General features: G+C 48.8%; 1 protein-coding gene across 6 annotated transcripts; it reads left to right on the forward strand.

Moving 5' to 3' along the window:
* Positions 1-20,909: 20,909 nt before the first annotated feature.
* On the forward strand, positions 20,910-52,053 carry UNC93A (unc-93 homolog A). 6 transcript variants are annotated; one of them, XM_046669895.1, is made up of 10 exons: positions 20,910-21,050; positions 24,045-24,146; positions 25,105-25,297; positions 30,675-30,856; positions 31,829-32,058; positions 33,705-33,830; positions 39,021-39,235; positions 41,349-41,484; positions 41,837-41,968; positions 50,157-52,053. In XM_046669895.1, exons 3-10 carry the CDS (start codon positions 25,211-25,213, stop codon positions 50,420-50,422), a joined length of 1,374 nt encoding a protein of 457 aa, XP_046525851.1. In that variant the 5' UTR covers positions 20,910-21,050; positions 24,045-24,146; positions 25,105-25,210; the 3' UTR covers positions 50,423-52,053. The 6 variants fall into 6 exon arrangements, with proteins under 6 accessions (XP_046525851.1, XP_046525849.1, XP_046525850.1 ...); XM_046669893.1 differs by having other exon boundaries at positions 25,155-25,297; XM_046669894.1 differs by having other exon boundaries at positions 25,168-25,297.
* The last annotated feature ends 16,547 nt before the right edge of the window (positions 52,054-68,600 follow it).

Consider the following 68,600-nt stretch of genomic DNA (forward strand, 5'->3'; position numbering starts at 1 on the left):
CCATTCGCACAGAGCAGTCACGATGCCCATGAGCACAGGGTTTGGGGGACCTGTGATGGCGGGAGTGTCAAGGTCATAAGTTCTGTCTACGATCTAGTAAATGGGGAGCACTTATGGTGCCAAGAGGCCTCTTTTCTCTCAAACCAGCACTTGCATGGAACAGAGAAAGGAGGCAACATGTCCTAAGAAATCCCACGGACCCAGAAACCCTCCCTCATGCTGGGAGCTGTCATTACTTCCTGGCATTAGTCATCCCTTTATACTGAAAACGTGACACAGAGGGAGGGAAAGATGGCGTGGCCCCAGCTCCCTCTCTTCCTGGTCCTTGCTCACTCCCAGTGCGCCCGGGTGGAGGAGCCAGGAGAACGTGTGCCCAGCAAGAAGTGGGCTAGAAACCGCGCATTTCATTGTGTGTAGAGGTCCCCTCTTCTGGTAAGATGGAAACACATAAGCACCTATGAGCCACAGCACACACACTGAGCGATTCTGATGATTCTGAGAATGGGATAAAGGCTCGTACATCTGCATTTAGAACTGGCATGGTACGAAATAAAGTTGACCAGGAAAACCCAGGCTAATAATGTTTAATTTTCCCTTTTCAAACGACGGTAAATAGCAATTGGAAGAAGATCATGACAAGTGGAGAGAGAAACTGTTGAAGAAAGGAACATGCTTCCTGTTTTAGAACCTTCACAGGCTTTTCCCAGCTCTGTGAACAGGGGCCATGTGTTTTCATTTTGCACAGGGCCCCTCAAATTCTGTATGGGGCCCTGATGGGGAGCTAAGGAGTGAGGACAAAGGACAGCTGACCGAGAGCAGAGCAGCACAGTGGGCACCTACAGTCCAGGAACCAAACCGCCGCTGTTCACTTCTGCCCGTGGTATCGCAGACAAGACAGTCACTGGCACCTGACTCCTTCCACCTGTGAAATGGGGATAATGATGGAGCTCACCTCCTAGGGAGCTGCCGTGAAGTTTCATGCTGTCCTCACAGCAAGCTTGTCATGAGTCTCCCAGTAGATGTCAGTGTCGTAATCATCAACACAACCCTTTAGCCAATGTGCTACAGAGGGCACAGCGCCAAGGGCTATGAGGCATCAGGAGGTGACGTGATCCTGTCCTGGAGGGACTTGCAGTCAGATGAAGAAGGGTCCCGAGTAATTACGCTGCATGAAGACCGTCATGGAGATTCGGGGGCTCAGAGGAGAAGGAGCTCCTTCTAGTTGGGGGAATCCAAGAAGATTTCATGGAAGAAAGGGGATGGGGGTGAATTGTGTCCCCAGAAGACATAATGAAGTCTTAACCCTGGTCTCTGTGAATGTGACCTTATTTGCAGACATAATCAAGTTAAGATGGAGTCGTACTGGAGAAGGGTTACCTTGAATCCAATACGGCTGTGTCCTTATAAGAAGAGGACAGAGACGCACATGTGATGATCAAGGCAGAAACTGGGGAGCTGTGTCTACAAGCCAAGGATCACCAAGGATTGCCGGCAGACCCCGGGATGTGAGAGAAAGGCGTGCATGGATGTCCCTCCAGAGCCTCTGCAGGGAGCATGGCCTTGCCAACGCCTTTTCCAGCCTCCAGAACTGGGAGACAATGTTTCTGTTGTGTTAGGGCATTATGTTGGTTGCACTTGGCTATAGTGGCCCTAGGAAGGTTTCCAGGGTGGGTACAGGTGTTCCAGCTGTGGGCTGGCCCACGAGCGGAGGTTTACACAACAAGAATCGTGAGGCAGTGGTCCCCAAAGTGTGTTCCTATGAGTCACAGCATCCTATCACCTGGGAGTCATTTCTCTGGTGACGGAAGAGTCAAAACTCCCGGGTGGAGCCCCGCTGTCGTGTCTTAACAAGTCCTCAGTGACTCTGCTGCAGGTCAGCGTGTGGGAACCGCCACAAGCCAGGACTGTCTGCCCGTCGTCTGTACAGCAGAGCGATGGGCGGGTTCGGCTGCGAAGTTAGGGGAAACCAAGCCGTGGAGGCCTTAGAAACCCCACTGATGAGTTAACCCTCGTATGTTAGAATAGAGAGTCTCACGGGCTGGAGACGGGGACATGGGTGCCGTGACTCTCAGAAGCGGCCCAGGCGGGAGGAGGAGCCGGCTTCCGAGGAGGGCACCAGCTGAAGGTGCAGGGCCAGCATTTGGCAGAGAAGGGAGATGGCGGATGTGGGCTTTGGCCACATAGAGACGGGGCTGAGAATGGCGAAGAGGTCAAATGGAACGATACGAAAGAGCTTAGAAGGAGAAGCCATATGTGTGTGCACATGTGCATGTGTGCATGCGTGTCCTCTCCTTTCCTCCCCATGGTTCGTGCCTTCAGTGGTCCAGGATTGTCTTCCCATCACTGCTGACCCCTTTGGGGCGTCAGAGGAACAAAGCAGAGATCTGAACATTGCCTGCCAACTCAAGGTGCAGCCCACCGTGCACTCAGGTGCAGCCTTCCCTCCATCCAGGTGTGTGAGAGCAGTAAGCCCACACCTGCAGGTGCTTCTCATCAGGCTGGCTGTAGCGGGTTTGGCTCTGATCCTTGCACCTGGTTCTGGCAACTGGAATGATCCATGTGCAACCAGTAACCTTGGAGGTGCCAGGCCTGGTGAATATTCTCTTCTGAGCAGAACTTTCAAAAGATACAGATGTACACTACATAACCCTCCTTCAATTTGGTGGTGCACTCAGGCTGACAGAAAGATCACAACCACCCCATGGCCCTCCTCCATCCTCTGGCCAGAGATCTCCTTGCGTGCAGTGACAGTGGGTCCATGCTGGGTCATGGGGCACGGCTATTTCCTTCCTCTGCCTGCGCTCCTGCGGCCCACACTCGGCCTTCCCTCTCTTGCTCACATACCAACTACAGGTCTGCTTGGGAAAAGCCATTCCTGCGAGCTCTTGGATAATCGCCGTGGGGGCCAGTTGGTATTTTCCCTAAATGTCGCTCTCATTTGATCTGCATCCATCTAGAATAGTGTTCAAATCTAGGCTCCATCACTGGCCCGACGATGACTTTGGGTACCTGCTCAGTGACAGAGATTCGTTTCTTCATCCTCAAACAAGAACCACAAAACCTGCCACAGAGAGCAGCTGTCGCACCCAATAGGGGCGTGGTAAAAGGTTAACCCTCCTTCCCTGTGACTATGCCTCTCTTGGGCTAATACTGTCAGTAAAGCTGACCTCACAAAGCCACCTTTCCCTTGGTCACCTTGACCCCCTTTCACCAAGGTGATCACCCAACCACCTTGACCAGGACTGTCCCTTAGCTCCCAGAGATAAACATCCCCCAGACAGGGACAGAAAGTGAGCTCCTCACACACAACTGATGCTTCCAGACACGCCTGCTGGATCCCAGGATGCAGGTCCAAGAAGGGCCAGGTCCAGTTTTCCAATCCACAGAGGAGCCCAAGAAGCATGGAGGGGGCCTCCTTCACGCAAGCTGACGGTGTGTCCTGAGTTTGCTCAGGTTTTTGGAAGCTGCGCTTGGGGACATCTGATGTCTGTCTTCTCATTTGGTGCTGAGTTCCCTGGTCATCCTGTTACTGCTGCGAGGCATCTGGAACCCCAGGCTTTGGGGCTCCCTGCCAGGCCTGGTCTGCCTGTCATCCTGCACCTCCTGCCCAACCCCAGGACAGCCGCTAGCCCAGGGAAGGATCAGTCACTGTGGAGGCAGCTGGTGGCTTTGGGGATGTTAGGCTCTGTCGTCTTTATGTCTGTTTATTTAATAAATTTTGATGCCTTTGCATCCTTCCATTTTCCAGACAATTCTCAAAATTGCCCCCAAGAATGCAGGTCAGTCTCCAAGAACTAGCCGCCCAAACGTGGACTTTCCCGACGCCTGGTGGCCACTCACCAACTCCCAAGACCTCTAGGTCCTCTGCACGCATTAGGTTCATTGCGGAGCCTGCAAATTAGACTGATAAAGATAGATTCACAGGAGACAAACACTCAGAAGTTGATGAACGTTTATAGCGTGTATACACACGAGAGGACTCACGATGAGTAACTCAGAGGGGGCGGGCTAGAACTCAGGCTTCCATAGCATCTTAGCAAAGAACAGTATATTTGTAGAGGAGTGATGAGACAAGGAAAAGAGACTTTGGGTTTCTAGGGGCAGCAAAAGATGAGAAGGCAAATCTACAGGGCTGCTGATGGAAGGGAAGAGATTTTCAGCAAGGCTCGTCATGCAGCGTCCTCTGGTGCCCCCTCTGGGCTGAGAATAGTCTAGAGCTGTCTCGTGATTAAGAATCATCCCATCTTTCCTGGTGGTGGAGGGGAGCAGAGTTTTTCTTGTGTCTGCCTTTCTCAATGGTTTCAGCTCAAGTCCTCCTTATGCCAGAGTGGCATCTTTGGGGTGACACCTTCTGATGCCTCCAAAGGCCAGCCAGGGAGGTGGCTAAGGTGCTGTGTGTGGGGTTTGGTTCTTTCAGTTGCTACCTGGAGGGGTGACTTACTGATACATCTGTACCAACGTGGTCGGACTGTTCATTTTTAGCGTCTTCATGTCCCAAACGGTCAGAGTCAGCAGGCCTGGCTCCGCGTAAGTCACATGAATCTGCGAACTTGCCGGACCAGCTGGTTTCCCCCCAATTACGTCTTCCCCTCCAACCAGAAGGAAGGGGACACCCTGCCCTCCTCGGGCTTTGTGGCTTTGCTGTTGCTCCTGTTCCACTGAGAGCAGACGCTGCGCTCCTCTTGAATGGCAGGCCAGCTCTGGCATCTGGAGAATGAGCCTGTCCTTTGATTTGGATCTGAGCTAAATGCTCTGGGATGAGGAAAAAGAGCAACAGGCATGGGCTTTGGGCACCTTGAAATGAGAAGAATTTAAAAGCATAATCAGTTGCAGGGATGTTAAGAACTTTAAAAAAAAAATTAAGAAGAGAACTTTGGCAAGACTCTCAAAGAGGAGGCCTTTTCTTTACCTCATTGGAAAAATCCCATCCTGCACAGGAATATCAAGGGAACTTGGCGTTTTGTTTGTTTAGGAACCCCAGAGGGAATCTGACCCTCAGGTCTCCCCCAGGCTGAACTGGACCACAGGCAGGAGAAGCAGGGTAACCTCTTGCAAAGGGGAGTGGGTGGGATGCAAACATCCCCTGGGGGAGAGAGAAAGGCAGATGCAGGTCAGACTAAGGCAGCTTTTCCGCCTTGTGGTCCAGGCCTCTCTGCAGCCCCAGATTTAGAATCACCTGGGACTTGATTAAAATGCAGACTCAGAACCAGGCTCACTGACGGGAGCCGCTGGACGGCCCTGGAGGAATCTGCCCTTTGAAGAGCTGTTGGCAGTGACCTTTAGGCTCTGACACCTGAAGACCGTGCATCTAAGGACATCAGCAACACACAGGCCAGAGAAAGGCAGTGTTCTCCTATTTTCCATTAACTTCATCTCCAAGGGAATGTGTGCTAATTCTCAAAGAGGGTGGAGAATGGATTAAAGAGAATGACTAAAATGAGAGCATTTTAATATGGAGGGCATTACTGGTTTCCTTTTATTGATAAGATGAGGTTTCCATATTGGGGGCTTCATATAAGAGAGAGATTGCCGACAGGAGAGGATGCCCCCCCAACCCCCAGCTCAGCCAAACAGCATAATGTCTCAGGGCGTGGCCGGTGCTGTGGGTCAGGCTGTGAACCCTGAGACCAATCTCTTAGCAGCCCAGTGTCCACAAGACCGAGGACCGGCTTCCAGGAGCTTTACAGCCTTGAGGATCTTTTTAAGAGAAAGGGACATTTAGGGGCCAGTAACTCTCTAGCAATTACTCTGGAGGCAAAAATGCTAATCTTTTGTGACCCATTCCTTATCCTCTTTCAGGTGAGTATGTACTCTGAAAAAAAAGTTGGATTAACAATAGAGCAAACAATATAATTATTCTCTTGTTTATACCAGTTTTCTCGTGTTTTTAGAAGTTCGAGTATGATACATCACCACTTAGCATTTCCCATGAATTAGCTCACGTGGGGACATCCTAAGTGAATTGAGGTTCCTGTGGGGTCCCTTCTGACTTTCGGGCTCAGACTCAGTCCTTGGGAGGGAGGCTAGTAAGCGATCCTGGCTTCTTGTGCATGCCTCACGGCTCCCATCTTAAATCCCAAAGAAGAGACATGTTTTTTGACTTGCTTCCAACTCATGGGAGCGGAGGGGAGGAAAAAATTCTCCTTTCTTTGACTTCCTAGATTCTCTGTCTGGGACCCTGCAAATCAGACTGACAAAAGACAGATTAACGGGAGAAAAATAAACAGGAGTTTATTAACGAGGGCAGTGGGCATGCACACCACGCGGGAGAACTCAGTGATTCAGAACTCAGGGGGGTGCTTAGAACTCTGGCTTCTATGGCATCTGAGCAAAGGAACAATAAATTTGTAGAGAAGTGACAAGACAAAGGCGAGGGGCTTTGAGTTTCTAGGGTGACAAATTGTGGGAAGGCAAATATGTGGGGGAGCTATGGAAGAAAAGGGCCACTTAGCAAAGTCTGTCTGCGCAGGCTTGTTCTCCATGCTGCCCTGTTTCCGGTGATAAGATTGTTCTCTCTCGTCCTGGCACAGGGAGGGGGGACACCCTTACAAAAGGGGCTTACGTTCTGCTTTCAGACAGGTTGGGGTGGGGCCAGAGACCCTATTCTGGGTCTGCTTTTTCTCAATTGCCTTTGGCTCAAAATCTGCCTTAGGCCAGAGCAGCGTATCTCGAGGTGGTGGCGCCCTCTGACCTCTCAAACAAGAATGCGTTCGGCGGCAGTCACACCAGACCCAGCCAGGAGCTGCCCCACTAACAGACCTGTGTTCCTCCTGCACCAAGAAGTCTGGAAGCAACTTCTGGGCTGGTGCAGGGCCCCAACTTGTCACCAGGGACACGGCTCCCCCTCCCTTCCTGTGTGCATCCAGTGCAGTCGTCAGCTCTGGGTCACCAGGGGGCGGAGGGGCAAGAGTGCAGGTACAAAGGAGCATGCTAGTCAGACAAGCCTCCTTTGAAAGGTTTTCTGGACATAATTGGTCATGATCACCCTTGGCTTCAGGAGACCTGAGAAGTGTGCGTATTTCTTGTGGGTACATTGCTCCCTCAGACAGTTTAGAAGATTCTGGCAGCAAGCGAGGACCGGAGAATGGATGTTGAATAGGCAACCAGCATCGGGTGATGTAGGGCGTGTCCCACAATTGCAATGGAACGTGAATCTCACAGCCCCCAGGGCGGATTCCCAAGTCTCGGCTCCTCCCAGGGGACCAAACTTCCCTGACGTCTCCTGGCGACAGAGTTCCCGAGAGATGCTGTCTCATTGGAGCCCTTCCCCCATCACTCAGGCTTCATCCTGCAAGCCAACTTCAGCCTCCAAGAAGAATTGCTCTCAACTATTAAGTGCCTGCTATGCCAGAGGCACTGTCCTTTCTTAATCTATAATTGTTACCCCCTTGCATAAATAGTATTATTCTTCCCGTTTTACAGGCAAGAGGATTGAACTCAGACCGTGTGAGTAGCTTATTAATGGATCCACGGCTTGTGAAGTGGCCCAGCCTAAAATTGCCATCATGTCTGACAAACAGAAATGGTAAGCAATAGGAAATATTAGAGTATATGAGAAAGCCATTTGGTGTAAACCTAATTCAGCCTGACTTTGTTTCTTCCAAAAGGGCCTGACTGTGGCCATTGAGCGTGCATTGTATATCTGCTTTGAACATTTACTATGGCAAGAACAAATGGCCTTAAGATAAAGGTGCGACTTCCCCCCACATTGGCACTCACCTTTGACCACCCAGCTCACCTGTGACCCGCCAGCTCGAGACAACAGACCTACCAGCCTGCTGTGTCCACCAAGACAGCAGACCTACTGCTGTGTCCATCAATCGCTGTGCCGACAGAGCAGTCTCGCGACTATTCTAAAAGGGACATTTCAATCCTACGTGAAACGTCCTCTTTGCTGGTATATAACCATTCTGTACACCCCACTTCTTTGGTGCCCTTTCTTCCTTCGGGAAGAAAGTCCCCAGGCCATGGTCCTCACATTTTAGCTCAGAATAAACTCACCCAAATTTTCATTTATAGATTGGTTATGGATTATTTTCATCGACATGTCCAAGAAATGTCAAAATCCTCATATTTTTGGCCGTGCTGCTCTCCTCCACTCTGCTGGTCGGTTCTGGGGTATAGTTTATCCCAGTCCTCTCACATCCCTGGAAAATTTTCACAGGACACTGTTGCTCTTGTGTCTCCTCTCTTTCTCAAGCGTAAACAAAAAGTTCCATGAGGAGCATTCTTTAGAATTTAGATTTGTCAACTGTCAGGAAGAACTTAGACTTTCTCAGTCTCAAAGCCAAAAAGGATTATGGAATCCAGAGGGCTGCCCAGGGCTATCTGACCACCAAGACGCCAGTGAATTAGCAAATTTGTCAGCTGCTTTCCCACAAGAGGGTCCTTCTCAGGAAGCCCCTCTGACGGGGGCTTCAGGGGCTTTCGGGTTGACTGTCTCCAAGGAAGACATTGGCCCCCAAAAGTGACAGCTGATACTCTGCTGCTCTGAGAGGGGTGTTGTGAAGGCTCTGCTTTCTCCCAAGACCCCCCGACCTCTGTTTTCTCACGTGTTGATGATTGCTTTTCTTTTCTTTTAAGAGAGTTCCAGAATCAATGACACTAATCTTAGCCCGAGAGATTTAATTCCTAGGAAACGTTATCATCCATGCGATGGGCAAAACTTGTCTGTTTTGTTTTGACTTTCGCTTCTGATTATTCATCAATTCCAGTGAAAGTCTTTTAATGGAAATCTTTGCTCTGAATTTTGAAAGTGTGGACAGCAACCTGTGTCACACAGGAAGATTATCTTTGTGTCAATTAAAGGATGTTAAGAGTAATCCCTTTACTGGAGAATTGTATGAACCAACTAAGATATAACAGTTAGATATGTAGGAAAAAATTTTTATGCTTCAATGGAAAACTAGAGCATACGCTTCCAGACTGTTCATTGTCTTTGAGCTATTTTGCAACTCTTTGTAAACTATAGGTAACTGATAGATATATAAATCCTGTCCTGCTTAATAGTAATTTTAACTGGCTTCCTCCCTCTGTGGGAAATCCACTTTTGTCCTCATTTGTAATGTATTTCAAAATTCCTTTACTCCGGATACATTTGCGCTGTTTCGACTTTTCCTTTGAACCAGTTCTGACATCTACCTGGTTGCCAGCCATCAAATGCCTGAAACAAACTCTTTAACACACGTTATTTTCATATCTAGATGCAAGTCATGATTTCACTGTTTCTGAAAATTATCTTTCAGACACAACGCACAGAATATATTATACAGTTAGACTTGTGATCCGTTGCTAGTATTCTGCTATAGGTGAGTGACGTTTTAGACAACGGGCTTCCGGGAATCAGAAAACGTATTTTGCTCTTGATTTTGTTCTGAGTATGATCACAATGAAGAGCCCCATACTTACAGCATGTCTGCAGAAAATACTCATATATCTTGCCTCAGGCAGGGCACTGCCACAGAAAAAGCAGGGGACAAAGCATTTAGTGAGCACTGATTATGTGCCCCCGCAAAGTGGAGGAGAGGAAAGCAGCCAGACACCATCCTTGAGAGTAAAAGGGGAAAGAGTAAGAAAGGGCTTAGAACGCCCTGGTCTACGGTGAGATGCCCAAAATGTGCTGGTGGAGCCTGAATCTGATTTTCAGTGGAATCCAACTGGAAAAAGCAGACTGTGAAATCCCCAGAAGATAATGCAGGGCAATCCACGATGTATCGTGAGCTAGTGGAATAGAACATGTTCTCGAAGAAACTCAAGAAAGCACAGTCATCGGGAGCTCAAGGAAACGTCTGCTCTGGGTGAACCCCAGGACCCTCCTCTCATCTTCAGCTGCTATCACTGGCCTTTTGTTGACACCTTTCTCTGAGCTTTCAAAACCCAAGCTCATCTTTCAAGCTACAGACTCAACTGTATATTAGACATTCAAATGCAGAGAACCAGTTCCCAACGTCTGCAAAACTAACCCCCTGCCTCGGGCGGCAGCCTCATGGCCCCCCTACCGCATGGGTCTCTTCTAGCCCAGATGGATTCCCTTTCAGGCATCTGTAGAGATTGGGGAGGGGGTACGAGCACATACTTGCTTATGAGAAAGCAAGCTACCTGCTTTACAGGGAAAATGCTAAGTTGATTACAATAGCATCCTAATTGCTGCCTTTCAGAGAAGGCTTCTAAATAACACTGTCTTTCAAAGCTGACATCAGTCCCTGTGCTTGAGATTTCTCTTCAAAGGGCTTCGCGAGTTTGACCAGGAATGTGGGGAGTTCTTTGCATTTATGGTCCTGCTATTTCGAATGACAGTTAGAAAGAATTGTTGATATCCTGGTCTTTAAGAACTTCAAAGACAGCCTGAGGCAGGCTCGTTTAGGGGACCTGAGTGATTCCCTTTGTGGAACACAGCGGGCTCAAGCCAGCTCCTGGAAGAACAAAGCACAGGGCCCCGAATGCCAGAGACCAGGACTTCCAGACCAGGAATGTGGGGGGGACCCCCCTGATCCTGGCTTTTCTGCAGCAGATGGATGTGGCTGGCAGGGCCTTCCTGTGCCCGGGGTGAGTCTGGACCCCAGAGCCAAAGCTGGAGGTTGCAGAGGGCGTAGATGCCAGAAAGAGTAGGGGATGCAGGTACCAGCAGGAAGAGGGGATGCAGGTCCCAGAAGGAGGAGGGGATGCAGGTGCCAGAAGGAACAGATGTAAGTGCCAGAAGGAGTAAGGATGCAGGTCCCAGAAGGAGGAGGGGATGCAGGAGCTGGAAGGCCCCCACCGAAAAGTGGCAGAATATGACACCCCAAAATATGCCTGTTTGGCAAGAAGATTATTTGAGCTGACTATTTTGAGAAACAGAAGTCACCCTTTTGTAAGGGACATTTACATTTACAAAGGAAATCTTCGCGAGTAAGGGTGTCTCCCCCTCTGTGCCAGGAAGAGGAGGATGACTTCGAAATCACAAGAGACTCTGGTCTGTGGAGAAGGCAGACTGAAATCCGCATGACAGCCCCACCCTTGTTTACTGGGCTTTTCTTGGCCACCTCCCATAAGTGGCCTCCCTCATACTCTTCTTCCTCTGTCTTTAGCTGAAGATGGCATTTAAGCCTGAGTTCTAAGCCATTTCAGGGAGTTACTCATTTTCCCTGAGTTTCTCCCGTGGACACATCTGGTATACAAGTTAATAAACTTCGGTTTGTTTTTCTCTTGTCAATCTGTCTTTTGTTATAGGACTGGATTCCCAGAGAGAACTTAGAAGGGTAGAGGGAGAATTACGTTTTCCTCCCTACATCACCCAAGTTCTCCTGCCCAGGCCAAGCAGCGTCATTTTCACGAAGTCAGGGACGGGAACTCAGGACTTCTCTTCCTTTCCTTTGCGTGATTGAATAAACAACACAAGCAACTTAGCAAAACGTAAGATCGTTTGCAGGATGTAACTGGGAAATGTACAAGATCAATACATATTCGTTCCCTCCTTCTCGATTTATCGAGCGTTCTGCCAGAGGTGGAGAGTCTGACGGGTGACATGAGGAAGACGCTGCTACAAGGTAGACTGAGGCACAGTAAAAACTTTGAGTTTGTGCAAGCAAAAGTTGATTCAGATTGGGAGGCGACAACAGAAGTGCTCAGCAGTGCAGAAGCTCGGAGAAAGACTTGTATGGAGAAGGTGCTGAAGCGAAATAAGGAAATTATGGATTGGCTGGGGCTCAAAGCCCAGGTGGCTGTTTGTGGTGGGCTGTCCTTAGGTTTTGATTTCGTAGCCTGTACGAGTTTAGGTTTTGGTTTGCTTATGTGGCTGCAAAGATATCAGAGCCAACTTGGTCTAGTGGCCTCCTTGTTTAATTAATTTAACGAATAGACATTTAGCAAACCACAGTAGAATAAGAGTTGTATCTCCAAATTTTATTTAAAGTTGATAATTCTGAAGACACGCTTGTTTTAATTAAACCAACAAAACTTAAACCAGCTTTTATTTACCGAAGAATATCCTAGATCACATGAACTTGAAAAACCTTGGGGTTAGTTTCTATATTTCTGAAAGACATCTTAATTTTTATAAGCACTTATCTTTCTTTAAGCCAAGAGGAACTCACACCTGACAAGGTGGAGGTTGCTGGAGCCCCGTGTCCCTGGGGAACCGCGACAGTTAGACCGTGCCAACGTCTCGTGTTCCAGGAAAGGACTCGTCACAGAGTCCCTTCGTCATATGACATAGGTGAGACCCTGTCCACAGTTTCTCACGACCCCATAACACTCACGATGACCCCTTGTGCACCCGAGACAAGGCAGACCCCGCCCTCCAGCTCCTATTCTTTGGCTCATGGTTGATTAGCTGAGATTGGAGCTGTTTGCCCCCTGAAACCAGCCGGATGTCGAGAAAAGCATTTCCTGACCAGCTCACTGCCTGAGACTCCCCCGACTGTGTGCACCCCAACTTCAGGTGGCCCATCCACGGCTTGTCTGCTGCTCCCCAGGAAAGTCCAAGGCCAGCTGCCCTGCCTGCTCTGACGGGCATGTGTGCACCCTCCTGTGGCAGTGGCCGGAATGAAGCCATCTCCTGCCCTGTGTGGTGTGATCTCTGACATCACACGTGCATTTCTGTGAGTTTTATGCAAAGACTAGGAAGTCTCTAGGTCCTCTTTCTCAGGACATAAAGAGAGCAGTCGTCCGCACCTGAACATTATTTGGAGTTTAACTGTTCCTTCCCAGGGGCATCTTCAAGGCTTTTACTAACTGAGGGCTAACCCTGTGTCCTCTGAATGTCAAGGTATGAACCAGGGTGAGAGCGGGGTCTGCCCTGAGGGTCTGCTGTCCAGGCCCAGCCCTCCTGCCGGTGTGGGCATGTGGCCGGCTGGACAGTGGCCAGCTTCTGAACCGCCCACTGTTTGGCAGGACTTGTGGGACACTGGCACCTGGCAGGAGAAAAAGCCCATCCACGGGGCTGGGACTGCCACCTCCCCTGGGTGCTCTTTTGGCAAACCCTTGGCCCTCCCGGTTCTCACCATGGGGCCCGGAGTCTCCCCTCACTGCAGGCAGACCACGTCATGAAAAGTCACATTTTATAGAGCCTTAGCTGCCTGGCCAGGCATTATTGCTGAGTGGGCCCCTCCATACATTTTCCTCCCCACCTCAGCCTCGAACGCAGCTTTCCAAGGGTTCTTTGAGGCTGGGAGTAAGTGTGGGGACCCTGCTCTGGTGCCGGGTCTCCAGGTTGCCTCTTATCCAACGAGGCATCAGCCCCCATACCTTGTCCTCCACACCCACTCATTTTAGCTCCTGGTCAGTGAGGACAGCTGAGATCTTCTGCTCTAACAGGGCACAGGCAGCTCCAGGGGAGGGGGACGAATTGCTGATGTGGCCTCCCGGGGCTTCTCCATGGATGGCCCCCTGGGCAGTCATAAATTCATAAGAGGACTTCAACCTCAGTGGAAGCTTCTAGAAAATAGGTCAGTTTGCTTGTTTGTTTTCCTAAGGGAAACACACAGGGCAGGTGTTTGCTGTTGGGGACGATTCCTCGTGCAGGTAAGATTGCGGATCAGTCTACGTTCCCTTCTGTCACTCCCACGGGGAGGTCAAGGGTAAGGCTGCCACGATCAACCTGGATCAGACAGGTTACCTGACTCAGCCACCGCTCTATTTCCCTAGCAAGAAAACTCTCTTTTCAATTTTTCTTTCAGTTCCACCCCCTAAGCAAAGACCACCTCCACCCTGACAGTCCCAAAGTAAAAATATTGGGAAAGAAAGGAGCAGATTGGGACCAGCTCCAATCAGATATCCACTGCTGGTCTAGTTCACTCACGGGTTGGGGTGGGGGGTGTTCAGAGAGCACACGCCTGGCGTGAGGCAGTCCCTGTGATCCCTGTGACTGGAGAGGAAATGCCCCAGGAGGATGCGCATTGTCCCAGGGCCAGGCGAGGCCCAGGTGGCTTCCTCTGCAAATGGACCCGGGGAAGCATCCAGTCCTGGTCCCTGCAGGCATTCTCCTCTCTGTGTGAGGCCAGCAGGGATGTCTTCCCTTCCTCAGAAGCCTCCATTTGGATTCACCCAAGGATCTCTATAGAGGGACAGCGTGTTACACCAGTTCTTCTGTTTATCTCTCTCTTACCAGTGACAGTGAGTCCTGAGTAATATTAACTTGGTATTTTTAAACTCTGAAAACATAATATCAACTCACTTGCGGTATGACCTTGACTCAGAGCAAATTGTAATGTAAAAAAAATCATGTTTGCCTTCTAATTGACTTTAAAGTCTCCATCCTGGGGGCATATTCAACATTCCCATCAAATTCAACGCGTCCCGACAGCACCAGCAACTCAGCTCGGCAGACTGGCAGCAGAAGCCCTGTTTCTGTCTCTTGTCTGAAGTCAATTATATTCTGTTCACCCTGGAGTCCTGCTTCACCCACAGCTTTTCCTGCAACCAGAGACGCTGTGCAAATGCTTTGCCTCGCTTTGCTTCCACAGTGATGGCGGACTGGACATGTTGCCTCTGCTCCTTTCTCTCATTTGGGCTTCTTATACCTCATACTTGCTTCCCTGAATGTTATTTATTCCTTCATGGAGCAGGTATTTGTTGCATGCCAGTGATGCGCTGGGATCTGGGGAAGGGACCAGAGACAAAAGCTGGGCGCAGTTCTTGAATTCTGGCCCCCATATTTGCGGGGAGAGTCAGACAACTTAGGCATTTATCTTGTGACGGTAGAAAGACCATGACTCAAGACAGACAGGTGCACTTGTAACAGCCACAAGGACATGTGGTCTAGACGGAGGAGGAAGTGGTCCATAGGGTGGCGTGTAACGTGAGGGGCGCACAGCAGAAGAGGATGATTCTCCAAGTGGAGGGAACAGCGCAGAAACACGAGAGGATTCATGGCTCACGAAAGCAAATCAAAATAGCTCAGCGTGGCTGGTTGGAGAGGCAGGAAAGGGGTTAGGGATCGGAGGGGTCAGGTCAAGACTGGAAAAGCAACCTGGGCTTCCAAGGCCCTAGTTCAGAGAGTGAACCATGTTAACACCTGTAGGCAGAAGCAGTCAAGGTCGCGTCCCCTGACCCCTACCTCTCTCTCTGGCTGTTTTATGTCTGTCTTAACTCATACGCAGACCTTTTTTATATGGAAGGTATTATTCTATATATTTTTTCTGCTATTCATCTTTTTAATTTAATAAAAATCTTGGCCATATTTTGACATGACTAGATATAGACTACCTCTTTCTTTGTGATGGTTGAACGTATGGCCCACCGTATGGAAGTATCATAATTTGTCTGGTAGCCAGCCTCTATCAACATGGAAGCTCTTTCTAGTTTTTTGCTATTCTAAACAAAACTATGGCAAGTATACTTCCATACCGATTTTTGAACACATGTGCATGCATCTGGAGAAGAAATGTATAGAACCAGAATTACTGAGCATGCACGTGTTAAATTTTGACCTCAACCAATTGCACCCCAAAAGGTTACACTGACCAGCAAACACATGCAGCCGTGTCTGTTTCCCCAGCCCTCCAACGCACTATTGCTATCAGTAGTTTTAATCTTGCATTCTATTGGGTGAAAAGAGGTGTCTAGGTGTTTTACTTTGCATCTCTTTAGTTAAGTAAGACGCCGCATGATTTCCTATGTTTGCAAGTCATTTGTGCTTCTCTTCCTATAAATTGGCTTCTCGGATCATTCATCTGTCATTTCGCTAAGTCTCTTGTTAATTTCTAAGTGTTCATTCATTGTTTGCTAAGAAACCCACACCTGGAGGACTTCTCAGCCTCCGTATGAGCCAATTCCTTACGTGTATCTCCTCAGTTCTGTTTCTCTGGAGAATCTACTAATGCAAAGATATTAAGGGACTTGCCCACAGTCAAACGATAGCCTGGGGCGACACAGAATTAGAGGATGCTTTGGAATACACATACTGTGTCGTATCTGAGGGATATTTTGCAGTTTCACACTAATACTGAACAATAGTATGAGCTGAAAAGATAAAAACCACTTGTAAAGTAGGAAAATGGAAACTCAGAGAGTTCATAACGTGGTTTTTCAGCAGTGGAACGGAGGCCATGGCCTGGACCTGACCCCAAAGCAGATCTCCTGACTGGGGGAAGCCGCCTCTCTGCTCATCCCTTTCTTTTGCATGGTGCTTGCTTTTGCCAAACCGTTTATACTATCCATTTTGGAAGAATGATGCGGTGACGTCCAAAGGCAGGGCTGTGCCCTTCGATTTAGGGTGGAGGAGTGACTCTCCCCGTCATCGAGGCCATGCCTCTTCTAGCTCACAGGATGGTCTGCGTGGTTCTTGGCTTCCTCTCCTTGGCCCTCAGATAACCTCAGAGTCTACACTTTTAAATCCCGGGCCGGCTTCTGAAAACCACCCAGTGCAATCTGTTCCTGTGCAAGAGGACTGGGGCCTCGCTGTGGCGGATGACACACTCAGCATGCCAGTGCGTGTGACCTCTCCTCACAAGAGACTTCACAATCAAGTTCCCGCCTGGTCTTCTTCACCAGCCGTTCCCCACGGCCTCTAGTCTACTCTCAACAAAACAACCACAGCGACATAAAATGGCTTCAGCCACATGCTGTTATATACGTATATGTCTCAACGGCGTTGCTCTGACAGCCCACAGTTTACGGAAGTGCAGGCGGGTGGTTCCGAGCCTATTTATAGCCAGCAAGTAAATTCCGTCATTTTAATTGCTGCCGACCGTGAGATGTAAATAAGTTTCTTCACCAAGGCAGAGGGTCACCTACAGAGAGGTGATGAATGGGAGGGCGCCTCGAATCTGAGAGATCAACACTTGCAGAAAGAGGAAACCGCAAATCTGCAGTGATTCAGGGGGTGTTTGCATCACATTCCACTTAAATTTAATGCCATTCAGAATTTCACACATGCCCCGTTTCTTATGCCTTGACTCATTAACCGGGTTGTGCAAACACCACACGGGGGGAGCCGGTTTTTTTCAGGCCACTGCAGCAGGAGAGCGCAGACGTGCCGGTCAGAGTGGGCAGGGCGGTTGGCCTTGCACTTTTCTGGGGAGAAGCGGACAGGCTGCGGACACACCATCTACAGTTGGGGTGCTCACAATCTGAGGGGTGGTGGTTCTCAGGCAGTGAGCTGATCAGGAAACATTTGGCTCTGGGCGAGCCCTGATGGCCTGGCGGTTAAAGTTTGGCGCTCTCACCGCTTCGGCGGCCCGGGTTCGGTTCCCAGGCGTGGAGCCACTCCACTCCTCTGTCAGTAGCCATGCTGTGGTGGCGGGTGGCTCACACAGAACTCGGACCTACAACTAGGATATGCAGCTCTGTCCTGGGGCTTTGGGGAGAAGAAAAAAAAGGAAGATTGGCAACAGGTGTTAGCTCAGGGTGAATCTTCCCAGCAAAAAAAGATATATATATACATTTTTCTCTGTGTCCAGCTGGTTTCAGGGGGATAAACAGCTCCAATCTCAGCTGAACAACCATGAGACAAAGAACAGGAGATGGAGGGTCGGGTCTGCCTTGTGACAGGTACACAGGGGTCATCAGAAAGTGTGGACGGGGTGTCACCAGTGTCACCTGAGGGAGTGACTCTTTGTGGTGAGTCCTTTCCTCGGACACAAAGGAGGGGGGAAGATTTTGGCAAACAGGAGTTCAGAGGATTTCATAACTGGCCCTGTGCTCCCATCTGGGACCAGGCGGCTCAGGAGAAGTTCAGCAGTGTCAGCAGAAAAACAACATCTTTCACAGTAAATGTTCAAGGACGGTGGGGTCGACTGTAAGATTTCCTTGTTTCCCCAACCCCAGGTAGAAGTGTGGACTCTGCATAAGAAAGTAGAGGTGGGCAAGGCGGTAGGAGAAAGATGTATGTTGGTGGTACGCCTGCAAATTATTTGTGGGATAAATCCAGCCTTGAAATACTCTTACCCCTTACCCGCCCCACTGCCTACCAGCTAGAAGGGAACAGGATGAAAACCAAGATACATGCACGCTCATGCACACACGCATGGACACACATAAACACACGCATGCACACGCATGTACGCATATACCCATCCATCTTAGCTTTCATTCCGCCATGGTGGGTCTGAAGAGCAAGAGGCCAGGTAGCAGACATCCCTCGTAAGGATGAAAGAGAAGTTCTAACTGCTAATTGTTGCAAGAGGGTGGTCACAAGAGAGAACTTCCAACCAGCAATAGCCATCATAACTTAGGATGCCCCAAATACGGTAATTGACAAAACTTTGGATAATTTGGTAATTTGACAAAACTGTAGATAAATGGATTCTTCCAGACACCGGGGCCCTTTGGGACATGATGTTATCAAGTCAGAATCTCACGGAATGATAAATCCTTCCAGGAACGTTAAGACTCACAGGTCAGGGGGCCGGCCCGGTGGCGCAGCGGTTAAGTTCGCACGTTCCGCTTCTCGGCGGCCCGGGGTTTGCTGGTTCGGATCCCGGGTGCGGACATGGCACTGCTTGGCAGCCATGCTGTGGTAGGCGTCCCACGTATAAACTAGAGGAAGATGGGCACGGATGTTAGCTCAGAGCCAGGCTTCCTCAGCAAAAAGAGGAGGACTTGCAGTAGTTAGCTGAGGGCTAATCTTCCTCCAAAAAAAAAAACCAAACAAACAAACAAACAAAAAAAAAAAAACAAAAAAAAGACTCACAGGTCAGATGTTCCCCCATTCTGGTGGAGTCTGTAAGTTCTGCCAAATCCAAACAATACTTACTGAATGCTGAGTGCAAAACACAGGGCAGAACGCCCGTCAGACCCAAGGGCACCTTGCTGCGGACAGATGGATGGACGGTTGGCTCTTCTGGGCGTCCCGGCTGGGGCCGCCCCGCAGAGCAAACCTCAGCCTCTTCTGGTTTAGAGACTGGAGAGAAATTGCAGGACCGCAGTGACATTTTCAAACCCTCGTACGTCTTCTCCTGCAGAAACCAGAAATGTAACCTTCCTCCCTAGGTCCTTGGTTTCATTCCATTTCACAGACAGAGCTCCTGTTGTCCAGCTGAGCAGGTACGGCTGTTTTTGAGCCCCTGGGAATACACAGTGACATACCAAATCAATAACTGAGTACATCAGCTTAAAAAAAAACCCACAGGATACCAGGGATTGCTTAGAAAACATGATTTTGCTTGTAGCGCTCAGGCACGGCCCATTTTCCCAGGAAAAGCCCTGGTCCCGAGTTCCAGCGCAGACCTGCTGACGGGGATTCAGACGGTCAAATTGGCCAACTGGGTGTGCTGCCAATTCTTGGCTGTTTTAGACCATTCAGGAGAGATCTCCGCCATGGGGGTTCTTGGGTTCTACACCAGCCAGGTGTCCCACCTTGGGGACGCTGGTCGCAGGCTTGCAGTGATGGCACCCAGACCCACAGAGGCCCAGCGCTCCTGCAGGCCACACGCTGTAAGCACGGAACGCTTACTCACCCTTGTGAGTCATAATCCTTTCAGTTCTCAAAACACATCATCAGCTTGATTTCTCCTGACCTAAGCAAGTCCTGAGTGGACTTCCCTCCCACCCGCCATGGCTTCTGGCCCTACTACGGTCCCTGTCATAGAGGGTCAGGATGTGCTTATGGACGAACGGGATGAGTAGGTATGTGGTCCTCTCCCAACGGGAGGGCAGAGAGCGATGTCCACGCTGAGAGCAGTCCGTAGCTGCAGGATTTCAGGCTGAGAGAAGGGGCCGTGCCTTCTGTCCATCATACGTCTGTCTTCCCCGCATCTAGTGCACAGGAAAGCTGGGAATGTCTGCTGGATGCTGGCTAGCTGTGTGCACGGCTGTCTGCCAGGCCTCCCCCAGGGTCCCAACCACGCCTCTGTTCTTTCCAGCTTGCCGTAGACAAGCTGGGCCTCAAGGAGTTGCCCATCCATCCAGTGGGGAACCAGCTGGAGCATAAATGACCATGATGAAGCAGGATCACGGTGCTAGGACTGCGTGCCCCAGGAGGACGGCCTGCGGGGGCATCCAGGGCTGGGGGGGAGGGTGGGTCAAGCTCGGTGGAAGCACAGGAGGGTGTGAGCAGGGCTGTGGCTCCAGCGGTTTCAGCCTGAGCGCTGTTTGCATTTGCTTTGTAAACCACGGGCGTGGGGAGCGCTGGAGAGAAACTGAGGGGAAACCGATTAATGACTAAAACAAGAGGCCTAGCAAGAAGTTGGAGTTTTAGCTTAATTTTCAAAGTTCTTTACAACAAAATTTCTTTCTAAAAGTATACTTTCCTTTAAACATTTTTATTATTTTAAAAATTAGATGATCTCTCTAAAAATATGGAAATAGTATATAGGTGCATCCAATAGAAAGTGTACACGTGGCCCCTTCCTCCCACAAGGTCTATTGTCCAGAGTCTGTTTGCTTACAGACTTGTATGTAGGTGTACAGATGTATATAGCTCTCTGTGTGTGCATATGTATCTATTCATATTCATATGTGCACACACACATATGTGCATGATTTTTTCATTAAAATGAGCTCTTACTATTTTTTTTTTTTGAGGAGGATTAGCCCTGAGCTAACATCCACCACCAATCCTCCTCTTTTTTGCTGAGGAAGATTGGCCCTGAGCTAACGTCTGTGCCCATCTTCCTCTGCTTTATATGTGGGATGCCTGCCACAGCATGCCTTGACAAGCTGTGCACAGGTCTGCACCCAGGATCCGAACCAGTGAACCCTGGGCCCCAGAAGCAGAATGTGTGAACTTAACCACTGCACCACTGGGCCAGCCCCTCACGCTATTTTTATTCAAGAACCAAGCAGTAATTCTCAATAGAGGTCTTTCTAAAACGTTCTCAGTCACGTCAACTACTCTATCTATCAAGCCTGTCTTTGTCCAGCTTGCCAGAAAATCCTTCCCAAAAAGGGTTAAGTAGTTCCCAGATAAGCATCTGCTGGGGGAGACCTGTGGTGTACAAACATCCTGTGCCATTTGCTGAAGCGCAAACAGGTGTGATGCAATGATTTCCCAACGTACTGTTGGAAAGAGTCAGTCACTTCCCTCGCAGCCAGAAGCAACCCAGGAAACCGTCTCAGCTTCTGACACTCTCCAAGACTGAAGAAGCCATGAGCCGCGACAGCAACAGGAACTAAGGAGGCTGCAACACTAGGTAAAATCGACATAGATAACGTTATTTCGTTTGGGGACAAAATTCACATTTTTTGGATGTTTGTGCATTGTGGGAGCAAAGACACAAAATTATCTTTGCAGATTGACCCATGTAATCTTATGTCACTGTGGCTTTGACTTTACAGACAAAATAACCAATTGAAAAGTACCTAGACAGTTCCAGCATATACACTGTGTATGCCCCTCATCTTGGCTTCCTGGACGCACACGCATTTGGCCCTGGGCCGTCCAAGTTTCAGCCTGAGTTTCCCTAGCGACCTCGTTAGAGCTGCTCGCTCCGACCTGCTGGCTCCCTCAGATGGTCCGGGAGCTGCAAAACGGGAACTTTCAGATTCTGTTGAGAGAAAATCTGTCTGGGTCAGCGTCTGTGGAGCTGAGCAGCTGTGCCAGCAGCTGGTTATCACTCCTCCGCCTTTGTGGAGATGTGGGGGGGCCGGGGGACCAAATGGGACCACCCTCCTCATGATTTCTATCGTGTGACCTGCTTTGTTTGGGGAACGGGATATGTCACCGTCTGAATTTGTTTGATTTCTCTACTTGCATAGTTGTTTCTCGTCTGTCTCCTCCACTAGAATTAAACCTCTATGAGGACAGTCCCCTCACCGTTCTCTCAGTGTGGTGGTCCTGGCACTGGAATGATACCTGGCACAGGGTGGGCATTCAACAAGGGGTTGGAGAATAACTGTAGAAGGTGGTTCTATACCTAGGGCAGCAGAAGGCTCACTGGAAAGGGAAAAGGGATTATGCATTTGGAAAACAAAGAGGGGTGTGCGTGTGTGCGCACCTGTGTATGCCCACGCGTGTGAAGACTTTACCATCTCTGACTCATTCAACAGAACATGTGAAAGATGCCTCAGATGTTATACCTGAGGGCCTGCCAGTCTCCTCCACTCTGGTATGAAATAAGGGTGCATAGACTTCCCAGATGCCAGGAGTTGGGGGCTCTGCAGATTCCCATGGGAGATTCTGGCTGCAGAGTCAGGCTGCTCAAATGTCCCACGATGAAATGAGTGCCGAGGACCCCGAGGGCAGGGAAGACGGAGAATCTCATGACAGCTTAGAGGGGTGGTATGATTCAAGAGTATTGTGAGGGTGAAAGTATTTTGGGCTATTTCAAGCCTTTTCCTGGGCCCCACTTCTGCTGAATTTGCCATGAGGAGGTCCCTGCTGTCTCTGGTCAGTGATGGGAATGAGGTGGAGAGAATTCGGCCAAGGGAGGATGGGATCCAGGAGAATCCCCCTTCAACTCCGGGGGTCTCTCGATCCCGGTTCATTGTCACAGCCTGTCTCACCCACGGGCCAGCTCCGGAGCCTGCCTCTCCAAGCCTGCAGCTGCGTGGGATGCTAACTAAGGGAAAACCCTTCTCCAGTCAGAGCTGTGCCTGAAACACAATTTAAAAATATAAATTGCTTAAAAAGAAAAAAAGCTCCAAGTACATTTATTTCCAAAGCATAAGAATTCTCAACTTAGGCGATAATTTTTTCCATTCCTTATACACACATTTTTCATCTTTATGTAGATGAAAGTCTGAATAATGAAGAGGACAGATTTGAATTTGTTTGGTGCTGCTTTTATTAACGAAGATGTCAGATTTAAATGTCAAGAAAATTGATATTAATTTGCTTACATAAGTATTTTCTCTAAAACAGCAAATCATTGATTATACTTGCCTTAAAGGAAGGGCAATCTTTATCTTCTTAGCGGGAAGTTTGCTGACTTAAAATGTGCGCAGAGCTACAAAATCATCTTTTTTTCCTCCAAGTGACATAGAGTTGATGTTAGTTTTGAGGAGCGAAATGATTCTTGGTATCCTTGGAGTCATTTCTACCTAAATCGCTTCAGCCGCTTGAGGTTGGCCCCGGCCCAGGTTCATGGCTGCAGGAACACGTTGTCCACGATGCTGAAACTGGCTGAGGAGTCAGGGCAGCTTTTGGTTTTCTGGGGTTTCCCATTCTTGTCCCCAGCCCAACCACAGATCTGCAGGAATGGGTAAGTTATCGGGGACACACTTCCAAGCCCGGGTCCCTTTGATATGAGGAAAGCATTGGTGACTACCTCTAAAACTGTCCTCAGCCTGTAAACAATCGGGGCACAGTGCCAGTGGACATCTCTTTCAAGAAGCCAAGGCAGACTGTAAAGTGTCTGTTTATTTACAAAATCCCTCTTAAGATAAATGAAGGGGAAGAACCGGGAGGGAGGGTGAAAAAGCCAACAGGAGTAAAGCAATTATGTCAGCGATGAATTCCTGACCAGAAAGAGCACAGCTAGGGGACGGGGAGGGCAGTGACTTGCAAAGACAGAAGCAGACCTCTGGGGTTCCTTTGCACAAGCACACAGCTCCTCAGCAGATGCTGGTTGGCTGTGCAAAGGGCTGGAACAGTAACAGGAGGAAGTTGCTCCCCAGAGCCAGTTGGCAAATCCAGAAGATGGTTCTGGTAAGCTTGAACAGTGAGTAGCAGAAGGAAACCTCAGGAATCTCCTAGTATCAAAGTACATCATTTGTGGGTGGTTGCAGACGGGCCAGAAGGGAAGTCAGCTAAAGTGATGCTGAATAATCAAAAGGAAGCTAGAGTTCATTAACTGCTAATGAGATTCCTGTGGAATAGTCTGGGTTAGGCTAGGTGTTAAATTTCTTTAAATATTGCTCCAATGGGTATTTGCTCTGAAAGTTAAAATGTCATCTTAGCCGATCCACATTAACTGGTAATGACTATGTGTTCCAGGGGTTTTCATAATTATTAGCTTCTCGAACTTTGGCAACCCTCCTTTTTCAGGAGGAAGCTGAGGTTTAGAAACTGAGATGGCCCAGCTAAGGAGTTACAGGATGACATTTTGAACCTACACATCTCATTTGGTTCTATGGTTAGCACTCTTTTGACTAGACTTTGCTGCTCACATGTCTGTATAAGTGTGATAATCCACATTCAGTCCATACATAAAACCACTCTTTTCTTAAAAATGTTGTTTTCACAGGAATAAGTTAAGTTGCAAGAGCGATTACTTCATCATGCTGTTCAAATGGCGTGACACACTTCCCTGACAGCACTGCCACCACGTGGTGCCTTTACCAACGCTGTAAGTTTCACCTTATTCATCCAAACTAGATAAAGATAATCAGCTTCACAGAACTTTGGAAACTATCTTCAAACTAAGTTTTACTAACAATTAAATAAAACAATTGTACTAATAATTGGATAAGCAAATGATTTTGCTTGCTTATTAGCTAGGCGATATAGGCTTAGTTGTTTAAAATTTTAATTAATTAGAATTAAATGCAATTATGAATTCAGTTCTTCAGTTGCTGTCACCACATGTCATGTGCTCAGTAGCCACATGTGGCTGGTGGCCACCATATTGGACAGTGCAGGAAGTTCTCTTGGACGGCACTGCTCTAGACCTGACGTCTAACACTTCGGAAGCTCAGGTCCCTGTCTGCTAATGAGTCTAAGAGTTCTAATGATAATTATCAGAGCACCATTGTGGGACAGCAGAAATGACGCATGTAAAAGTTCTATACTGAGAGAAGTTTGATTTTTAATTATTGCCGTGCTATAAATCACATAGTCTTTGAGATGCTAATCCTTTGACCCTTGGATCTTCTAATCATGTTGACTCTTTGTCAGAAGTTGAACTATGTATCTTGAAGTTCACATTTATACTTTGTTCTCTCAGACTGAAATATATCCCACATTTTGCACCATTGACAATTTCTCTTAATGTGGAAGATACCATTATATCTACAATGGTGTATATAGAAAATATTATATTACATATACAATAGTATTGCACAACATATGTAATTATATTATGAAATATATATAATGTGAAAATCATCACTTTATTGTAAGGACCATATCTACTAGAAATTGTAGGAAAAAAGTACAAGTACATACAAGCTTTGGCCCTGTTAGAAAGTGGTGGTTGTGGATGGCAGAGAGGGTGAATGAATAACACGGTGGCACTCCACGGTGTCAGTGATAAGCAAGTCCATTAACTTGTGACAGCCTTAATGACTAACACATGTCTAACTCAGACCAGGGAGAATGTGGCTTCTTGCACAGACTGCTTTTTCTGTGCTCCAAGTGGTTTCTTTCAGGGAACTACGAAGCCACTGATGGTTGACACCTGCCCTCAACACGATGGAGAGCAGCCTGAAGAATGTTCTGGTGGTTTCCTTTGGATTCTTGCTTCTCTTTACTGCCTTTGGAGGGCTACAGAATCTGCAGGTAAGTCACAACCGTCACAGTGTCTTGCCTTCTGAACGCCTCTTGGCCTCCAAGAGCCCCCATGGTCACTGAGGATGAGGAACGTGGGATTTCTTGTTACCCAGTTCACCCCCCACCCCAAAACGCTCTAAAAAAAAAATGGTGGTTTTTACCTGCCTGCGACAACATGCAGTTCCCACTCCCATCCCAGCAGGATTGCCCAACAGCGTGGGTGGTTGACCCTTGGGCTAGGAGATCGAAGGTCTTGGCTTAGCAATTTGATAAGATACTCTTTGCCTTTGGCCGGTTAAGAGGAGACACAGGACAAATCATCGTGAAGTCTATGCTTTCGTGCCCTTGGCTTTGTGGTCAAGGGCAGTAAGGTGAATTTATCAAATTTCGCTAGACCTTGTAGATTCCGTCGCTGCGTTAAGCACAGCCGTGGACTTGGATGAAGTGATCTCTGTGCAGTTGGATGCCCTGTGGCATTCCTCCCTCCTTGGGTCTCTCTAAGAGGTGGTGGCAGTGGTCACGTGTGCCCAGGAGTACACCTGCTGCATCTTCCCTGGGTAGTTATGTTTTAAGCATGATCTTTAACTGTCTATGGAACCTCCGGGCATTCCAGGGACCTGTCACGAGGCCCCGGGTGCATTCCTTCTCCCAGCCTTGTGCCCTGGGGGCTGGGGGCAGCCACATAAAGATTTTTAGAACTTCTGATGACAAGTTGGTGTGGTCTTGCACGGTTTGTCAATCAGGAACAAGAGGTAGGCACCCACTGTGTGCACAGCAGTGAACTGGAAAAGCACACACAGGCGCTCAGAATCAAAGGGGCAGGACAGAAGGGGAGAGACTCGAATTTCTGTCCTCACCTTGAACTAGTGGGCTGTCAAGGAAGTTCAAATTCAGCTTCAAATTCTAAGTCCATGCGTTCCTCAGGGAATCGCTGTTCAGTCTTGTTTTCCATCAGGCTCGCAGAGAAGGAAACTGTAGATATTGGTGATTCTCAAAACCAAGTCTAAGAGGAAGCAGTCTCCTTTCTTGCCAGCATGGTTCACGGCTTTGTCGTCATTGCCTCTTCCAGGCCTTTCTGATGTTGTCGTAAAATGTTAGTGTGTAGGAGACACCTGCTTTGCTACGTTGAATTGAGCTCACGTGGAGCACAGTATGTGCTGTCTGGAAGGAGACCTGTGAGGGTGTGGACCCATCAGTAACACTTTCCCCAGGGAGAGCCTGCCCCACAGAAGGAGACCCTGCTGCTACACCAGCCCCAGGCAGGCAGCTCCTCTGGGTTCGGGGCCTGGCCGTCATGGGCGTCCGAATTCTCAGGAAGCAGTTGTGGAGCTGACAGATGCTCAGCTGAATGACAGCAAATTGGCCTCTAGACTTGAAAGTCCAAGGAGGGAGGGAGGGAGAGCCTTAGCAGCTCCCCAGGGGGGCCGGTCTCGCAGGCTGTGACTATGGCACGCCGAGGCCACAGACGAATGTGGGCAGACAACATTTGCCTCCGTGGCCCCCAGTTCTGTGGGAAGCTGGTTCAGGAAACACTCAGAGTGGCACCAGCACAGCACAGGGAGAGCGGTACAGCCACGGGGAGGCACCGCACTCGTATCCAGGTCCTCCCCAGTCCCCCGAGGCTCTTGGAAGCAGAAGCACGTGCTGTCATCAACATGGTCCCTTCTTCCTTGTAAGATGGGCCATGTTAGAGAACCAGATCTCCCACTCCGGCTTGGAACAATCCCACCCACCCACTTACCCACCCTCTGTCCCAGACCACCATCTTTCCTTGCCCGCTGATCCAGAAGACGTAAACATGGTTTTACTGGGGTAATTATCTCTATCAGTCAGGACTGGCTTAAGCGAAAGAACATAATGACGTGGATAGGAGAGTCTTCAGAAATGACTGCCTCCCGATGATCTTGGAGGAACCTGCCTGTCCCTGTCATTTCCTTCTGCTTTCCTCTGGTTGACTTCATTCTCAGGCCCCAGAGGAGTGGCCAAGAGGGTTGCAAGCATCCCCACGGGCCCAGCCTGGTCTGGATTAGGTTGTGCACCTGTCCCTGGACCCAGACATGCGTCTACACAGCTTCCTTCTGCAGCAGCTGCCTCTCTGTCACTTTTTTGGCTACTGATCTTCTGTTTATCATTCAGACCTCAACTTGAATGTCACTCCCTTCTCCCCCTTCCCTGTGCCCTGGATCCGAAGTCTGGGTGAGGCACCCCTGTGTCCACTCCCAGTGCTGTGGCAGGCACCACATGACACCTATGAGTTCCATGACTCCAGGACCATGCCCATCAGTCTATGACCATATCCCCCTGCCTGAGACCGTGCTCCACACACAGAGGCACCGGATGGCCAGTTGGTGAATGGAGAAGTCATTGATGTGTATCAGCCTCCTGCTTGACACCCTTCGGGGGCTCTCCACGGCTTAGAGGTTCAATCCACTTCCCCAACTCAGAATCTGGGCCTGTGTAAACACATCCCCGACAACATCCCCATCCCATGCTTTCCCTGATTACCTCCTAATCCTCCAGATCTCATTTGACCCTCACTCCTAGAAAGTCTTTCTGACTCCACTGAGCTGGTCTTAGTGCCCCCCGCAGCCCCCCACCAGGAGCTCTAAGCCCCTGAACTGCCCCTCTTGTGGGACTCCCAGCCCGATTGCAATTGCCTGGTTGCTGCTGTTCCCGACTCCTGTCAGGCCCTGGCCACCACGTGCTCCCGGAGGGCGGCGGCTGCTCGAATTGCTTTTGCATCAGTAGGGCCGTGCGCAGAGCCTCCCCTGAAAGTGCTTCGGGACCCATTTGTGGAATGAGTTGTGTGAAGATTCTAATTGTTCCTGCCAATAGTCTTACCGCATTGAACACTTGTTATCCTCGTGCCCGTATTTGGTAGGCTGGCTCCCCTAACACGTGCAAATACAGGTGTTTGAACATGGCCATTCAGGTGAAAAGAAATTGACTTTAAGATTTTGGTTCCCACTTTGGATATTGACATCTGGCTCTCTTTTCAGTGGTTTGCAATCTCCCTCGATTGTAAGCGACAAACAGACCTGGCCACTTTGCATCAGCAGTGCTGTGGGTGGGAAGGAGTTCCAGGGCGCAGAAGTGCTACAGGCTTCTCGTTAACACACAGAGGCCAGCTCAGGAACACAGGAGAACGCGATACCTAAGTACGAAGAGAGCCAGGGCTCGGGCTGGCCACATCTCTCTCTCACCCCACGCTCCTGCAACTAGAGCGACAAACAGAAATGTCCAGAGAGCCCCCACTTCAGAGCAGAGTGCTCCGTTTCCATCTTCTAACTAGATTTCAGAATTTTCCTGGGATTGGCTGTTCTTACTTTCATTTTCAATTAATCAACAAACTTTTTTTTTTGGCGAGAAAGACTGTCCCTGAGCTAACATCTGTGACAATCTTCCTCTACTTTGTATGTGGGACACACTGCCACTGCCACAGCATGGCCTGATCAGTGGTGCTAGGTCCATGCCCAGGATCCAGACACACAAACCCTGGGCCACCGAAGCAGAGCATGCGAACTTAACCACTTTGCCACCAGGCTGGCCCCAACAACAAACTTTTTTTTTTTTTTTTGGTGAGGAAGATTCACCCTAAGCTAACATCTGTTGCCAATCTTCCTCTATTTTTTTTCCCCAAAGCCCCAGTACAGAGTTGCATATCCTAGTTGTAAGTTCTTCTAGTTCATTTGTGTGGGAGGCTGCCTCAGCACGGCTTGACGAGCAGTGTGTAGGTCTGTGCCCAGGATCTGAACAAGCGAACCCTGGGCTACTGAGGCGGAGGGTGCAAGCTTAACCACTCAACCATGGGGCTGGCTCCAAACATTTTTAAGTATCCGTTTTGGGCAAGAAATTGGGGGGCGAGTCAAAAAAGTGGAGCATCTCTGTATTCCACAGGATTGTTGTCAGCTGGGGTCACTTCCAGGGTCACCAGGTGGTGAGTGCTAAAGGTCAGGTGGCTGGTGGGGAGATAAACTCCAGCACAAGATGGAAGCAGAGATCTCCACAGATGGCGTTATTCAGGGAGGGCCTTGGGGACCCCTGATCTGCACTTGAAGAATGGGTGCTATTTGGGAAGAGGATGAGGAGGGCCAGAGCATGTCTGCGGTGGGGGTGGCTGCAGAGAGGAAAGGAAGAGAAACTCCTGGAGTAAGAGCTCGGCCGGAGAGATTTGGGCTCTCCAGTGGACAGAAGTGGGTGAAAGGGAGTGTTTCTGAAGGTTGCACCTGCCGCATGGTACAGGGTCTTTTGCTATAAGACATCGTGTCCTGTCGGGTTGACCAGGTAGGAAGGAAAGTCAACCGTCCAGGTGTTAAAGTAGCGGCTGTCGGATCTCCTAGACTAACTCGCTGTGTGTATAATCCTACAAGGTGTTCCACGTCTCTTTCTGCACCTTCCCCATTGGGATAATGACGTCTCTCTCAGCCATAAAGGAGAAGGAATGTAAAAGCTCTTACTTCTGTGTCCTCACGTTGTCGACGCTCCTTAAACGGTGGCGATCTGAGATTTGGGTTCTACCTTCTGCAGGGGAAGACGCCCAGTCAGGGGCAGTTTTTCTCCTCCGGTGTCTGGTCCACCACCTGGAGCACACCAGGCCCTCACGCCATCACTGATTGTGGGGTGGACCCAAGCTGTGTGGAGGCAAAGGAAGCAGAGATGGGGGGAACACGCAGGGGGACCGTTGTGCAGGAAGATCCTGCGAATGGAAATTGTCCTCTTCCTCCGCGCTCCCCTCTTCTATCTTCCTCTCTCTCCTCTTCCTCATCCAGGCCTTCCTCTCCCTCCTCTTCAGCCTCTTCTTTCCTCTTACAAGTGAAACAATAAGAAGAAACAATTATGCTGGGATTTCGTTCACAGCAAAAGCCAAACTTCACCCCTGCCATTGCCTTTGCCAGTCTGGTTCTGGTTACATATTTGACTGTTTGGTCCCTTCATACCAAGCTACACTAGGTGCTTAAGGGACAAATGACAAAAATATGAAGAATGTGAGTCTTCACTTACAGTGTGGAACGGGACCTTCGCTCTCTGCCTCGGGCTCAGCCTCCATCTTTCTCTCCTGCAGGTGCCTGGAGATGCTGCGGCTCCCTCATCGTCCCAGCAGCCTCTTCGCATTCTTGAGATGAAGGCAGTTGTCCCAGAGAGCAGAGGGCCCCTTTGCCCTCAGGGCCCACCCCGGCCCCAGCAGACTTTCCCTCTCCCACATTTGTAGAAGCCGTGGACTCACTTTACTCAGAATTTACCGCAGTTTCCTCCCACACGGCACCGTCGGCTGGAGAAGAGGCCACCTGCCCAGGAAAGCCTCTTGCTGGTGGTCTCGGGGACCTAGAGGTGAACCAGCACCCTTCGCCACGGGATTCTCTAACCAGAGCTGCTTTTGTTCCCACAGAGCAGCCTGTACAGAGAGGAAGGCCTGGGGGTGGCAGCGCTCAGCACCATCTATGGGGCGGTGCTCGTGTCCTCCATGTTTCTCCCGTCAGTTCTCATTAAGAAGTTGGGCTGCAAGTGGAGCATCGTCATCTCCATGTGCTGCTACGTGGCCTTCTCCCTGGGCAACTTCTACGCCAGCTGGTAGGCCCCCCGTGGCTCATGGCCCCCAGCTTCCCAGGCTGGGGACCACTAGCTGGCACACAGCTGGCGCTCGCCCCTACTGCTGCCCACCACTTCTGCTTTAAGATGAGCTCTGCTTCCTGAAATTCCTTTCTCAGATTCTGGGACAGGAGGATAGTGTGGCTTTCTTTCCGTTTTTCCCGCCAAGACATCTCTGCCCCCCCCCCTGCTGGGCGCATCGCCTTCTCCTGATCCCCAATCCTGACCTTTTCCTGAGGTCTGCTGTGGGCCTTTAGCATCCCAGGGTACTTTTATGGTCCCAGGAAGGAGGGGGATGATCCGACTAAGATGTCGAGGGTGAATTTCAGGGAGACTGAGCAGAACATGACCAATGGACCCAACACCGTACCTCATCTGTGTCATAGAAATTGGATGAGGCAGGGCTGGAGCTGGTGCCAGTGCCCAACCTGAGCTCTCCCTACCCCGATGGGAAGGGGTCCTCGGGGTCCCAGTTCTAAGCTCCTGGGCCACATGCCTTTGTTCCCAGGACATTCATTCGAGCATCTCTTAGAGGGATACTCCATTGCTACCCGGGACCTACTGATTACGACAGCTTCACGTTGTTCTTTTTCTCCTTACTATGGAGTTTTCATACAGAGTCCTCATTGAGGAGGACAATAGATAAATAAATAAATCATTTTTTAGTGTAAAGCTGTTAGAAATATTTAGAAACCATCCCAGCTCATTGCTCATACTTGCATCACATACAAAGAAACGTCACTGGCACTGAATTTCACTCTTGCAAATGAACCTGACCCAGAAGAGGCACTGGTTTTGCTCATTTATCTTAGTCTAATGAGAATCCATCAATCTAACCAATCCATAAACATAATACTGTGCTTACAATGGGCCAGGCACGGAGCTTCCTTCTCCCCAAACACAGGGGAGAACAGAGGCGGGCAAGGCGCCATATGCTTTCATTTCTTTCTACAGGTACACTCTGATCCCCACCTCCATCATGCTGGGCCTCGGAGCTGCCCCACTGTGGTCTGCTCATTGCACGTACCTCACGATCATGGGAAACACACATGCGGAGGAAGCAGGAAAAATCGGCAAAAATGTGGTGAACCAGTATTTTGGCATCTTCTTTCTCATATTCCAGTCATCTGGTGTGTGGGGCAACCTGATCTCGTCTCTGGTGTTTGGCCAAAAACCTACTCAAGGTAAAAGGAAACGAGGCTTGGTGGTGGTGACTCGGGGGGCTGGATCCACCACCAAGAGTGTCCCCGATCCCGTTTACGCACGTCTTTATTCTGTGACTCGAGCAGGTTATCACATGAGGCCCTGAAGACGTGCTTCTCAACCGGGTGGTGCCTCAGCACCACCTGGTTCCTGGCTCTTCCCCCCGGACAGTCTGGGTGGGTCTCATGGTCTATCTCATGCACTGGTGCTCAGAGGTTCTGACCCATCCCTTCTTTGGGCAGAGGGAACCCCAGCAGAGGAATGCCCTGAGGAAACTGAGGGCCACCACCAATGGAACTTGGGTTCATGGAGTCATCACTGTTCCTTCGAATGTCTAAGAATGGGTTTGACTGACTTATTGTCCCACTGACTTGATCCATTGACCAGTGTTCAATGTTACACCTAAGACCACTTATCCTTAACTGCTTTGAACATCTGATGAGTGATGTCTGAACTCATCTGTCTTTATCTGACCTTGCCCAGACGTGGATATATAGCGTGTGTCTGTTTTCTGCCTGCAGCCTTTGATGTCTGTGTTGAGGATTTAAAGCAAAAGCAGGGGAAATAAATCTCTTCGACTCTTTCAGGAAGTCTTTATCAACGGGGGAAAATGTCCTAACCCTCCAAACTATTTTCAGGATTATTTCTCTCTCTCTGTCCTGGTGTCCCACATCCAGTCTCGCCTTTGGGAAACTGTAATCAAAATCCTTCTTCCTTTTTTCTCATGCGGTATCATCACTTGCTAAAGGCATCTGAAGAAGAGAAACCGTAGGTTTGATAGATACCAATTTTTACTTATTGTCGCTGTCCCCATCAGCAATAATTCAGCAGAAACTGGGCTTAAAATTCAGTCTCTATCACGACTGGTGTGAAATGGAGTGAATGAGTTGACTCTTACAGACATTTAGGCAAGGGAACTTAATTCTCTGAGTGATCACAGGACACAGATTTGAGGGCAGGAGGCATCTGGAGAGCACTGCAGGCCTTCTCAAACTTTTTATGCCACTGGCCTCCATGCTGCCTTCTCCTTCAATGAGCTGCACAGCTCACCAGCCAAGGGGATTTTGGGGCGCTTTATGTGACGACATTTGTATTATGAAAACAAAAAAACACTGAATAGTCTTTCTTCTACAACAACTTTCCCCTCCCTCCGGAGATTCTGACATGAGTCTGACTGAGAGTCATCGATAGTTCAAATTCTATTCATTTAGCAGATAAGGACACTAACATTCAGAAAAGGTTTGGAATAAGCTGCCCGCAGTCACGGAACCAGTGACAGACGAATCGGCAAGAGAACCCAGCGGTCCTGACACCCATTCTAATGTACTTTATTTCTTCTTGATTCATTTTGGAAATTTTCAATTATGTCAGGAAAGAAATACACCAAGTAACCAACATGTATTGTACCTTTGTCCAGTGTCTTAAAATCAAGTATACGGACATGTGCCTGTGGGCAAGTATGTTTGGAGACACTTTGTTAAACCCATGTCTTGTGACTTTGACCTGTTGTGATGGTGTGCCTTCAGCATATCCACGCCCTATGCACTGGGCACGTCCATTCTTCAGGTCCCATATCCTATCAGATTACCTGGGTTCTCATATCCCCGCTTTGCTTCTGACTACACAGGGGCCATCCCAGAGGAGAATCTCCTGTCCTGTGGGGCAAGCGACTGCCTGATGGCCACAGCGTCCACCAACAGCACCCAAAGTCCCTCCCAGGAGTTGATCTATACCCTGCTGGGCATCTACACAGGTACGTGCTCAACAGCACTGTGCAGTGTCTTGAGGGAAGCTAACCCAATTCCTTCTGTGTTGAAAAAGACCATTTCCCCAAAGTATAACTAGTCTTTCTTTCTCTGAAAAAAATCCCTGCAAAATGTGTTCAGCTAGGGCATACTCAGGTATTTTTCACATGAAATCAGGTACACCAGACCACTGCTGTCTGATGGAGTCTCCAGTGATGATGGAATCATTTTACATGTGTCCAGTCCAGTGCAGTAGCCATTACTTGTGCTTATCTAAATTTTCATTAACTAAATTAACAATACCATTCCTAAGCCACAACAGCCACATTCCAAGTGCTCAATGGCCATCCAGGGCTAATGGCTACCATATTGGACAGCACCGTGGTGGACCATGGCATTGGTGGCTTGGCTGGTTGTCTTTCAACTAACGTCCAAGTGACCTGGAAATCCAAAATCCCTATAAATTGCCAACTTTTTCTCAGGAATGAATTTGGATAGCTCCTTCTGAAAGGCTGGTGTTGGGCATGGGTCTCTCTTGCACCCACCGTCCTTGAATCAATGAGGCCTCAGGGCTCTCAACTCCTGGTCACAATGTAGCTGAAGGCACACAGACTAGAATTTCATGAAAAGGTGGTTGCCCAAAAGGAGTTAATTTTCATCATGATTCTTATCCTTCGAAGCTCATTTTAATGGAAAATATTTGTATTAATAGTTTTCTAAATAATTTAGAAATTCTAAATTTTCTAAATAATTTAGAAATTTAGAACCTTTGGAGTTGTTTGGATTTTTTTTTTTTTGACCATTTGAAGGGAATTTAAATCTATTCTTCATCCTTGTTGAATTTTGGGATTCTGAAAGGTCTTGGAACGTGTCCTTCTTACAGATGGAGGGTCTGCTATATGTTGGATTTGGTGGGAGTGAGTCCAGCATTCTGCTGGAAATTAAAGGTTAGAAAGGCTATGTGTATTGTTAGAGTTTGTCTCCACGGTGTGACAGTAAGCTGCCCCCAATACTCAGGTGTCTTTCAAAGTCACTTCCAAATCAGAGGTGCTGAGTGATCACTTGTAAAACAGTCAGTTTATGGTGCAAAGCAGAGTGGTGCAAAGCATGTGCCCGGCAACAGGCTAGCCCTCATGTGGTCCAGACACTAGGAAGACAGGAACCTCACCTTTAAGCTTAGAGTCCAATAAAGGGGACAGATACACATTCAACTCCCCACAATTTGATGTGACAAGTGTTTTGAACAAAGTTCCCAGTCGATGTGTAGTTACATCGTCTTGGGAAATTGGGTTCCAGAGCAGCTTTGAGAGGAGGCGGCCCCTGGGCCGGTCTGGAAGGAGGGGTAGGGTTTTACCAGCAGAAAGGGGGATGTGAGAGGGCACTGAAGGCAGAGAAGCCCAAAGAGGAGCGGGCGTGGCTGGAGGACAAGGGCATGGGAGGGGACAGAGGAGCCAGAGATGGGGGTGACCAGCTGTGGTCCATTGTGGAAGAACTTGACACCGTGCCAAAGAGTCTGGACAGGTGCAGATTCATTTTCTAGACGGAGTCTAATGTAGGTGTGATTTGGAAGTGCAGAAAAACAGTGGGCAGAGCAGCCAGTTAAGGGAATCCACAGGAGGCAGGGAGGATGACAGTGGCAGAGTGAAGACAGAGGGGAGGGCAAGAAAGTTTAGAGCAAAAGCCAATAGGACTTATCTATGGAGTCGACATGGGATGTGGGAGAGAAAGGGCTGAAGAAACCCTGAAGTTGAAAGCAGAGTTCGTTCAGTTTGGGAAATGTCTCGCCTGATGCGATGGCAGAATGATGGGTCCACGAGGCAGCCGGAAACACTGTGTTGGGTTCAGGACCGAGGCCCAAGAGCAGGAGTGCATGCAGGAGCGTCTTTTTATGTGATGGTTGAAATCTTAGTAGGAGATGAGAGTCTTAGGGAGAAAAAGAAAGGATTGTTAGGAAGAAGTGGGTACAGCCCAGAACCCTGAGTGTACCCACACTCAAGGCCGGGGAGTGGGTGGCAGCCTTTGAAGAAGGCAGAAGACAAAATCAAGGGCATAGAGGACTCCCAAGGTGGCAGCAGCAGCGAGGTGGGGGCTGAGATGGTCACAAGTGACAAAGGCTCCTGGGACGCTGAAGGATGAGGTTGAACACCAACAGGCTATTGACACCCATCAAGAACGTGATTTTGGTTGGTGCTTCTGTGCCAGGGCCAGGTTGGAGTGGTTTGAGAAGTGAGTGGAAGGCGGGGCATGGGGAACCGGTGGAAAGTAGGCCCCAGCCTGCTTCCACCATCTCCAAAGCTTCTGCTGACCTGGAACTGCTTGTGGCTTTTCCCATTGGGCCCCAGTGTATCCATCAACGTGGTGAGGATGGGAGGTCACCTCGGCTGGTCCCTTCTCAACAGTCCCTGTCACCATCTCCTTCACACGGTGGAGAGGCTGGGCCTCATGGAAACGACTGGACTGAGTCAAGGTCCTCAGGTTCTGCCCCCAGCTCTTCCACTCCTAGTCATGCAGCCACATGCATGACCCTCCCATCTGTGACATGCACTGGTCTGAGCAGAGGTGGCCAGCTTCTTCCACAAAAGGCCAGACCATAAATATTTTAGGCTTGAGGGCCGTATGGTCTCTGTTGCAAGATTCAACACTGTCTTTGCTGTGGAGAGGAAGCCACAGACAATGTAAACAAATAAGCGTGGCTGGGTTCCAGTAAAACTTTATTTACAAAATTGAGAAGCCAGCAGGCCTGGGCCCAAGAACTGTGGTTGGTTGAGCCTGTTCTCCAGAAAGAGCACTAGCCACGGAAAAGCACATTTTCTGCATTTCAGGCTCTTTGTTACATTTCTATCCTCAAAACGTGGCTCTCTGCGTGCCTTCCCCAGTGAGGGTACACCTCATGTCCCTGAATCTCCACGTGTCCTCTGGCAGCAGCCCCGGGCCCCACTTAGACGTTACACACCACTCCTGGTTCGCAGAGTCAACAGCCTAAGAGAGTGGGGGTCCACACGTTTATGTAAAACAGAGACCATGTGTATGAAATATGGAGAAGCTGTCTGTTGTTATTCGGTTGTGGCTTTCTTGCAGGTTTTGTGTCTCCTTTCTCTAAGCAAGGCCATGCTACCAGAGAGACAAGAAAATTAGGAGAGGAGAAAAATGGACTAAAAAACAGAGAAGGTCACCCCCCTGGAGTCATTTCCCAGGATTTCTGAGCTTTGTCCTAGTGAAGTTTCTTGGAAAGCCATTCTCTTTAGAATGCAGCTTCTTAGTCATGCATCACCAGCGGCGTCCCAATTCATGCCCCTTCGAAAGGTTCTGGGTCACGGGACAGCTCTGGACGCACACATAGGAAACATGTGGCTTCCATATGGATGACTCACCTCTCATAGGCTCTGCTGGGGGGTCAGTGTCCTAGGGGGCTGCTCAGAGGCCCTCCTACAAGGTGAGACATGCTGTGGCCCGTTAGTGGAGACCGATACACATTTTCACGTGGTCCACACACAGTTAATGGGGTTGGTGTGGAAGAGCGATTTACAGTTGAAATGCCCAGAGTGCCCTTTGCCCAGGCGTGGTCACCTGCTTTGACAGTTGAGTGGCCAAGCACGACACTAGAGGAAATGAACGGTGACCATGGAAGGACCGTGCGCGACAGCGTTGCGGGCTTTCTCAAGGTGTTTAATGAATTTGATTAAAATGCTGAATTAGTATGAAGTTGGGGAAGGGTTCTATTGACAAAAATAGAGCGTAGAAGTCAATTAACACTTCTCTGGGTGGAAATGCATTAATAGTGGAGTTTTCTGAGCTGGCAGCGAGGTTTACCGTTTCTGCAAACAGCTCGGAAGAGGGCCGACTCTGTAAACCCCATGGTCTCAGTCACGCTCAGCCAGCCAGGCGAGATCGAGGCATCTGTTGGCTGTAAGAGATGGAAAAATAGCAGATACGGTTGGTGAGATGAAGGAAAGAGAGAAAGTCATCAAATCATCTTTAAAGGATGACAGGTCTCAGCTATTCAAACTAGGAATAAGTGATTCAGATCTTTCAGAGCCGTTCTGAATGATTCTGACCAGCACCAGGAGACAGGCAAGATGGTCTGGTCGCTGCTCTTGAATTGATCTGTGATTCCCAAAGCGCCATGTACGATTATCATCGCCTGAGCGAAGAAAAACAGGGGAGACATAAAGATATCAGAAAAGACACCTAAAATCATTGAGAATGAAAAGTGTTCTATGTAAAGAAAAAAAAGGCATAACAAATGTCCATCCTTCATCTAGAGAAAGGAAGGTGATCTGATAAGGCAGTGGGTGGATGGGAGGGAAAGAGGCTAGTCATTGCAGCTTGGAATTGTGAAAGTACAGGATGTCCTCTCAAAGGAGGAAATGAATAGTTTTCTTTTTAAAAAAAATTGTTTTTGCATAGATAGCTCATTCACATGGTTCAAAATGCAAATATTGGAAAAGGCATGTGGTGGAAATTCTCCTCTCACAGCTGTCCCTTGGCACTCAGTTCTCCTGTCCCCATAGGCAACCCACGTTGTCTTTAATTCCTAGACGTATTTAATGAACATATAAACAAATACATCTTTACGTTCCTCTTTATCGTAGACGCACAGTTCTGCATCCTGTTTTTTTCTCTTAGCCATTTCTCTTGGGAGATTTCCCATCTCAGTATGTAAAGAACTTCTTTTCCTGTCTTCAAATGCACAACATCCCATTGGGATCGACTGTGATATATGTCAGCAAGTCCTACAGCAGGACTGTTAGATGAATAGAATTGGAATAAACGAAAAGCTTAGCAAATGGTAACCTTCCAGAATGCATAATCCTGGGAAGGGAGACTGGCTGTTGGTAGAAACTATTCTGAAGGTTAGGATGAGAGAAAGAGTCGATGGTTAAGGACCCTGAGGACATCTGGGGTCTCTCCCCAAGATTTTGTATTTTATGTCACTGAAGGCAATCTGGCTGACTGTGGCAGGTTTCATGAGAAAGCCTGCCAGCCACAAGTTAATTATCTATGGCCACGTGTGTAGGAATCCAACGTGACATTGGAGATGTGAGGCTTGGTCAGGCCCGGCTTACCTAGTTTCATCTTAAATCTGGATTTGAAATTGACCCGCCAGAAGAAGAAGGGACTGAAGTCACGCATGCCCAGTGACCACCACCTCCTGGATCTTATAACACAGCAGCGTTCACTCTTTATTTTCCTTCCAGGGAGTGGTGTGCTGGCAGTCCTGCTCGTAGCCACCTTTCTCCAACCCATAAAGGATGTCCAAGAGAAAAGCAAAGGAGAGGAAAAGTCGTCATCTTTTTGGTCCACTTTGCTGTCAACTTTCAAGCTTCTCAGAGATAAACGTCTGTGTCTCCTCATTCTGCTGCCGGTGTACAGTGGGTTTCAGCAAGCCTTCCTCTCGGGTGACTACACGAGGGTACGAGAGCAAGCTAGAAGCCAAGTACATGTACCACGGTGTACTGCCACACCTACCTGGGTTTGGAGGTCTCTGGGCCACCTGCCCTGAGCCCGGGCAGGCAAACGTGGCTGCTGGTGCTGTGCACGTCCTTATGATAGCTAAATTTATGGTTTAAGATATAGGCTTCCAGGTGACTGCAACTCACCTGAGTATGGCCTTATCTCCGGGGAACATTGCCCCTTGACATGTATCTTCACGGGCAAGGACCACAGCTATTCATGAGTCATCACGTGTAACATTTATTTGTGTCACGCCTGCCTGCATCTCACCCTGTGTCCTTATTTTAGAGAAGAAATAGGGGAAAACAGTAATCCATGAATAACACTGAAATTCCTTATCACTCTAGTTTTCAAATTGTGTGTTACAGTCCGGAAACAGACATGGCTCCCAGGCATTGTCACCCTGTCTGCTCAGATCACCCTCTTTCCCCAGATGCCTGCCTGGCCCACACGCTGCCTGCCCGCTTTGTCAGAAGGGGGAAGGTCTCTTTGGGGTCGGCCAGGGCAGGGCAGGAAGGCTGGATGAGCAGAGAGACCCTCATCCGCTGAGGTTGACACAATTGGACTCATGGCCACCTTCCATCATGGATCTCTCATGGAGTCTCTTCTCTCCAGTTCCCCTGCCCTGGTGGTACCCCGTCCTGAAGAACATTCTGGGATGCCATGAAAGGGATGCCACAGACAGGGATGTTAGAGAATAGAGACCGTTTTTCCAGAAAGTGTTGGATAGGAGCTGGGCGTGGTAGGGGCTGGAGAGAGGCAGGGCCAAGGCTGGCCCAGTCAGCCTGCATCCCAGGGGCATCCCTCTGATCGGATCACCCTCCTTATCCGGGAGCTTTCTCCTGCTTCATCCCCACCATGGCTCCCTCCCAGGCAGAGTTGCCAAATTAGCAAGATAAAAAGCACAGTGCTCAGTTAAATCTGAATTTCGGATAAACCACACATATCCTTTAGAATAAGTATGCCCTGTGCAGGATTTGGGCGTCCTAGATTTTCTCTGGCATCCCTGCTCCCGGGACCATCTTGACGGAGAGTCTTAGAGTTCTAAAGAGTAAGGACACGATGGTCCCTTGGTGTTTGGACATGCCCTCATGTGACCTCAGCCGGTGTCCCCACCATCCAGATGTGGTGGGGCGTCCTAGCCAGTCCCCTTGTCTATGTCTGTCCTGATTCTGCCCAAGGAGAGGATCGGTGGGCACGCAAGGGTAACAGCTGGAGCCCAGGCTGACCCATGGTCCTGGCTGGGGGGCCACTTCATCCCTCACTGTCTGGTTGAGGAGCATTTTTCTTTCTTCTTGACTCTACTGGGAGTCCTTTCATTCTCTTTCCATCTTCTTCTTATTATTATTTTATTAAGGCTTTATTTTTTAGAGCCATTTTAAGTCAGTAGCACTATTGAGAGGTAGGTACAGCGTTTTCACATGCCTCCTGCCTCCCTACACACAGCTGCCCCCATTATCAACATCTCACAAGAGGGCACATTTGTTACAATTGATGAAGCTACACTGACACACCGTTATCACCCCGAGTCCATAGTTTATGTTGGGGTTCACTCTGGGTGTTGTACATTTTGTGGCTTTGGGCAAATGTATAATGACATGTATCCATCACTATAACATCTTACAGAGTATTTCACTGTCCTAAAAATCCTCTGTGCTCAACCTAAATTCATCACCCCTTCTGTCTTCTTTCCACTGTCTTATAGGCCCAATAGGAAGTGTTCAACCTCAACAAGAATAGTTCAAATTTGCCCTTAAGAAAATAATAAGTATAGCACAGCAGAGAGCAAAAGATATATGGCAGGAGCTTGCCCAGACATCTGTCCAAACCATTCCTCATTACCTCTTACCCAAAAGGGGATTTTCCTTACAAGCATGGGCATTGTTCTCCCATGCTGGGACCGCGAAACCCTAGACAAAGGTTTCAGGCCACTTCAGCATGTCAGCTGTCACACAGCAGAATGCGTTTGAGCATAAATTATATTCCAACCACCAACATGCAAGTTCAGAGCCAGGCCCTGGGGAGGCTTGAGACAAGCATCGGCTAACATCGCTCTGTGCTCCCTCCTCCAGTCGTACGTCACCTGCGCCCTGGGGATCCAGTTTGTTGGCTACGTGATGATCTGCTTCTCGGCCACCAACGCGCTGTGCTCCGTGCTGTACGGGAGGATCTCCCAGTACACGGGCAGAATCGCTCTCTACATGCTGGGTAGGTAGACACGTCTGCCAGATTCTGGCAAAAATGGTGACGTGCAATAGAAAGAGCGTGTGCCACTCGGAGTTGGTGTGAGGGCTGAGGGTGTATGTGGGACTGCTTTGAAATCAGTAAAGCCCCGTGGAAGTCCATCCAGGGTGCACATACGTCAACCTGCACATTCAGTGTCAAAATCTACCTGAAGAAATGAGTTTGGAGTATTCTCAGGATACGTTGTTTAAGCCAGGAAACCAATGATCAGGAAGCTTCCTTTGGCATGAACATGTCTAAGACGTGCTCAGCTGATGGTACGTCTCGTCTTAGTGCTGGCCCATCTTGGTACTCATTTCCCTCTGCACACTCCCAGGCACGGGCATCCACGTCTCCTGTGTCATCGCCCTCTTGCTGTGGAAACCACACCCTCACCAGCTGGCCGTGTTCTTCGTGTTTTCTGGCCTTTGGGGCATGGCCGACGCCGTCTGGCAGACACAAAACAATGGTGAGTTCCCAGCATAGAGCACTTCCTGCTTAGGGCTCCCTCCCTCAGCCAGCTGTGCGGGGGACACATGGCGGGTGGAGGACCTGCCAACTTGGGGCAACCTGGGGAGACGCAGGGACGTGGCCTATCAGGAGAGTGTGGAGCAGGTAACCAAACAGCCCAAGAGGGCTCCTACTTTGTACTCTGAAGGTGAAGTATTTTCTCTGAGCATTTATTCACATGCATGATGCAAGAGAGAAAAATCACCCCTCGGTTCTTCACGGAGAGATTCTCCTTGGGATGGGCATTATCCTGCTTGAGTCTGGATGAGCTTCCACCCCGATGGAAGACTACCTTTCTTAGTAATGGCAGTTCCTTCATGGCCTTCCATTGGAAAAGCATTTCTGAGTAGGGGGATCACTCCCTGCGCGCTTGGTACTGGTGTACAAGGACAAAGACCCCTCCAAGGTGCTCTCAGTCAAGATGGGGAGATGGATGTGCAACTTCTGGAGCAGAAGCGCTTACAGATTCCTATAATAACGTCCAAGCAGGCTGCACTGGGGATTGGGAGCTGTCAATTTTCTGGGAGAATTGAGTTGGGGTTCCTCCTTGTCTGGGAAACACCTGGGGACTAGACATTGGGTCAGGCCAATCCACACACAAGCCACAAGCCAGTGTTTCCAGGGACGGAGGCCTGGCTGGTGTCCCCACACCTGGGCATAGCAAGTGTACATGACCTCATCCATTGTGAGCTCAATACTTTGGGATGGCTCCCCCCTTACGGTCTTAGGGTTGTCACAGCTTATAGACCAGCTGAAAAAATATCATGAACAAACCTAGTGCTGGTGGATTTAAAGATTTGGGTTTCACAATCCTTCCTCAGTAATGCAGGGGGCTTTCCTGAAGTTTGAGCCAGATGACAAGCATGTGTTTGGCTCAGTGGTAGAATCTGGTGTGTTTGGATCAAGGTCAACACCTGGAACCAATGACTACAACTATTCCCATGCTAGACTCGCAATATTGCTCAACAGTAGTCAGCGGAGGAGAGAGAAACAGAAACTCACGTCAGCTTTTCTTGGCAGTCCCAAATTATAACCCAGCGACAGGGCACGTTACCTGTCGGAATACTGGGCGTCTTACCAATGAGCTTCAGGACAGAATTTCTTTCAGTATCCCCGTGGAATGGTGAAAGACACTCAGTATCTTACTGAACGCTCCAAATGCAGATGCCTCTTGCTGTCTAAAACGTTAGCTGACGTCTCTGAACTCACTTGAATTTTAAAAAGTATTTACACATTAAAAGTCAAGTAAGGGACTAGAGTAAGTAGCCACAATACTCCATACAGTAATCCTCCAGGGTTTTCAAATGATTGCAATAAATATACTTGGTTTTCTTCCTCCCTGAGATACAGGAATAAATGCTTTAATTCACTCTCCTTTTCTTTTCTTGGACCTAAGAGACAGTCAGGCCAAGCTTTGGTCAAGATTGTGCAAAGTTACATAAGGTCCAGTGAATAACTCAGACCTTCAAGCCCAATGAGTAGCTTGAATAAAGAATCTCTTGAATAAGGGATGCTAATTTAAAATGAATTATTTCTGTCTTTTTGTCCAGGTAAAAAGTAAATTTTTTCAAGGAAAAATAAGTCATTGGGGAAAACTGTTCTTTTCATATATTTGAGAACTTCCTTTGGAGTCTACACTCGCCATCGTCTCTGCCAGGAGTGGTGTTTCAGGAACTGCGTTTCTTGCAGGCTGGCACCACCAGGCTCTCATAGAACTTGCCTGCAACATGGCACATCCGTGTACAGTCTCTATTTTTTAAAAAACTGGAGATTTTGCATAGCTTTTGCCACCTCCCCAGAACAACTTGCTTTCATTTTGTTTTCTTAAATAGCAAGTTGGATTTCCAAACCTATTCTCCTTGAATGGGTGCCTCTCTTTTAAGAAAATTCATGAGCCCCATACTTTCCTAACTAATGAAATGGCATACAATTCAGTGCAATTTAAGCCTTCTTTTCAATCATCACGGCTCAAGGTGAAAACTGGTCACTCCAGTTCTCCAACTTAGAACCAAACCAGATGACAGAACCATGCGAGCTCTTTCCTGGGGCAGAATTGGGCAACTTGCTGATCGATGTTTCCCACTGGGCTCCAGGAATCCCTTTGGCCTCTGGAGCAGCAGATCGGGGCCAGTGACTCCTATCTGTTTATTCACCCTGACAGTTCATGAAAGATGGGTACTGTTGCCATGGCAACCCTTACAAGTCAATGCGCTGCGTTTATGATTCACAATGTCTGGTCTAAAAATATTCTTTGGCCCTGTTAGAGGTCAAAGGGGCTGTTTTCGGGCGGATAGGCTCGGAAGATCTGACTCCTCTTACATGCCCTGTTCATTTAACTTGTCTTTTCCAACCCAAATAAGACTGTCCGACAATTTGTCCATATCCCCTCATCCAAGGACAGGAGTCAGCTTCCACCCAGTGCCTTCCCCGGACGATGAGGCAGACAAGTCAGGCCGGGAGCGAGGCTTTTCTCTTTCTAAATAAACTTTTCATTTTGGAATAATTTCAGGTTTAACAGAGTTTCAGAGATATAGTATAGAGCGTCCCCCTATACCGCTCGCTCAGGGTGCCCTCGTGCTAACATCTTGCAAAACGATGGTACGTTTGTCCAAACCAAGAAATTGACATTGGGACCTGACTGAACTAAACTGCAGACTTTATCTGGGTTTCTCCATCCCCCACTCCAGGATCCCATCCAGAGGACCCCGTTGCGTTTGGTCTTCACATGTCCGTTGTCTGGTCAGTGACAGTTTCTTGCTTTCCCTTGTTTTTCATGGCCTTGATACTTTTGAAGAATACTGGTCAGGTATTTACTAGATTGTCCCTTAATTCGAGTTTGTCTGATGTTTCCTCCTGATTAGGCCAGGCTTTATGGGTTTTGAGGAGGAAGACCCCAAAGTCGAATGCCAATCTCATCATATCATGACAGCAACATGACTGATCACTGAGGAATGTCAACCTCATTGATCGCTGGCCAACCTGGTACCTGCCAGTCTTCTCCAATGCACAGTTACTATTCTTTCTGTTCCCCAGCCAATTTTTTGGAAGCCAGTCATCACCAACTCTAGCCAACCATCAAGGGAGAGGTAATTAATCCCCGCCTGCTGGAGGAGGAGCATAGACATAATTCATGTGTAATTCTTCTATAAGGAATATTTGTCCCTTCTTTCCAATTTATTTAGTTATTTACTCAACCATTTATCCACATCAGTATGGGCTCCTGATTTATTGTACCCTCTGAGTTACAGTCCAATGCTACCGTATTTGTTCTGTGTCTCTAATTGTCCCAGCCTTGGCCGTTGGAATCTTTCACGTTGACACCTGCGTCCTTTGATATATTCCATCTATTTTTTTTTAGTACTTCCTTATTTTCTGGCACTAAAAAATATTCCAGGCCCATCTTGTAATTCTCCCCTGCTAGACCTAGAATCAGCCATTTCTCCAAGGAGTCTGGGTCCATTGTATCGGGTAATGGTGTTATAAACCAAAGTTCGAGTCCTGGGTGTGCTCATTGCTACTGAGGTAATGTTGTTTCTCGGCCCTCTCGGCGGGAGTGAGAAGAGGTGTGTACGTGTACTGGTGTTTCTGTATTTGTGTCTGTATCTACACTCTGTTTATACCGTAAACAAGGATGAGTTCACACTGATGTCCTGACTCTAGTCCAGCACCACAGGCCATTCTAGCTCCCTCTTGCGGACATGTGACTTCTCTCTCTGACAGTGAGAAACCTGGCCCCCACGATGCACCATATTATTTACTGGTTCAATCTTAGTGTACACGGAAAGCAACTTTAGAATCATTGAAATATTGTTTTTAGCCTACTTTCCTTTTCTTTCGAATGTCTTTCTCCTCTGCCCACCATGTCCTTACCTGTTGGAATTTGACACAATTAATGTGCTGCTTTCTTTATGTTTAGGTTAAAATAGGAACCAGAGCATAAGAAATTTCCCCAAAAGCATGTGTCTAATCTTGACTGGCTCTGCCATCTCCTCCTTCGGGCTGGTCCTGAGTCACTCAGGCATATGCGCAAATGAGGAAAATGGATCCCTCCCACCCCTGACTCCTTTCTCTGCATCTCCTTGAAAGGCGTTCTGGCTGCCGACATCAGGGTCCTTTGGCTCGCTCCTTCTCCTGGCTCTGATCAGCTTTGTTTGGATAGAACTAAGCTTAGGAGGGAGGAAGGAGGAAGGGTCCCACCTCTTGTTCAGTTGCGACACATCTTCTTCAGTCTCTTCATTCCATTGTACAGCCAGAGGCACAGCCAGCTTTCCCGCCAACTTCTGGGTCCCAGGTCCTCCCAATCTGAACTCCTCCTGCCTCTCAAGCACACTGAGGTTATCCTGAACCCAAGAGTGCCAGCTAGCAGACATCCCTGACCTCTCTTCCCTGCTGGTGTATCTCCTCAGTAGGGGTCAAATTTTAGCATCAGACTCAGAATGTCAAGTTCCTCCTTTGGCATATATGGCTAGAAAGTTTAAGTTGATGAAAAAACTCAGAAAGCTCAGGAGTCCATGGGTACTTAAGAGGCTGAACTGGACTTGAACCCACCGGAGCTTGATCAGGAGAGAGCGAGGAGAGAGTCCCCTTATCCTGGAGCACAGTGATTTATAATCATCGCAATCTAAATTTCATCTTGAAATCCCGAAAGACACCAACCTGTAGACCAAAAACATTAGTTTAAAATTAGGGTTGCCCATATTACTGGAATGCTCACGAAATTGGGCTGCATTTGCTCTGGCCCCACAACCCGTTAAGGGTGCTGTTGGACCTTCTTTGTCACAGAACATGACATAAGCGACCACGGGTGGCCAGTGTGTCTCAACTCGGATTTTCTTCCCTAGTATCTTGTTTTTGTATCCAGTCTTAAGAGTCACCCTCCAAAGAAAGACAAGAGATGTCTAAAATAATCCTTGAAGCTGACTAAATCCCCCAAATTTTCACCGTTAGCTTCTCTTTGCACGTTGACGTTCATTATGATGGATGCTTTACAGTCTCAGACAACAAGGGTCCCTTCTGAGTGTTCCAAACAGCCTCTTGTTTTCCCAAACACACCTACGTTGTTTAAAATGTGTATCTTATCTTCTCTCTTACATCTGCCCAATGACCTCATCCTCCTGAATCCCTCCCACGGTAGACAGGTGGTTGAGTGACCAAAAGCCAAGAAGTGTCTCCTGGGCGTTGACATTTCCTGGGCAGACTTGCAGGGGACCTTGCTGCTGTGACCCCACATCTTTCTCCCCATTGCTGGTGGGGCCTCTCCTACAACCCTCTCCCCTCCCCTTTCAACTGTAGGGAGAAGGGGATGGGGAGAAGAAAAGGGACAGAATGAAGGCTGAAAAAGAAGGTGTTTGTGACAGTTCCATTGTCAGCGCTCCCTCCCACAACTACCCACCTTGTAGGAAACAGTTCTAAGAAAATCTCCCTCACTCTGCAGACCTCAGCTGCCCCTGGGAATAAACGCTCCATGGTACAGATGGTGTCTGGTCCCCCTGGGGCCGGGGGCAAGGGCCATCTGTCCATCCTGCCCCGTGGTGGGGACCCACACTTGGCATTTGGGTTCACTCATTATCTTACTCACATGCAAAGGTGGTCGCCCGTCCTGTATTTCCTCCACTCCCTCCCCAGGTGGGCTTTTTGGGTTATAACAGGAAGGGAAGAAGAGGAAAGGCAGCTCTCTCTTCCTTGGGATTGCCCCGCCGTTTCCCCATCTTCTTATTCATACTTTGAGATGGAGTGTTGGGTCTCTGACCCTGCAGGACGTGGCTTGGTGTCTGACCTGTTGGTGTTCTGCTCACCTCGTGAGGTCACCCTCCAGCCATTGGTCCACTTAGTCACTCAATAAGTATTTTTCCTGACCTTCGATAGTGTTGGAATAGTCATTCTAGATAAGAGTGGAGTCCACAGACTAGTCAAGCACAGGTGGAGAAAAAATAATGAGTGGCGGGAAGCGGGTGAGAGGCCTGCCTGGGTGCTATGGGGAGAAGGGCGAGGCCCTGAGGATGCTGGTGAGATGGCAGTCACGGAGAACTTGACAGAAGGATCACGGGGGAGAGGTCACCAGAGAGGCCTGGCAGAGCCCTTCACGTGGGGCCTGTCACCTGCACAGACACAAGGACCGTGGGGCTGTAATGGGGGCACTCTGGACTGTGGCAGGTGGTGCTCCGGAGGGACAAGGCCAGATCATGGAGGGACCTGCCCCCATCATGAGGTGCTTGGTCTCCCCCAAAGCCGGGGGGTCCACTGAGACTTCTCAGCATGGGAGTGACAGCATAGTTATATTTTAGAAAGATTATTGCAGCAACAGTGTGGAGGATAATTTGGAGGAGAGAAAGACTGGAGATGAGGAAGAGATGACTCCAGAGGTGACAAGAGATGAGGCAAGAGATGCACAGATGGGCCAGACAGGTGGGATCGGAGAGAAAACCCAAACGTCCGGGAGTCCAAGTCTGACAAATGGGCCACAAGCTTCTGGAGAGCAGAAATCACGGCTGTCTCTGGGGTTACAGAGCTCGGTGCTATGATTGTCGCCATATGGTAGGTACTTAGTAAATGTCAGAATGGATGGATAGAATAGACCAGACATTGGTGTCGGTGGAGGGAGGAGAGGAAAGGAGGCCTGAATGGGGCTTGCACGACCGTCAGGAAGCCCCGAGTTTGCTTCTGGGCTGAAGCGGGGGAGGAGGTAACAGAATCAGAAGGTTCAGGAGAGGGGCTCGAACTGATGGTATAACATCCCCGAGGGGACAAGAGCGAGTGGGTCCTCTGTGCAGGGACCCCTTCCTGGGCCTCGGTGGGAGGAAGGAGAGCACAAGGCGATGGGTCTGTGATGGTGGCTTAAGAAGGAGAAGTTCTTTGTGAGAAGGCAAGTCCCTCGACAGAGAGGGGAGGGCGTGGGGACCTGGGCAGTGCGGGAGAGAATGGAGCAGGACGGGGCTGGCCCCAGACATCGGCCAGGATGCTCAGGACGGTGCCTATGCATCAACTTGTCTCTGTTGAACGCTGTCAGATCCTAACTATTAACCTTCCAGAAGATTCTTCCAGTCCTCCCCCAGGTATATCAAAAATTTCACGATGCTGTGAACGGGAAACAAAAAATCATTTCCTTTCATCTAGAAGCATCATCAGATTGTACTATTTTGCTGGGCTGCCGTAACAAAGCACAACAGACGGAGCGGCTTAACCAACAGACATTTATTCTCTCTCACTCACGGAGGCTGGAAGTCTGAGATCCAGGTGTGGGCAAGGCTGGTTCTCCTGAGCCCTCTCTCTTGGTGTATAGATGCCTTCTTCTCCTTGTGTCCTCACGCAGTTGTCCCTCTGTGTGTGTCTGTGTCCTCATCTCTTCTTACGAGGACAACAGTCACACTGGGTTAGGGCCCACCCATATGACTTCATTTAACTTGATCACCTCTTTGAAGACCCCACCTCCAAAAACAGTCACATTCTGAGGTGCTGGAGGTCAGGACTCAGCATATGGATTTTGAGTGGACACAATCCAGCCCCTAACACAGACTCAGGTCATCTCTCTCCCAAACCTTCAGGCAACCACCTGAGGGTTCTCAGGCCTTTGATCGAGGCCAGGTGTGAGCACTCGGACACTGCAGCCTTGCCTGTCTCAACGCTTGCTTAAGTCTCCAGGATAGGAGGGAAAGTCCCATACAAAGGTCCATTACTCCGCTGCGGTCACCGAAAATTCTGGGGTTGGCATCACTTATCTCGTAAGCTAGTGTGCATGTTTCTGATGACATTCCCTAAGAGAAAGAACAAATGTCTTTTCCTGATAGGATCTTTCCATTTGTCTTCGCTTGTGGACTCTGATGAGTGGCCACGCCTCCTCTTACACAAGTCAGATCTGCAAGCTTTGTTTCTCTCATCTACAAAGTGAGGGCTTGAGCCAAATTTCCCTCCAGAGCTAACATTTCACAAATTCTCCGTTTCTTATGTATATGATGGTTCTTCACTGCTGGAGAGTGTCACTTGACTTGCTAGAATCCACCGTGCGCAATGGTTCTGTTTTCTAAAAAGGAATAGTTCCTGATTTTGTCAAGAAAATGGGGTAGTGGGATAGCTACACTGTTTTCAGCAATAATTGAAAGCATTGTCGGAGGTTTCACAGCAATGTCTTCCTCCCATTCTGTCCCCTGCAGCCCTTTATGGCGTTCTGTTTGAGAAGAACAAGGAGGCTGCCTTTGCCAATTATCGCCTTTGGGAAGCCGTGGGGTTCGTCATTGCGTTTGGATACAGCACGTTTTTGTGCATCTATGTCAAACTCTACATTCTGCTGGGAGTCTTGAGTCTGACGATGGTGGCGTATGGAATTGTTGAGTATCTGGAGTCCAAGAACCTGGCCCAGCCACTGGCTATGGAAGAGACAAAGCCAGCAGAGGAAGGAGAAATACAGACAAAACTGTGAAAGCAACCCCCCATGGGAGGTGAACTCAGAGCGCATCAGCAAGAGAGCCTTGTTTGAAGGTGCCTCAGAGTTTGTGGTTGATTATTCACAACTATTTCAGCAATGGATGGCCATTCTGAAGACAGAAAAAGGTTTCATTTTTTAATGTATTTTTTTAATTCGATCAAATTTTCAGTCCACTATCTCATCAGTAGAGATTAAGAGTATCCGTGAAGGAAGCAGTTAATTTCAGATACAAAAGAAAAAAGTCCAGGGTCCAATCAGCCAATTGGAACTTGCTTAGGATCACAGAAACAATGACTTACACTTTTCTTTGTGGTTGTCATGGTGGTTGTTTTTAAGAATTGGAAGCCTGCTTAAAATAATGCAGCCCAACACCATAATTTTACAAATGGGTAAACTGATGTCCAGGCAGGTCAGCTGACTACCCCCCAGAGTCTGTAAGTGACAAAGCCAGACTAGGGTTCGTCACGTGTTAAAATGTAGAGAATGTGAGTTTCTAAATAAATGCAATTATATTGTGGGCTCACCTCCTGTCCAAATAGTTTCATTCTAAATACTCATATAGGTCCCACACACAAGTCACAAATAAGTGATCTAGCATGTCGTAGACCACCGGAAGGCTTCAAAAGTAATTTCAAATAAGATATAACATGTAAGACTAATGAGATGATAGAACTGGACATAGGGCGTACTTGTTGCGTGTTATGTGCCCGTCTTGCCATCAGTACCTACATCCGACAGCGGGCTTTTCCATTCCTTATCTTCTTTGAAGGCTGGGAACGTGGCGATGCGGTCCCCTGCCACCATCGAGTGCTTCTTTTCTTTCTGTGACATCCTGTGCCGTCTTATTCTCTCCCCCAGATTGTTTTTTCTCCTTTCCTCTCACTCCAAGATGCCTCCTACCCCCCTTCCCTCCTCAGTCTCTGCTCTTCTCCCAGGCTTCTTTCTGCATGTCCTGTGAGCGTGCCCCCACACGTCTTCCACACTTCCCTCTCATCTGTGGACAGCCCCCCACCACAGTCTGCCCTCCTCCAATCCTAAAGCAAACCCCTCCGTGGCCCCTCCTTTCCAACGAGGCGAGTTCTTTAGTCTGGCCCAGGGTCATCCAGGGGGCCACCATGCTCCCCTCAAGTTCCCTCTTCCCTCCTGACCTCCCCTCACACGCTTCCTCCACCTTGAATGCCTTCCTGCCCCCCAACACCAATTCTTCAAGCTTAATGGAGCTTGATGTCACCAGGGCATATGGGCTGTTCTCCTAGCCTATGTAACATACATTTATTATATTTATTTTTCGGATGAGCCTCTCCCCCTACTTGACCTTAAGCTTTCCAATGTATAGGCTGTAACACCAGCAGGCACTAAATGAATGTTTGTTGAGGGAAGAAAATGTATCAAGAATTCAAAGAATTGTTAACCCATCTCGGCCTCTCTGCGAAACACCAGTCAAACCCTGGCCCCTTCATTCACTCATTCATTCATTCACTCACTCAGTGCTAGCTGGGCCCCCGTGATGCTGGAGATGGAGTGATGAGCAAAGATGGACACGGTCCTTTCTCCACACAGACAGTTGTCAGCCAAGTGAGGAGACGGATGTTGATCAATTAAATATGAAATTCCGCCTGCTGTGAGTGATCGTGTTTGTGGCCTCTCCAGTGTCTCTTGCCCCCTGTTAGGATTTCGCCCTGACCCCCCAGCTCCTGTGGCCAGTGGGACTCTGCTTCCCATCACCCAGGCTCAACTCTCCTTCAGCACCTTCTCCCTCCACTGCCCATGGGGTCAGGGATAGGTCCGGCATTCCTCCTCAGATTCTCTGACCCGTCTCCTCTGGTCCATCCTTGGAACCGCCACCTTACTCCACCCCCTCCCCAACCTCACCGTTTCCTAACTTCCATCCTCCCTACAGGGCACCAGTCCCTCCACACTGGACTGACCACTCCGTCCTGAAGCTCAGCCCCTTTGAGGGTTCCCTCCCGTCTCAAGGTCACAGTCTGCATCCTGACCATGACTTTCCAGGCCCTTTGTGACTTAGTTCCAGCCTCCTCTTTTGCCTAAGGTCCATGTCAGCCAAACTTAACCATCCAATATTTCTCTGAAGCACCTGGTTCTTTCCTCGTGGGCCCTTCGCTCGAGCTGCTCTTGCGTCTCTATCCAAATCGCAGTCATCCTCCCAAACGGAATGGCATTGACTCCCGGGCACAAGTGAAATGCCGTACCTTCTGGAAGCCCTCCACAATCTTCTCAACAGAGCTGGGACCGGCGTTCTCTAAAGCTCTCAACTCTGTTTTCTCGTTTCTGGCCCTTTATGGCGGGCCAACTCATGTCGCATTTGTTGGCAAGATACCTGACCATCTTTACATTTCCCACAGTGTGGAGCTTGGGTTGTTTCATAGAGAATCAAAGCTCAGCAAGGATTTGTATGGGTCTCAACGAGGGGCCGGTGACATGCGGCGTCCCCTCCAACCTGCAGGGTTAGGATCCTGTAAATAAACCATGTGGGTCTCCTGGACCCCAACTGGGTCTAAGACAGCCTGCTTTGGAACTGATCTTTGGTTACACACCCAGCTCAGAGCATTTGAATGAGAGATGCCCTAATGTACTCAGGAACCCCCTCATATATTTTGGGGGGCCCTTGAGGATTATCCTGGAGATACCGGACTAGACTCTCCTGACCCCACCAGCCTCATCTCCCAAGACATGGATGGCACTGAGGTCCAGTGGGAAAGGACCCACAAGCTGAGAGGAGAGTCAGGAAGCCTGTACACGACCCTGGAGAGATCCCTATATGGATGTGTTTAAATCATGCCGCCAGGTCAGAGCCGAGGGGCAGAGTGGAGCGCCTGTAGTCTTAAGTTTGATTTTGTTTTATTTATTATTTTTGGAAGCCTGGGAGGCACCCTCAGCAATTGTTGACCTTGGGCATGACCTCGTGCATGGAGCAGCTCGCTGTTGAGCATTTGAGGGACATGTGCACTGAGCTGACTCAGCTTAAAAGGCAAAGGTTAGCCACTCAGTACTGTTTCTAGGAGTGCTCAGTTCCTCCTGAGCCTGGGTGCTGGTGCTAGGAGTGCTCAGTTCCTTCAGTGCTGTTCCTAGGAGTGCTCAGTTCCTCCAGAGCCTGGATGCTGGTACCGAGAATACTCTGCCTGTAGGGATCTCTCTGATGATCCATCAGACACCAGAAAATGAGGAGAATGTGAGCAGAGAGGCCTGGTCTTGAACCCCAGGCCCAAAGGTCCAGCTTCTCCCAACTGCAGGGAGCAAAGCCCATTTCTGTGAAAGAGGTGATGCGGAACAGGGCTGCATCTCCGAGTGTTCCCGAAGCAGACATCTCACTGGTTTGCAAGACCTCGCTTGAGGCTCGAGGATCTGCAGAATTCAGATCAGATGGATGAGCTCACTATCTTGTTTTGCTGCTGTGGGCACCCTCAGGAAAAAGTGCCAGACGATGCTTTTGCCAGGAGCCCAAGCCTCCGCGCATGACTGGAGGTTTTCAAGCCAAGCTCGCCACAGGGCATGCGGGCTGTCTGGCTGTTTGGTTGGCTGGTGCTGTCGGATGCTCTCGGATGAACAGCACTTTCCCATCTGCTGTGCACACCCTCCAGCTGCTAGGTTGGTCCTCCTGGCTCTCTCTGGAAGACTGCCTATGGCATTAGGGCCTTTTCTTTTCTCTTTATCCTTTGAACTCATTGATGAGGAGAATCTGTGACTGTGCCCGAGCACCCTGGTGCAAGGCCTAGAGAAAAAATCCTCAGGCTCTTGTCTCTGCCTGTCAGTGGGTGAAGGATGAGTGGTTCGTCCCCTTGATAGCGTCAGTATAGCCTGCCTCATGCGTGCGTGTTGGGAACACTGAATTGCAGCAGAAAGTAAATTATTTAATCTTGTTCTCAGTACTCCATTTGTAAAATGGGAATATTCCTACTTCATAGAAATCATTAGGGCAATGTGCTATCGTAGAACACTGTCAAAACTGTGCAGTGGAGCAGGAAGAATGACCATCCCCTAAGATGAAGGTTAAATACAGTGTTTTTTCGTGAATCCTAACCCTCAGTGGAGTTCTTACAAAACCTCAGTTGGATTTGATCCAACGCTCGTAAATCTCTTGGCCCAGCTCCCAGGGCTGAGCCGCAAACACATTCTTTCATGACTTGCTCAGAGTAAGCAACGAGGGCAAGATCTAAAAGTAGACAATGTAGGAATGTATGTCACAATATGTTGTTAAAAACTTCCCCCAAATTAAAGGTATATCTAAAAGAAAACTGCTAAATATAGAAATAAGTTATTTCAAGTTCAAAGAGTATAATAAAGAGACAGGGAATGTGTCAAGAATCTAGGCTTAGAGCTGGTATATATATACTTACTATAAGTTACTAAAATAAGTCCTAAGTTTACAAGCACTGAACGCAAGAAAATACAGATGATACAATAGTCATTATTTGACAAAAGGAGGCTTGCCAGTGTTTTAAAACAGATTAATTTTCTAGGTACTAAAATGTAAAGGAGTTTTCGTGTGGGTCCCTAACCAAAGAACGTGGACAAGCACAGCGGACACCGTCTTTGATGGGTGTTTTTGTATGTTTTATGGCAGTTTGGACATTGTGATCCTTGATCAAGGCTGAGGGCCCTGCAGCTGGAATGTGGTTCTGGAAACAGGTTGGGCCAGGTGAGCTGGTGAGGCCCAGGGGGTGGCTCTCCAATAAGGTAGGTTTAGCCACTTTCTGCCACACCCTCCAGGAGACTAGAATCTTCTACTCCAAAACCTGAAGGCCTTCGGAGACCCTAACCCTAACCTTGATCCTAAGACTAACACAGACTGGATTAGGGTCTCCTCCAACCCGGGTTAATTCAGTGAGTGAGTGAAAATACACATACCATTTAACTAGTGAGAGAGACGATAACAAAATAAGTAATATAAAATGAGAGAGTTAAAAAGCACTCAGGTATTTGACAATCTTTTTCAGGTTCATGTCCAAATTAAAAAAGGGATTACTTTTCCTCCTGAGTTCCTTTCTAGTCCCAACTCAAACCCAGCGTCTACACCAGCTGGGCCCAACTCCAGCTCCCTCTAGAATTCTCTTTCAGCATAGCACTGCCCTCCCTTCTTTCCTGGCCATATAATCCCTCTCACGGCCTCTCCTCGGGGCCCACGGTCTGTGTGTCTTTCCCCATCTCCTGCTTCTCTAAGCACTCCTACTGCTTCATGAAACTACTACTTCTCCAGCTCACTGGGCCCAAGCTTCCTGGTTTTCTCTTTCAAATATCAGTATTAAGTATATGAAATATTAATCTAAATACAAAGGATGCAACTACTGCTTTATCTCAGCTAAACTTTGTGTCTCCGTCCACATGTGCTTGATAAATAAACGGCAAGCAATAGGACATATTGGAGTATATGAGTGTGGGGGATCCAAACTGGCCACCCCAAAATGTGTCTCTTTGCCTTGATAAAACAAAAGACCCCGAAAGAAACTTGGACCTTCCCCCTAACTGCCTAAACGAATTTAAGACAAAAGGCCTGTCCCCAGGACAGGCCATCGCCATAGATAGCTCTGGGTATCATAGACTGGGAGGGTCCTTGCTAAGCCCACTCTTATAGAAGTTCTGTCTACCAAACATTTGCTTTTCCGTTTCCATGTGGGTTGCCTTGTTCCCCTTTGAAGCCACAAACCACTAGCCCAACGTCCTCCTTTTTCGGTAGCTGAAGATGATATTTAAGCTGGCAGCTCAGCCATTTTGGTGACTTGCTCAGAATTCCTGGGCTTCTCCCATGTATACACGTGATTAAACTTCTTTGACTTTCCTCCTGTTATTCTGTCTCATGTCAATTTAATTCATAGCCCAGCCAGAAGGACCTAGAGTGGGTAGAGGAAACATTCTTCCTCTCCTACATGAGGAAGCCATTTGGCGTAAAACTAATTTGGCCTGACCTGATTTTTTCCGAAAGGGCCTGATGTGGCCGTGGAGTGTGCATTGTATACCTGCTTTCAGTATTTCTTTTGTCCCAAAGACAAGAACAATGCCCTTAAGATAAAGACAGACGTAAGCTTCCTTGAGGATAAGCGTCTCTCCCTGGGCTAGCAATTGATCGCTCATCTTCTGTGCCCACCCAGCTCAAGACCACCCACCTGCTGCCTGCGGTGTGAATTACTGTGCCAGTCAGGCAATCTCATGACTGTTGTGAAAGGGACATTCCAATCATATGTGATCCACGCTGTTTGATGGTATATAACCACTCTGTGCACCCCACTTCTTGGGAGTGCTCCATTCCTTTCTGAAAGGACACTCCTGGACTATATGATCTGGCTCATTATAAACTCACCCCAATTTTGATTTATAGGTTGGTTATGGATTATTTGTGTAGACATGCTGTAGTGCGGTGAGCTTTCGCATGCAGACCAGACTGGATACATGCATTGTTCCGGGCCTTCTGCGTTCATCACTCATGACTCCTGGCCTCCAGACACTCTGCTGCTCATCCTGGGCAAGCAAGCCACAGAGGGGTGAGCGTCTTGTAAGCACTTGGGAGCTGTGCATTGCAGGAGAGCCCCCCAGCCCAGGGGGCATGGTGGCCCCTCCCCAGGATCATTGCGCTCTGAGCCCTTGACCGCCTGCAAACCTTCCACATGCCTTACCTCGATTTCATCCTCAAGACTCTGGGGCATTGGGCTTTTCTTCCTTGATCTCTGACCCAGGGGTTCCCTGCCCTCCTCAGATGCCTGGGCTCCAGCCCAGGGGTCCTGCTTCAGCTGGTCTGAGGTGGAGCCTGAGCATCAACATTTTTAAAAAGCACCCCCTCGCGGTTTGAATGTGCAGCCACTGCATGAGTCTAACGGAGCACTGATTTTAAAGCATGTTTTCTCTGCTCTTGCTGCAGTATGCTTGCTTAACTGGTTCGTGGCATGTAAAGTACATTTTTACAAAGTGGGAAATTTTTTTGAAGAGTTCTCAGGATTAAAGATATTCATTATTATTATTATTGTTATTAATCATGGCAGCTCACGACACGTGACGTGGCAGGATTCCGTTGCCCCTTGGATCCCATGAAACAACATACAAGTAATAAGAGTTCCACCAACTTTTAGCCCAACAGCTTGGTGAAACTCCAACCCTAAGTGGGTCACCCCGTGCCCTGCTCTGCCTGGAGCCCCTGGCAGCAACACCTTGACGATTCGTGTCCTCTTGTGTCCTGGTCTCCAGCCTCAGCCATTCCCGGGACATCAACAGTGAGCCTTTCTACGTCCTACCCTGGTCCCCTGCACAACCCCAGCCTCCATCTGCCTCCACCCTGCCCTCTCTGGAATTCTCCACCCCCTTCTCAGCCCCATGCAGTCCTGCTGGCATCCTAATGTCGATTTCCCTGGGATCTGGGTCCCACCTCTCACTCAGCAGCCTGTTGACAATGGCCTTCTCTCCCTTCAACATCACCCTCCCATAAAGTGCCACTCGCAAATATCCCTCCAGCTTCCCCAGCCTGGTCCTCCCTGACTCCTCCACACCCCAGCTGCCACCTCCCACCAGGGGCCTGAGCCCTGCTGATTTTGCTTTTTGGAAATCTTCCAAACCCCTTCTCTCCTGTGGTTTCTGTTGATTCATAACCAGATGAGCAATCTTTCTGGGTGTCAGAATGACACATTTCCCTTCCTCACAATCCACCCAGCGTTGCCGCTTTCTTTCAGGAGGGAATCCAAATGCTTTCTCTGGCACACAGGACCCTCCGCCGTTGTGGCCAGCCTCATCCTCGCCCCCACCCCTGTAGTATTTTGCCAAAAATATAAATGTAAATTTCTCTCACATCCCTGCATCTTTGCAGTTACTGCTAGCTGTGTTAAATTTCCTTTCCTCCTCCTGCTGGCCTGGCTAACTGATTTAGTGCCCCCAGTGCAGCTTAGATGGCACTTCTCCTGGGAGATCTCTTGAAAACTGCCCTGCTCCTTGCAAGCAGCAACCTGCCTGGATCAGGTGCCCTTCCAACGTGTTCCAGAGCGTTCTGCCCTTTGGTCACAATGGCTCTTACAGCTCTTCCCGTAATAACAGTCTGTCTCTTATCTGTCCCCTCCCAAGTGTGAGGGTGAAAAGGGGGCAGATGACACGGCTGGAAGATGTCTGAATCGGGAGCAGCAATCAGGCAATTTTCTTCTCTCTCCTCTTTGTTCTTTCCTCTTCTAGGTTCAGCACCCTGAGAGGGGCAAGAGATCCGGAAAAAAACCACATGTCCAGGGGGCAGGGGGAGGAGGAGAAAGAGTGTGTGGAACCGTGTGGTCTTCGCTTTTCCAGGCCGACCACACTCCCCACCCAGCGGGCGGCATGCCACCAGTCCCACTGCAGGAAGTTGGCGGGCGATGACGGTTACACGGCGCCCCCTGGCGGGCGGGGGCGGCCACGGTCACCCTAACAAACATGCGGGCAGAGAAGAGTCCGTCCTCTCCTCCAACGAAGGTGAAAAGACCCTCTGGTCAGGGTCGCCTGGGATTCCTACGGTGCTGCTCCCACCCCTATAGTGAATGTTCCCAGCCCTGGCTCAGTGTCCTGTGCATTATTTCTCTTATGACAGCACATAAATCTGACTCTCAATGAGACCCTCCTTTGCCTCTTCTCCGATTTCCTTACAAAAATAAAACAAAACAACTACAAAGTCTTCCTACCAGGCTGCTTTGGAAGGTAAAGCCTTTAACCCAGGAATCCAAAAGCAAATCATTCATCTACGTGGTTGTATCTATACTTACCCTTAGGATATTTTCATATAGTATGAAGAATTCCGTAATTAGAGAATAACTCTTCCCCTCCAACCTCTGGCAGTGCGGGGTTTCTATTTCTTCCTCTCCGACTATTGCCCTGGAAGGTGCTCAGTGGCAGTAAACTAGGACCACGAGATCCACGAGGACCCACCTGGACAACCTCGTGATTGCACCCATGGGCACCAGTGTGCAGTACACACGCAATGACCACGGAGCCCAGTGATGAAATTCTGAGGCCAGCAGAATGTCCTTTAAAAAAAAAGCCAATTTGGGAATGTTTGCATTCAATATAGAGCTGTGGGCCTCATTCAACATTCCGAGTATGGTGAGGACTCCCAGGGCCATCATTTTGAAGGTCCTTTCGGCCCGCCCCCTCTGATACTCTCTCCTATGCCTTCCACCCCGCTCTCCCACCCAGCATCCCGTCGCTCTGCTCCAGGCGTAGTTTTGAAGAAGGCATTCTGATCTCTGCTGTCTCAGCCGCCTTTCCTGAGACTTAATCCTGTCCCTTTAACTTCCATTCTTGACCTTGACCAATCCCAGGCGGGCTCATTTTGCCCTGAACAATTCTTGTCACGCAAGGAAATGATCTAGCAGGCAAATTCAACTGTATGTGTCCATTCATTCAACCAGTATTTGTGAAGCAGTGGCCAAGTGCTCAGCATTGTTCTGGGCATGCTCAGTGCAGCAGTGAATGCAACAGCAAAATTTTGCTCTCAAGACTTTTCTGTTCTAAACGAGTAACATACTAAGTCATCGGCGGGAGAGCAGGGTGAGGATGAAATGGGATGAGGTGTCAGGACCGATACTCCTGTGGAAGAGAAGCAGCTCTTCTGCGGTGAGCGGAAGTACCAGCTTCTCTGCTAAGGAGGTGAGGGCAGAATCAGCAGGTGCCCAGTCAGATAAAGGGGAGCCACCAATAGTCAAAGGCAGCACAGCGTTGGGGGGAGATGGTCAGACATGAGGCCAGAGAGGAGCCAGACAGGATCAGGGAGGGCCTACAGCCCAAGGTAAGAGTATGGGGTTTATTCTGAGCAAGATGGGAACTGTATTAGCTTCCTGTGGTGCTGTAACCAAGTACCACAATCTGGGGTGGCTAAAACTGCAGGACCGTATCCTCTCGCAGTTCTGGAGGCTAGAAGTCCAAAGTCAAGGCGTCGGCAGGACCACACTCCCTCTGAAGGCTGCAGGGCAGGATCCTTCGTGCCTCTTCCAGCTTCTGGTGTCACTGGCAGTGCTGGATGTTCCCTGGCTTGTAGCTGCATCACTCCAGCCTCTGCCTCTGACATCACGCAGCTGTCTTCCCTCTGTATGGCATTTTCCTCTGTGTCTGTCTGTCTGTGTGTCTCTTCTCTTCTTCTTTTAGGGACACCGGTCATATTGCATCATAGGCCCACCCAGTCCAGTATGACCTCATCTTAACTAATTACATCTGCAGCCAGTCTGTTTCCAAAGAGGGTCACATTCTGAGGTGCTGGGAAGGATGTGAATTCTGGGAGGGAGTCAATATTCAACCTAGGATGGAGCCCACAGAGGAGGGACAGGATATGACAATTTTAAAAGGCTCCCTCTGGCTGCTGGGCAGAGAAGACACAGTCAGCACGAGGGTGAAACAAGAAAGGTCAGTTAGGAAGCTATTGAATCTTTCCAGCAAGAACTAACTGTGGGTGGCACTGAGGCCGTCACGGTGGCCGTGGAGAGCTGAGGAGTGGTCTGACTCGGGATCCACGTTAAAGGCACAGGCTACAGGATGCCCTGAATTGGAGAAGGAGGGCCAAGGAGAACTCTAGATGTTTGGCTTAACAAGGAACTGTAAGAATGGAGTGGCCACTGTCTTAGATGGAGGAAGCCTTGCACAGGAGTCGGTTTGTGAGGTAAAACATCAAGAGTTTGGTGTTGAGCATGTTAGTTTTGATATGTCATTAGACATCCAAGTGGTTTTGCTGAGTGGCAGTTGGATATAAGAGGCTGGAATTCGTGGGGGATGTCATACGGAGAGAGATTAAGTTGGAAGTCATCGCCATACAGATGACATTTAAAGTCATGGCACAGAAAGGGAGACCAACTCTGAGCAGGTGGGCATGGAGGAGAGGAAAGAACTGGGGTCTCAGTCCTTGCATCTTCCAGGCTTCTGAGGTCAGGGTGAGGAGCAGGAGCCAGGAGAAAGTGCCCAGTGGGGTAAATGAGGACCCCTGAGTGACACTGCAGAGCCCCGTCAGAGAAAGCGGTCTGGAAGACAGAGCCATGGACTGGGACGATTTCTGCTGGTGTGTTGGTCAGACAAGGATGGATCACTGATTTGGCAATGACGAGTTCACTGGGGTCCGTGGCCAGTGCAGCTCCATGGAATTTTGGAGGATGAAGACCTGAACCAAGTGGCTCAAAGAGAGAGGAGAAGTGTAGACAGTGAAGATTTCCACCACTTACTGGAGGGTTTCTCCAGAAAAGAGGCAACAGCTAGAGCAAGATAGGGGTCAAGGGTCACCACACGGTTGAAATAACAGGAGCTGGGAAGGACAGGGTATGAAGATAATTCTAGATCAAATTCCTCATGTGATATTGATGAGAAAAGCAAGAATAATGAGTAAGATTAACGACTCATGTTAGGTCACACAGCTGGTTAGTTGAAGACATGAGGTTAGAACTGGGGTTCATAACTCCTGGTCGAGGGTATTTTTCTACTAAAAGGCTAGTTAATGATAATAACTCCAAATGCTGTTCTTCAGCTGAGTTATACACACTTAACTTTTTGGAACTTTTTATTGACTTGTAACATAAAGACAGGAAATGTACAATTGTGTGTGTACAGTTTGATAAATTTGCACAATCTACACACACTCATGAAACCAGCGCTCAGATCAAGAAGCAGACCACCACCAGCATGGACCCCCTGGGGGACCCATTCCTCTTACCTCCCCATGGGCAACAACTTCCAAAACTATAGTTTACTTTTTTGCACATAATTATATGTTTTGCTCTCTTAATTAAGTTTTTATTATAAAAATACCACGTTCATGTAAGTCCTTCAAGCAACACTGAAGTGATGGTGGTAATAAATAAAAGTCCGTTCTCAATAAAGATTTGCCATCCTTTCAGCAAACCAGTTGCTGTGCTGGCTGTGGCTTTGCAGTGACTGTTTACTGGCGAGGGGTCAAGCCTTGGTCGCTGGTTGGGAGGATCCGTGGGGGGCAGAAAAGATGTCCAAGTTCCCTGAGATTGAACTGTTTTTCATTCTCTCTCCTTGGCCTTGGCAGATGGTAGAGGGAATACTTTTTCAACCACCCACCCGGGGTGTGGGTCTTTGTGCTTGCCTGGGGAGTGGGACCAAAGGATAATAAAATAAGGAAAGTTTGACTTATGGGTTCAGGGCTTGCTTGGACTTCGCCAAAATTCTAGATTTAAACATCATAATGAATCCAGCTTCCTTTATTATGCTGTCAGAGGAGGACATGTAAGGTAAGCGTGTCCCGGCCCAGAGAGCGGGCTTGAAGATGAGGTCAGACTGATGCTGTAAGACTGGATGCTTGTGAGGTCCACGCACCTGAAGGGAGAGCGCCCCCAAGGGTGTTTGCTTCAGCCGGAAGCAGAGGGGGAAGGCAGTCCTGGATCAACTGCCACCGAGAGCGAATGCACCTCTGGGTCAGTTCTTCGATCACAAAGTCCAAAATCCGTGTGGTCAATTACTTGGAGGCACCGGGCCATCCTGAAACCTTTCCTTGTCTGAGGAGGACCTGAGATCCCGTGGAGAACTCAAGCCAAAGAGAGAACTGAGCCCAGTGAGCAATTCAGAGAGATCACCAAAAGGAGGCCAAACGTGGAAAAGAAAGAGCTTGGGGAAATGTGTTTGCTCACAGTGCTTTTGGGGAAAAAAAATCCACATTTCCATCAGGTAAGTGCACACTGCCTTTTCTTTATTGTTTAAATGCCCTCGGCAATCTCCTGCAATCTTAATAGCTTGCCTTCTTTCTCAGCCAGAGGCCCCAGGTGGAGGCTGATCAGGAAGTCTTAGAAATTCGTGCAAACATCTCAAATTGAAGGGGAAAATTAAAAATTGATGAAGAAACTCAGGATTTATAAATTGCTCACCTAGATCATTCCAGCCCAGAAATCCTTACCTGTGTCTGGATTGCCTCCCATGGCTGTGCACATCACTCGGGATCGTTGCCAGACCCATCCTTCATCTGATGCTTGTGGGGACAGTCGGGGGAAGAAGTTAATTACGCTCCATTTTTACAAAATTTACCAGCACATATGGCTGGAGGGTATCCATAAATAATTAACAACAAGTGAACACATCAAACCAAAACAGAAAAATGCCTTCTAGGCTACATTTGATGAATTGCTTTTATTCTCGGTTTGCTAATTAGAAAATCTGCAAAGTTTCCCTTTTCCTTGTCGTAACTTAGCCAACATCTTCAGTGCTGTGTTGTGCAGTTTTTATATAGTTACGTGAAACAGTTTATTGGTCCTGAAAGGGTCTAACAGTGTCTGTAATTGACTAGATGTCAGCGAAACATGAAATATTTATCCACAGGTTTAATAACATGCCGGAGCCTAAATGAGCCGAGTACAAAGATCTATGGTGAGGTTCCTAGCTTTGAAATGCCAGATGGTTCTCTTCAGTTATGTCATAAAGTCCACAGGTGTGGCACGCACTGGCTAGAAGATGGAACGAGAACACGTGAACAGCCCACAACCTTCGCCGGAAGGATAGGTCCGACCAGGGTCACCGGTATAAACTTGGCTATAACAAATAATAAAGATTCACTTTGGAAACTCAACTGTTTTTATGTAGAAATAATATATGTTGAGGTCCCATGAGGGCAAAGCACAAGGAGATCCCAAAAACCCTTCAGAGGAGCCCACGGCCTCTCTCATCTGTAATTAGCCGCTCGGAGTCCTTGAGTCTCTAGCTGACAGGCCACCGAGCGAGCCCTTGGCTGTATGTGGGTCCCGGTGGAAAGAGGAAAACCCTCTGAGCATAGGTGAAGGAAGAAGCAAGTGAGCCCTTGGATCCACATCCTGAATGGGGTCCTGAGCTCTGGACCCCCTTTGTGAAGGGAGCAGGTTTGCATCGCTAAGCAACCAGGACGTCAGCTCCCAGTCCTGCTCTTTTCAACTGGGCCACACAGCTGCTGAAGAAAGACCACAGAATCCACACTCAGAATCAGGGCCTGATGAGCAGTCGTTCCTGCATTCCTCTACGCCAAGTCCGTCTCAGGGACATGCCTATAGAAGTCACCCCCAGAACTGGAGGGTGGCCCCAGTGCGGGCCCCCATCCCGGGACCCACCCCTTCTTGAGACCACCGGGGTCCAGGGCTGCTGGGAAAGGTGAGTATGCATTCTGACCATTGGGGGCACTGTCCAGTCTAGCCTTCATCAGCATTCCTTCCACCCACTTCCAATCCAGAAAATGCATAGAGCACCCACCATGTGCTAGGTTGTCGCTATACGAGGGTAAACGGGATAAACACAATTCCTGAGATGAAAGTTATCAAAGAGAGAGAGCTTAACGGAAGTGTGCACCACAGCGAGTGGGGAAATTCAGCTGAATTCAACCAAAACGTTGGAAGGCCAATGTTTTCCAAGAACTGAGAGATGCTCAGGTCATAAGACTGATCAAGATAGTCTCCCGGAATGCACATGGCTGTAAGGTAGCAGAGAACGGTTTTTTCCATGAAGCAAGTATGAAGCAGTGTGGGCCCCAGAGGAGGGACACAAGTCCCCACAGTGGGGAGAAAGGAGTGGCATCAAGTTGGAACCCAGGAAGGGTGTGACGCGCAGAGGAGGAGGAGCTCCAGGCTGGGAAGGCAGCCAAGCCATCGAGGCACTGGCCGCAGCTAGTGCCTTGTGTCCAGGCTCTGGGCTCATGACCCTCCCGGGAGGGGCTGGGACCTGGAGGCTGAGAGGCAGCTCTCAGCTGAGCAAGGGGGCTGAGGACTCATGATGGAGGCCGTGAATGCCGTGCTAAGACGTGTGGCCTTCAGACATACGCAGGCAGCTGCTGCTGACTGCTCCCCCGTAGGTGGAAACCCTGCCTTCTTACATTATTCATAAAGGGGCAAATTCAGCTCTGTGAGTCCTGGGACCGTGGATAGAATTTTCATCTCAACTCAATCCTGTTCCACCAGTGTTTACTGAAGGCGAACACATGCTCAGGAGTCTGGGGGCAAGGTGTTGTTGGAGTGGCCTTTGCCCTGGGAACCTGGACGTTTTGATGGTAGAGCAGAACTTTCCTTGTAATCTACACACACAAAAAAATAGCGCCTGGGCTCTGATTTCAAATAATAAAAAATGGTTCTGGGTTTAACGCAATCCCAACTTTTTTGCAGAAGAACGTGTATATAGTATGCAGGAACTCATTTCAAGTCGGCCAACTTAAAAAATGCGGCGAATTATATATATACATATATTTTTTTAATGTGAGAAGCAATCTGTATTCCATATAAACTATGCCACAACTGTATGCTATAAAATACACATCAGGAAAAAAGGATGATCATTTCCAAGAACGACTCTTCTCCATAGACTGGCTTCACCTACCTAGAAAAATTATACAAGAGGCCAACAGCTACTGTTGGTTCCTATTTAATAAAAATGGAATGCTTTGTATGCCTAAACAACTAACTTCTAAATCTGAAAGCCGCCTTGCTAAGCGGTGTAAAATATCTGTTGTGCATTTGAGTTTTACATTCACAACAACAGAGCACATGGTTTTTTATCTATTTGCAGTACTACTGAAGGTGAGTCTATCAGTAGCAAAAAAGTTAGCAAAACCACATTTCACAAGAGACACATGCAAATACGGGCTAGAGTGAATCCCCAGCAATTCCCCATCAAGGCAGGGGAAATATTTTTGGAATTTTCGAAATCCTAAAAATCGAAGTCTTTTGAGAGAAATATGTGCAGTTTTCTTTCTTTCGTCTTTCCGCATGTAAGATACAGGCAGAAACACTGGTCCAGTCCAGTGACTGGTGTTGCTTCTCTACGTAGGCAGAAACTGTGAGTTTGCAGGGTCTGGTTTCAAAGTCACCCAAGTGTCCCTCTGCCTCCCCCGAGAATCCGTCCTCCCTCCGTTCAGTGACAACTGACGTGCATGCGTTTAATTACGTGGCTTCATAATACAGCTGGGTCCCAGCGCACGTGGAAAGTTGCCTGGGGTGTCTGTGCTTTTAAGCAGCGGAAAGTGCTAAAAAGGTAAAGTCTCAATAAAAAGAATAGACTTGGATTCTTTTTTGTGGGCCTATCTTGGGAGGAAGAAAGAGTGAGAAGTAGTAGTCTGACCGGCTCTGGATACTGGGAGCCAGCCCCTCCTACGTAACTCCTGCTCAGAAATCAGTCTAAGAGGAACAATGGGCCTGCAGAGGAGTTCTCAGGACTCATGATTCACGCGGTGATGGAACACTTTGTGCTCGGCTGAGTTCCCTCCCACGGGGCCCCGTGTGACCGAGAACATCATCAAGGTATGGGAAAAAGAAGGCCTTGCATCTTCCTAAGCCGGGAGAGTGTGTGGCCAGGGCTGAACCAGACGCCAAGACACCGTAAAACCCCATAATTATAACAACGACTTAATCATACGTTTGAACGTGGCTTCTGAAGAGTCAGGTTGTTCCTGCTCTTTCGATGCTATTCCCGCTCTGATTACATCAGCTGTGTTACAGCCAACAGAAGCCATGGGAACCTTGCTTGCTCAGAAATGTGTGTCTTTTGCAGCACATGACAAGGAGAGTTTCACCTCCACCTGTTCCAGCCTGGGGAAAATGGGGAAATGGTGGGTCTGCAGCAACGAGTGCTGTTTTCTCCGTCCACGCGAGGGCTGTGACCTTAGGAACGCTCCAGTGGGTGACACCCACAGTTGCAGAGCTGGACACACATCGACAGGACGTTGGCCTCCGTGGCCTGCTGCTACAGGTGGTGACGGAGCAGCCGCTCCATTGGCCTCCAGGCCCAGCGTCCACTCAGCTGTGCTTGGTCCCGGGTTCCTCCAGCAGAGTTAAGGCACCTTCCTGGCAGGACTTCCTCTAATAACAGAGACAAAGCACACGGCCTTCATCCTCTGGGCTGGGGCGTCCCCTCTCCCTTGGCGGTGGCTTGGGGAACAGCGCCTGCGTTCTAGTTTCCTTCTGACAGTTTGATGTGGAGCCCGACCTTTATCTCATGGAATGCCCGGACAGGGACAGTCTCTACCAAGCCCCATGGACAAATGAGCCCTTCCCAGTGTCCGTAGGTGTGTGGTGGCACACCTGTCGAGGACATGCCCACTTCACAGAGCCCTTCCGGAACATCTTAGCCTTCCACCTGAGAGAGCATCTGGAAATGCCAGTGGGAGATCACGACGCTGTCGGTATGACTATGTATCTATAATCATCTTTATTATTTTACTAATAATGTGTGAACTGGGGCAGTTTGCATATTATTAGTAGAGTTACACTGTGACACATTTCAGAGCCAATTAGGACACATCAGGGGGACTGAGCAGGGAGGCTGAGAACTGTGGTTCCAGATAAAGCTTTTCCAGGCTCAGAGAGAATGTTTAATGGCTTCTTTTCAGAGCATCTGTGCACCCTGTTCTAGCTCTGCTAATTGGGCAGATCCATCTAAGTTCAGGTTTAAAACTGAGGCGGATAAGTCGACAAGCCTCAGCTTCTGCCCTGGCTAAGAGGCGAATATTTACAAATAATTAACAATTTCATATTATAGTTTTATAATACATATTTCTATATCAAATCTGTGTCACATTATGCATTCCTTTGCCTTTTTAATCTGAGTACTGTGAGCCCAACTTAAGCTTTTATGGATAATTTAAATTACTTATAACATAAGCATCAATTAATATAAATTGATGGCTTTGCGAAATTGCCACGACCCTCCGCCTCTGCCAAAATACCCCAGACTGCTATAATTTTGTAAGTTGTTTGTATCCCTAATTAATTTCCTTACATTAGCAGTCATTTCTTTTTGGTTTTAATGTCATGTCATCAGTTTCCCACCAGTGAATCCTATATGTTACAGGATGGAAGTCCAAATATATACAGTTATTGATTTAAGCACTTGGGCACCTGGGGTACAGGTGTAAAGGTCTGTCTGATGTCTATTTTAATTGAGAATAGTTTTCCACGGAACTTTGGGTTCAAGGCCTCCTTCCTTAGGTCCTCCCTTACCTCTCCCCTCACCTCTTCCCTCACCTCCCCCTTACTTTCTCCCTTACCTCTTCTCACCTCCTCCCTCACCCTCCCACCTCCTCACACCTCTCTCCACCTCCCCCTCACCTCCTCCCTCACCTTTTCCTTCACCTCCTCCCTTACCCTGCCTCACTTCCTTTCACCTCCCCCTCAGCTCCTCCCTGACCTCCTCCCCCCCCTCCCCCCCCCCCCCCCCCCCCCCCCCCCCCCCCCCCCCCCCCCCCCCCCTCCCCCCCCCCCTCCCCCCCCCCCCCCCCCCC

This window comes from Equus quagga, chromosome 8 (genome assembly GCF_021613505.1).
Source record: "Equus quagga isolate Etosha38 chromosome 8, UCLA_HA_Equagga_1.0, whole genome shotgun sequence".
Lineage (NCBI taxonomy): Eukaryota > Metazoa > Chordata > Mammalia > Perissodactyla > Equidae > Equus > Equus quagga.

What these genes read in the sequence shown, in the direction of transcription:
- UNC93A (XM_046669895.1), top strand. Translation starts at nt 25,211, where the DNA reads ATGGAGAGCAGCCTGAAGAATGTTCTGGTGGTTTCCTTTGGATTCTTG. An exon ending in GAGGGCTACAGAATCTGCAG is followed by an intron (nt 25,298 to 30,674) that starts GTAAGTCACAAC and finishes TTGTTCCCACAG; the next exon opens with AGCAGCCTGTACAGAGAGGA. An exon ending in TGGCCAAAAACCTACTCAAG is followed by an intron (nt 32,059 to 33,704) that starts GTAAAAGGAAAC and finishes CTGACTACACAG; the next exon opens with GGGCCATCCCAGAGGAGAAT.